General features: G+C 42.1%; 1 protein-coding gene across 1 annotated transcript; it reads left to right on the top strand.

Annotated features, from left to right (window-relative positions):
* The first annotated feature begins 24,912 nt into the window (after positions 1-24,912).
* On the top strand, positions 24,913-65,313 carry LOC147889949 (NADH-ubiquinone oxidoreductase 20 kDa subunit). Its single transcript, XM_087390571.1, has 2 exons — positions 24,913-25,365; positions 64,807-65,313. Exons 1-2 carry the CDS (start codon positions 24,986-24,988, stop codon positions 65,039-65,041), a joined length of 615 nt encoding a protein of 204 aa, XP_087246697.1. The 5' UTR covers positions 24,913-24,985; the 3' UTR covers positions 65,042-65,313.
* The last annotated feature ends 6,776 nt before the right edge of the window (positions 65,314-72,089 follow it).

Raw genomic sequence — 72,089 nt, 5'->3', positions numbered from 1 at the left:
TGGAAATAAGCAGGCGTAGATCTTACCTTTCTTCTCTTTGTCTCATCGGATTTGTTCTTAATTGCTTTTTGTAATAGAGGGGGGGAAATTCTAGCTAACTTAGTGGCTGACACTCAAAATGCTAGGGGATGCTTGGACTTAGAGATGGAAACAAGGGAGACTTTGAAGGGGGTTAGAAGTCTATCCACTACTCTTAGGTACCTCTCTCTCTCTCTCTCTCTCTCTCTCTCTCTCTCTCTCTCTCTCTCTCTCTCTCTCTCTCTCTCTCTCTCTCTCTCTCTCTCTCTCTCTTCTCTCTCTCTCTCTAGTTACCACTATATTTCTGCCCCCTAACTCTTCCAATTTGTCTCTCTCCCTCCCTTACATTAGTAGTATAGGTATTGCTTGCTCCCTTTCTCCTTCAACTCTATGCTCCATCATCCCCCCTTCAACCCCCTCAAGCATCCTCACTATACCTTTATACAGTAAGAAGCATAGCTTGTGGAGACTAGCATTGGGTAGGGAAAAAGCCACCCCAACTACATGGTCCAATCGTCATCAACTCTCATGCTCATTGTTTGGCTGCTCATTATATAATAAAAAGCATATCTTGTGGAGACTAGCATTGGGAACGGCAAAAGCCACCCCAATTACATGATCCAATCGTCATCAACTCTCATGCTCATTGTTCGCCTAGTCCAACTGTTGAGTTCCAAGCATACATTCATCCAACTTCCGTTTGCTCCAATGATAACAGTTCTTGTAGACTCTCCAACTAGTAAGCACCTCTACTCAATACAAACTCCAAACCCTTGTTGCTAAACTTCAGGGTGACAAGAGCCATATGCAATGCATTGTAAATATCATTTACAGGTGATGTAATCATTTGCTATGGCTTAGCTATGATATAGGCATTTGTTGGATAGCAAGTCAAGCAAGAGTAGCCATGTGTAATGTGATACCATAGTTACCAAGGAGCGGGAATGTTTTGGGAACATTCAATGCAGAAACAAGAACATTTCATGATGAGGGAAAGTGGAAGGAGAAACAAGAATGCAACATCATATGACACATCATCCAATCACATGGAAATATACCAAAATATGCAAACACACGCAAACACCAAAACCTACATAAGAGCGTGTTCCCCACGATGTTCTTGAACCCAGTCGATGTTCCAAAACATGGAATGTCTTCCGGGTTCCCCTTTTGTCAAAGGATAGGATCAATGACATGTTGATCTCAGCCGTTGGATGAAAAATTTTAATGAACTATAATCTTAGCTCTACTTGGACTAGCTTCCTGAAATTAAAACATGATAGGTGGCCCCCTCCCTAAGTCTTTGATGGCCAAGAAAGGGGTGGAGTTTGCCTTTCTCCTGGCCAAGAAAGGGGTGGAGTTTGCCTTTCTCCTCATAAAATGACTTGCAAGCTACTTGCCTACTCTCCATTTTATGAGGGGGGAAGGCGTCCTCCCTCCCTTTCCCTACTCCATCACACAATGGCATTCCCTCATAATTATGGTACCACAGTCCATAAGAGACCCTAGTAAGGGCACATTGGAAGCCCATACCTCTGTGTGGCTTCTTTGTCAAGCACAATGTCCAAGCATTCATTTAGCATCTTGAGAGATGTCCAACATAGTGCTAAGAGAAGGCTCTCTACTCAATAGCCTAACGAGTACTACAAAGACGAGACCAACCGATGGAGAGACGTACACATGGCCCCATGTAGCAACAAGCACAAAAATGGCAGAGGGTGCAATGTGGACTTCGAATAGATTGATGAATGTGCAATGACATATGGGACTTTTATAGAGCAAAGTGTAGCATATAAGTTGCTTTGCCACTTGCTGCTTTGTATACACCATAGACGGATTTCCTCTTGAAACAAAACATACCAAAACAAAGAAGGAAAGATGAAAATAACAATTTGTGAGATTCACCTTCCATATAGCTCTAGAACCACTAGTCACCTACAGACCCGAGGCCCATCCACATGATTTCTTTTGGCAACTTACCTTAACATGTGCCACACTTTTGCCGAGTGTTAGCCTTGTGAGTACCCAAACTTCTTGCACACAAACTTCTTGCAAAGCACACAACCCCAAAACTAATAACATTTATCCACATTTATGCTAAACCATCCTATGGCCTCACTGAAATCAACGCCAACCGATTTTTTCGAGTTCATGCCACATTTAAACTAAAATATAACAAAAGGCCTGCAAATTGAACATGAAAATAGTTGAAGTTGACAAATGATCAATTGATAGGACGTCCCCTACCAAAACACAAATGTTAAATAAGTGACCTCACCTTGGACTATGACCTTGCCTCAAACTCATATCAAGGGAATGAGGGTCTTGAGAAAAGTAATAGAAAGGGTGATACATAAACCTTGTTGGAGCACTATCCAACAAGTGACAATGCCGAGTCCATGAAGGATCTTGGCATGTGAAGGCTAGCAACCCATCCCTGTCTCTTACCACTTGGTGCTTTTTGGTGGGGAGAGAGAGGATCATATAAGCTACTAGGCATTGCTATATAGAACACAAAGCCCAAGCATACACATGCCACCCTAATGTTGGCATCCAACACTAGCTTGTCACAATCCACGGATCTTGACTATTCTAATAATCTAACTACACTAGTGAGGTACCTTTGTGGAATAGATGCAAGTGTTGAAACTAAATGTGTGGTTTTTCTCTACAGACGGTTAATCTTTGCACCTGGAGGTGAGAAAATTGAAACTCATTTGGACTAATCCCCACCCTACGTGCAAAACCCTACCTATATATACCATTATAAGACCACAATATATCCAATCTTACACATTCAAAATTTTTTAATTAAATAATTGAAAGAAGGGAGTTTGTAATTGACTTTAAACAAAATGAGAAATATGATAATAATAATAATCTAGGAAGAAAAGCTATGCTTATATTCTCATTGGTACCCAAGCATAATGGTGTCTAGGTTTCAAAAGATTCTAAATCTCTTGGGTAAACATAGTGCTTTCTAAGCTTCAAAATCCCAACCGAAATAACTCAAACTTTTATAGCAAAAAGGAAGAAAGATAGTAGAAAATAAAACAAGAAATGTGATCGAGCCACAGAGAGAGAGAGAGAGAGAGAGAGAGAATAAAATAAGAAATGTGACCGAGCCACAAAGAGAGAGAGAGAGAGAGAGAGAGAGAGAGAGAGAGAGAGAGAGAGAGAGAGAGAGAGAGAGAGAGAGACCTATTAACATCTTTAGGAGGCCTCACAAGCCTATGAGACAAAGTACATAGAAAAACCACATCTCTGGGAATCTGACAGTCGAGGAGTGCACATGGCATCTTAGCTTGAAGTTATTCTAGCACACAACTATGTTCTTAGTCTTATCACCATGATGGAAGGCTTTTACTTCTAATGTTTTCATGTATTTCCAAGAAATCACACGTTGCTTCTAAATTCCTCTAACCCAATGAAGAAGAGCACTCATAACTTGAGGTGACTTCAATGTAGAACTTAAACCTATAATCATAAGATGTTTTCTTAACATGGGGGCACTTTTAAGACCAAGAACTTAAGGAAAACAAACTTCTCTGACAATATTTTAGAAATAATACCTAGATTCCTCCCTCCAACCAAATTGCATAAGGCCCTCAAATGCCACCTAGGGCCCTAGACCATTTCCTAATTCCTCTAACCCTGGGTGTAGATAACCCTATGTTAAAAGTACCTTCCCCCTAGATATTATTTTTTAGTCATCTCCCCCAATGGCCACTCCTATGCTAGCTTAAAGCCATAGGTTTAGTCCATAGTTTCAAAAGTGATGGTTCAAATGCTAGAACAATGCAATGATCGAGCAAATACACACAAATGTGTTGGGTTGAGTGAGCTTATCACTACAAGCAAGTAGTCGAAAAAGAATCATCTCAACATGAGAGAGAGGAGCTAGCCAGTTGGATAGGATGAGAAACAAAGGGCAATGTTTAACAAGGCAAATACACACAAAGGTGTTGGGTTGAGTGATATTGGGGCTACAAGCAAGCAATCGGGGCAAGAATCAACTCGATGTGAGAGAGAAGAGCTAGCAAGTAGGATGAGATGAGAAACAGAGGGCAAGTGAGAGGAAGGTAGATACATATGCATTGTAAAGTGTAAGTGCGATGGCAATACAAGATGATAGAAAGTAGAATTTTCCTTGAGGATACATTTGTTTTGAGACAATCTTTGTTGTGCAATGGTTCTTAGAAAAAGAAGAAGACGATGATGACAAAGATGTTAGCTATAGCACTCATAAAATTTATGGGAAAAAATAGGTGGGGAACCCACTAAGGACCTCCCGTTTGGAATGTCATTATAAGTGTAAGTGTACAGCAACTTGATAAAAATTTCCAAAAACTTATAAAATGGAAATGATAGGTGTACATCGGTAGGTGTACATCGGAAGGAAAGGGAAAGAGAAAAAGCAAGTGAAGGTGAAGGAATATGGGGAAAGGTAGATGAGTAAAAGAGAGGAGAGAAAAGAGGTGAAAGAGGTGTGTGTGTGTGTGTGTGTGTGTGTGTGTGTGTGTGTGTGTGTTTGTTTATTTGTTTAGATTTAATAATCCCATGAATAAATGAACCATACAATTAATTCAATCATTTGGATAATTATAAAAAGTTGCATATGATATATGGATTGAAATTTTTTAAAGAAAAGTAAATTGAAGTAACTCATGACAATATTACAATCCAAACATTTTTTTGGTAGGGACTTGAACCACCAGATTGGCATTAGAATTTTTCTTTTTATTGAATTTGCAAATTTAAGCAAAGAATTAGAACAAAAGTTTCGAATCCTTTAGGTAGTCCAAGCTCCGAGGTCGGGGTCCACTTACCTACCACCATCTAAACAAAACAATGTGTTTAAAGAACATCATAGTTTTATGAGGGAAGATAGGTAATGCCTGTAAACCCTAGCTTGTTATCACTTATACCATAGAACAAGACACCTATTAGGATTCCAAAATGATTAAAAAAGTGGCATAAAAATTTACAAAAATAAAAAGGGGGAATCCCAATCCCTTATAAGAGATAGTTATTATTTTTTTGAAAAAATCCTATGGGGGGTAATCCACACGCTTATGAAAGAAAATTACTCACAAGAGGTTCTTGTTGAGCTTCAGAACATAAAGTACATCTTTCACCAATCCTTTCATACCAATGAAATTGTTCATAGGAATAATGCCTATCCCTTGAACTGGATTCAGTGTATTATCTGTCTATAGATGACATTCTTCTAACCTTCAATGGTTTCATCTCTGTGAACCATTCTTGATGATTTGTCATGTGAGATGATGCACTGCTATCGATGTACTAGATCTGCTTGGTCGACTTGATAACTGAAATCCTCTTTTGTATTGAAATCAATGTCTAAATACACTATATCAGGCTTTTGCATTTCCCCATTTGCAAGAAACATATTCCCATGTTCATTTGCATAATGACTGTGACTAGAATGTCCACCACGATGATTTCCTCTTTTGCCAGAATTCCCTAAATTGTTGCTAGATTGACCGCCTTGGTCGTACTACTTCTTGCGACAATCTCTATCATAGTATCCAAACTTATGATAGTAGTTGCATTGAATGTTTGACACATTGGTGGATGCATTCCCTCATCCTTGGAATCTTCCTCGGTTGGAATGATTTCCTCTTTGTTGATTCTGATGTTGCTAAGGATGATGCTGATTCTAATTCTGACTTTGCTAATGACTTTTTGCTATTGATGACCACTTATCTGGAATGATCTACCTTTGCCTCTGCTTCTGTCTAAAGCTATGAATGTCTGATCTTTCATTAGAATGATCTTTGTGTGCATGAATGGCCTGAGTCTTGAGTTCTTCACCAAGCAAGACTCTGACTGAAGCTCTTCCAATGTTAGAATTTGTCATTGGATGGTAATACTTTGGACTAGATTCTTGTATCCCTCTCCTAGTCCATTCAGGATGACTTGAACCATTTTTGTTGGATTCATGGTCTCTCTTATGGGGCTACGAGTTGATTGTTGTAGTATTTGATCCTGAGTACGTAAGCATGACCAGCTTTGCTGCTATTGCAAAAACTCTGGTTGATTTGGTTCTCTAATGTGAGAATCCTAGAAGTGTTCTTGGATTTGTAGAGAGCTACGAACATATCCCATGCTTCTTTGGATGTCTTGATGGTGTTGAGTTGTCCTAGAATGACATCTTGCACATTCTTCTTGATCAAATGATATGCATACTTATCTTTCTTATCCCATTTTGCCTATGCTTGAGCAATGGTAGGATTTGCTACAGGTGCAAAAATTATTGGTGTAGCTGGAGATCTCACTGTAGATCCCACTACTGGTGTAGACTACTATTGTGGCTAGATCATCCAATGGTCTAGGTGTAGATCCATTAACATACTCCCATTTGTCCTGAAGTACAAGAATGGTCTCCATTCATGTGCCGTAATTGGATTTGTCTAGCTTAGTAGATGCCTCCTGATTGAGGTTGCTAGACATAGACATGGTGCAAGAAATGTACTCAGTGTGTCGTGAAAATCACTATCTGAATCAACTACAAAACACTGACTGTGTCAAGTGAAATATGAAGTGTCGGTGAAGGTAGAACTGCAATATATAATCCGATCTAAATTACAACGCTTTTGACAAATGATGTTGGGAATATCCAAGAGCTTTACAAGGCTGAAATAAAGTGCACAATGCCGTGAAATAGCCAAATAGGCTTTACAATGATGGCATGTGTGCATGAAATCAAATCATGTGCTATCTACCCACTCATCAATTGACAATGCCTCTGTACACTCTGAAGTCTGCTCACTTAACTGATGAACATCAGGTTTCAGCTAATGTGATGATGTGAAACTATATGTGAGTGTAGGGACTGATTCCAAGTAGGAACTAGTCAGGAATTTTGGGCATAGCTTAGATTGGCAACTTGGAGATTTTCAAATCATCTCCTCTATGGTGATCTAGTCTACTCTGATCTAGATCTATACTAACCATCAATCGATGAAAGAACAACAAATAATTTCTTTTCTTTGGTTCTTTTTATGTGCTGGGTTGTCAGATGCATCAATGTAGAGGCTGATGTGCATGTAGAAAGTGGATTTGTTAGTAGCGAGGCTCAAAAGTGAGTGATACTTGTGTTAAAATGTGAGCATGATGTGCCAAGTGCTTAGAGCATGAAAAATCAAGTAATTTTTCTTTTTGGACCACCCTCAAATTCTTCCTAGATCAAGAGATACGACTTGATCTAGGTGGAGGGACGGAAAAAGGGTGCTCAATGATGATGTGGCACTCAAGGTCACATGCATAGGTGTTCCTACCAAGGGATGTCCCAGTGGAGCAGTGATGATGTGGCAATTGGGTGCACATGCAGTGACTATGTGTGCCTTGCAGGAGGTAATTGTGCCTGACAGGGGACTGCCACATGGCACTGTTGAGGTGGCACTGACTGACCTAACCCAAGGTCAAGTTGACCAAACTTGGATACAAGTCAACCCTGATGACATGGCCTTGATGACTTGGTAATGATGATATGGCAGGGTGCCACGTGTCAGTGTTGACATGGTAGTTGAGGTGTCTCTGATGATGTGGATGTGCTGACATGGCCTATTGAGGGTCTCTGATGATGTGGCAAGGATAAAGCTGACACGTCAGATAAGATGAGGTGCCACATGTCTCTCTAACCAAACCCTATCCAAATAGTTGACCCATGGTTAACTTTACCCGAGTCAGTTTGAACCTACCTTATCTTCATGAGTCTATCATGTGTCACAGCATGGTGCATTAGAATTTACAAAATATTCTTCAGAATCTTCAAATGATTTCATCGATGAATGTTGCCAGTTTGGTCGGTGGTTGTTTCTCTATGCTTGAGTGGACCTAGGGGCATGGAAGAGCTCATTGATGCTTTGCAGGCTGTTGGCACTAGAGGCCAGTCGGGGCTCGATGAGGTTGATGGAGAGGTTGGCAGTGGAGTCGCTCTTGTTGTAGAAGCCGCGGGTGTGTGGAGCTCATTAGCACTAGTGGTCTAAGGTAGTCGGCTATGGCATTGCTGCAGTCCGATCAAGGAGAGCCCGTGAGCTCTGGTTTGGCATTGGCAAGCCGGTCATGGATGGAGGAGGTCGATGGAGCCAAAGCTTTGGAGCTGTGGGGCATTGTAGCTCGTGAAGGCGTCTGAAGGTGGGAGGCATAAAAAACTTGTGATGCAAAGCCATTGTTGTTATGGAGGGCTTTATGTGTTGGAGGCAAATGTTGGGGATGTAGCTGTTGTAGAAGTGGCTATTGATGACTGCAGGAGAGGCTGAGCTGACGAAAGTTTAGGCTGTAGTTGAGGCTTGGAGCCATTAGCCTGAATGCGTTGTAGCTTGGCTTTGGAGTAGTAGGCTATGTAGCACAACAATAGAGCATAGTTGTTCATTGTTAATGATGCAACCTTGTAGTAGGAGCGCTGTGTGAAGGAGAGAAGTAGCATTGAAGGTGGTGTGGAGAGAGGAGCATCATCCAAATTACATAGGAAATTTTTATACATAAACAATTTATTTATTCTATAAATACTTATAAGTAATTATAGAGATAAAAGAGATCTTAAAAGGGCACACAAGTAGGCTATTTATAAATGTGTATATGTGTGTGTGTGTGTGTGTGTACCAAAAATTACGACATGTTAAATAAATACAATTAGAAACAATAGACAAAAAAGCTCTCAGAACACTGCAACATTAGATTGATCTCCAAATGAAACTAAAGTGAACCCACAAGACACTATTTAGACAAGGGAAAGTATAAATAAATACAAATACACACACACATATATATATATGTAAAATGTTATATATATATATATATATATGTATGTATGTATGTATGTATGTATGTATGTATGTATGTATGTATATACACATATATATATATATATATATATATATAAAAGATAAATAAAATAGCAATAGAAACTAGTGGTATATAAATGAAATAACGAGTACTATACTTAAATAGTAAAAGAGCCCATCACATGAAAAAGAGCAATGGGAATGAGCTACTTAAGACAAGTTGAGAAAGTGGTTGCATGGATACTATGACAGTGACTATGCCAGAGATCATGAGACCAGGAAAATCGACACAGGGACATGCATTTTTCCTTGGTCAAGGCACTATATCATGGTTGTCAAACAAACAACCAACTGTTTATCTTTGACTGAAGCAGAATATAGAGCACTCACTATAGGTGCATGTGAAGCTATATGGCTCAGAAGACTATTGTTAGAAACAGATTACTTTAATGAGTCAAAGCCAACAACAATATACTTTGATAATCAATCAGCTCAAGCATTGGCCAAGAATCCAGTATATCACTCCAAGACAAACCACATTGATGTCAGAGAGCACTTCATCAGAGAAAGAGTGTTACTTGGTGACATCACACTACAGCATTGTGATAGCAAAAAGAATGTTGCAGACACCTTTACCAAACCACTCGGTAAAGTGCTTTTAGAGAAACACCGAATAGCTCTTGGTTTGACATAGAGGAAGGACATTCCCATTAAAGTGAGGTGATGGAATGTAATGCTCAGTCTTCTTCGATTCCTTAGAATCATCATCTTGTATCTTTGAATACTTCCATTTGGATTGTACTTTACTTTGTATACCCATTTGTTTGCTATTGTCTTCTTTCCTGGTGGAAGGTTGCATAATTCCCAAGTATTATTCTTATACAAAGCATCCATTTCTTCATTCATAGCAGTTTGCCATTCTGGCTTGTCTACTGCATCTTTGAAGTACAGTGGCTCTTTTGTAGCCATGATGGTAGTCATAAGAGCATAGTTGGTGGTTTCAACCTGAAATGCTTTGCCTTTTTGAGCATATGTCAATCTGGATGGAGGTCTGCTTTCCCTAGTAGACCGTCTAAGCTACTGTGGCTCTGCTTGGGGTGTTTCTAGCAATTCTTCCTCTTCTTCATCAACATTTTTGTAGATGACTATGAAGTCTATGCTTCTATCTCCTGTGTATTTGAGGTTTTCCATTCTGATTCCTCATCGAAGATTACATCTCTAGAGATAATGACCTTTCGGTTGATGGGATCATACAACTTGTATGCTTCTCTTTCTTCACTATAGCCAACCACGATGCATTTGTGTGACTTTGCATCCAATTTCCTGCAATGATCATCATGTATGTGGGCATATGCTATGCAACCAAATATGCAGAGATGCCCAATGTGTGGCTTATGTCCAATGAATGCTTCATAAGGTGTCATACCTTGTATCGGTTCGATAGGATGCCGATTAAGCAAATAGTTTGTAGTGGCTATTGCTTCTACCCAATATTGATTCAGAAGATGTTTCTCACTAAGCATTGCTCTAGCACTGTCCGCTAAAGTACCATTCTTCCTTTCAGCTCTTGCATTCTATTGAGGAGTATCTGTTGTAGATAGTGGTGTCTGTTGTAGTTGAGCTGACATGGCATGCTAATTTGGTATTGTAGCTAGCATTCTATACAAGCATCCTTCCTTGACACCTTTTGCTACTAGCTGACATCTTCTGGATTTGTCTCTTATGGTGCATTCATCTCCATCGAAGAAATAGAACACGACACCGGGTTGACACCCTATAAGAGGTAATAGTCTCACCAGCTCTCTAAAGCCATTGAAGAGCTGGGATGAACCATGCAAGCACCAAAGAGGGAACAAGGAATACAAGAGGAGATCCTGCAAGGAGTACCCATGAATGAGATCACCAATCATCGTCGTCAGAAGAAGGTCACGGGTGTAGTGAGGCCACAAATAGTGACAAAGGAAGATGGTCAAAAACATAAGTAAGACCAAATGAGAGCAAGATAAAAGGCAGTAAAGCAAAGAGTAAGAGGCCAAGTACCAAATGGGGTCTCTCTAAGAGCAGGAAAGGGAAGAGTAGGATAGGGCAGAGAAGCTGCAAGATAGGGAGGAGGGAACATGAGGTCAAGTTGCAAGAAGGGGAGAATGAAGGTGTTAGCACAAAACACAAAGGTGGCAAAGGTAAGTGTGAAGGAGCACAAAGAAATCAAAATGTGAAGACATTATTTGAAAACCCCCCACTTTTTGGTATATATTGATAAAAATTTCAAAATGTGAAAACATGTATCTGAGTATCAAATTGGAAAAAAAAAACAAAAATCTAGAACATTTTTTGAAAAACCTACATCTTTGTGTATTAATTTGCTTTAAAAATTCAAAATATAAAGACATGTTTTGAAAATTCTCATTTTTAGCTATATAAATTTGATTGATAAAAATTTTCCAAATGTGAAAGCATGTTTTTTGGTATAAATTGAAGTATTTTTTTAAAAATTAAGAGACTTTTCTATGTCAAACTATGGCATATGCCATATGTTCTTTTCAAAAATGAGATATTTTATGTGAAGGTGTGGTGTACAACATATGCTAAGAGCAATTAACAAGTTGTTGCTTCAATTTGTTAGATGTGGCATACGTTCTGTGTTGGAGAGGACCTAACATGTTGATTTATCTTACTTTTTTATTACATGGCATCTGCCATATGCTCTAAAAAGAATGTAAAGATCTTAAGGCTTTTTCCAAAATTAGAATTATTTATGTAAAGGGGGTTCCTTAATGTCAAGATGCAGCATGCTCCATATGTGGAGAGGAATTCACGTTTTGCTTTATTTTTCATTTTACTAAAAATAATCTACATGTTGAAAAAAAGTTTAGATGTGGCGTATGCCTTACATTCCACACTTGTATCTTCATTTTGGCATTTTTCAAGAATCAAGCCCTACACTGGAAGCCTTCTCTAAAGAATAGCACCAGAAGAATGAGGAGGAAGAGAAGGATCACATCTTAATATATAGAGATTTTCAAGTTTTTTTTTTTAAAACTAAAAGTAAATTTAAAACCTATATAAACCTTCCACCATCATCATTCCACTCTCACAATCTCTCCCTTCAAAAACTTTTGAAACTTTAAAAGAAAATTGCAACAAACCCTCTCCCTCCCTACTCCTCCCTCCCCGCTTGGCATCCCACCATCCCTCTCCAATCCTTTTTTGAAATTTAAAAAAAAAAACAAAAAACCAACTACTCTACTCCACTCCACTCCCTACTCCTCCCCCTCCTAGGCTCAATCCTCCCTCTCTACTCTAATACCCCTTTGCTCCCTCTGTACAATCCCTCTCCAATCTCTCCCTACCCTCCATTCCCTCCCCTCTCCTCTTCCCTCACTACTCCTACCCTCTCATCCCCTCTCCCCTCCCTACTTCTACCCTCTCATCCCCTCCCGCTCAGCACTCCCTCCTTCATCCCTCTCTCTTTCTCTCTTTCTCTCTTTCTTTCTTGCTCGGCACTCTCCTCCCTACTCCCTCTCCCCCCCCCCCCAACACTCCTAACTCCCTCTCTACTATCCCTCCCCTTGCCTCCTACTTGGCTCCCTTCCCCTCCCATCTCACTCGGCTCATCTCCCCTCCCTTTTCTTCACCCTCTCCTCCCATCTCACTCGGCTCACCTCCATCTCTCCTCCCCACACTTGGCACACCTCCCCTTCCCCTTAATTGGCTCACCTTCCCTCCCCTTGCCTCATCTCACTCGACTCGGCTCCCCTCTCTCTCAACTCCTCTCTCCCTTTCACTTAACTACTTGCTCTCTCACCTTCATTAGACTATCGCTCGCCTCTCCCCCTCACTTGGCTCACCTCCCCTTCCCTCACTCACCATAAAGAAGTTTTTTCCTTTTGATTTTGTAAGCCCTTCCAAGATTTCTATTGCACAAGTGAGGATTATGCATTCCTAATACCTCCACAGGAAGACTGATTGATGATAGTAAAGGAATTGACTTTGATACTCCAAGTTTATCTCTTAAATGCTCTACAGAAGACAACTCAGACAGACCACATAGGCCTCTTAAGTCCCAAGCTAAACTAATTTGATGGGGGCTCCACTTGACCCCTATAATCAAAGCAAAGCATAGAGTGATTGTCATTGGAAAGCTAATAAAGAAAATTTGAAGACGTAAATAAGTTGATTTTAATAGTACAATGGAGAATGCATATTTGAGTTACCTCCAACCTTAGCCAAGCTTGCAAACATGGAACAATGTATGATGGAAACCTATGGACAAGACCTGTATCCACCATGAGACAAGCATTTGAAGGTGGTGTTCTAGTTGCACATTGGGTAGGGATTTTTCAATGTGTCAGTACATCTTGCCTCAACTAATGAATAGTGGCTCTAAGGTGCAATAAGTACACTTTTTCTTCATTGAAACATGCACTAAACTTCTTGCTTTCAATGCTTTAAGCGGCTAGGTCTTAAAAAAATTTCCTCTACATGTGTAACTTGGCAAACGCTATACTTGAAAGTGCTATGATGTATGTATATCAAGTAAAAGAACATAGATTGTAGCCCTAATTTGTAGAACTTAGCTTAGATAATTTGCATGGAGTGGTAGATAAGCTTTAAATAGCATGTTGTTTGGGAAAAGAAAAATAAGGAGCAATGTGAAAGCACTTTTTAATTGAGGTTGATGATTCTCTTTGAGTGTATGAAATTTCAATGCAAGACAAACCTATTATTAAATTATTCATACAGACTAGAATTTGAGAATGACTTACAATAATCCTATTATTGGAAGAATTTGTTTTGAAAATCTTGGATGCACGTTTGGTGAGCATGTGTACAAGGGGTTCAAGCTTTAGATATTAACAAGCCATTTTATAATGTCACTACTGCACCATTTCATGGGTTATAGTGTTTCATTTTGACATCCATATGGACTCACAAGACCAAATGGTTGGTTAATATTGTCTACGGTTATCCCACATTATTTCTTCTATTATTTTAGTTGAAATGATTTAAGAACATAGAACAATTTATTTTCCATGTTTCAATTTTCAAATTTTCTTCAAGGATGAATTCAAATGTTTGAAACTTTTTTAGAATTGATTCTCATCTTTTGTTGAGAGCATTTCTACTTGCTATGGGGGCTATTGATGGCAAGAAGAGTATAATCATGTAAAGTTTGATCATGTAAAGAGCCTTTCTTATGTTTACATTAGACTTAGGCTCCATATTCTCAATTGATATTTCTTGGGCTTGATGTCTTTTCTTATGCCATAGTATGCACTTGAGCTTCTAGCAATTTTCAAGGAACCCACATTTTGGCTCGTCCATCTTTATCTAAGTGTTTATATTGCCTCTTGGAACCAACTTTGTTGGATCTTTCCATTCTTACATCTTGGAGGTTTTGTACTTGGTCTTTGATTGCACTCATGCAATGGTGCTTTAACCTATCTTCAACTACATCTAGCCAAATGGAGAGGTGCTCTAGTTTAGCTCCGGGTTTCTTTCTTTTGCAACATCGGTAAATGGGATCTAATTTCTCTTAAGTCATGCTTGAGCTACCTCATAACATTACACTTTGGGGTGATTATCTCATAGAAAGTGAGAAGCATAGTTCTTCTGCTAGAGTGTTGTCCTCATACTCACATTATTCTACCTGATTCTCTTAAATTAAGCTCTATCAAAACTCCCTTTTATTTGAATTGAAAAGACTAGTTTAGCCACTTTAGCCATCTTCAGCCATGGTCTCCCTAAAATTTTGACATCCATATGGACTCACAAGACCAAATGGTTGGTCAATATTGTCTACGGTTATCCCACATTATTTCTTCTATTATTTTAGTTGAAATGATTCAAGAACATAGAACAATTTATTTTCCATGTTTCAATTTTCAAATTTTCTTCAAGGATGAATTCAAATGTTTGAAACTTTTTTAGAATTGATTCTCATCTTTTGTTGAGACCATTTCTACTTGCTATGGGGGCTATTGATGGCAAGAAGAGTATAATCATGTAAAGTTTGATCATGTAAAGAGCCTTTCTTATGTTTACATTAGACTTAGGCTCCATATTCTCAATTGATATTTCTTGGGCTTGATGTCTTTTCTTATGCCATAGTATGCACTTGAGCTTCTAGCAATTTTCAAGGAGCCCACATTTTGGCTCGTCCATCTTTATCTAAGTGTTTATATTGCCTCTTGGAACCAACTTTGTTGGATCTTTCCATTCTTACATCTTGGAGGTTTTGTACTTGGTCTTCGATTGCACTCATGCAATGGTGCTTTAACCTATCTTCAACTGCATCTAGCCAAATGGAGAGGTGCTCTAGTTTAGCTCCGGGTTTCTTTCTTTTGCAACATCGGTAAATGGCACCATTGCACTCATGCAATGGTGCTTTAACCTATCTTCAACTGCATCTAGCCAAATGGAGAGGTGCTCTAGTTTAGCTCCGGGTTTCTTTCTTTTGCAACATCGGTAAATGGGATCTAATTTCTCTTAAGTCATGCTTGAGCTACCTCATAACATTACAATTTGGGGTGATTATCTCATAGAAAGTGAGAAGCATAGTTCTTCTGCTAGAGTGTTGTCCTCATACTCACATTATTCTACTTGATTCTCTTAAATTAAGCTCTATCAAAACTCCCTTTTATTTGAATTGGAAAGACTAGTTTAGCCACTTTAGCCATCTTCAGCCATGGTCTCCCTAAAATTTTCAAATAGGCCCCATGTGCTTTAGGGAGATCAATCACATAAAATTCATGTTTGAATAGTATCCTACTTATATCCATAAAATAATTGCACAACTTTACTAATGGATTGAGAGAGAACATATAGGCAGATTAAAAAGTAAAACCCATTTGGTGGAACTAGGCCTCGCTCCCCACTGATTTCCACAATCATGAAGGAGGTTATCCAAAATACTTGAATTGGAAAAGAATTTAAAGCATGTGGTCAACTTTATGCATTCCTTATAGTAATGGCTATGCACTTGAGATACTTAGTTAACACCATTTGAGGACTATAAGGTTTATTTCAACTAACAAAAAGGTCCTTTAACAAGGGCCATTATCTCCGCTAGAGTGAATGCATCATTTTTTGCAAGCTTCTTAGAGAATGTATTTTATATTTAATCTATCTATCAGGCTTACACCCATCAAGAGAAACCCTAGTTTAAATTTATCAAAATTACCTTGTTCACAAGCTTGCATACATGGCCACAAGAAATGTTTGACTTTTATTTTCCTTTGACAATTGTCAAACTAGATATAAAATGTTCTTGTAAGAGGACCTACACATGATATTATGATGATATTGTGACAAACACACATGGATTGAAGGTTTCTATGATATGTAAGGCATCTACCAAGATGCATCTTCACAAATGGTTCCTCCTTCAGATATTTTGGAACTCTCATAGAATGATGTGTATTGGTCTTCTTTTGATGCCTATTATCTCATAAAGGTCTAAAAAACCGAATGATGCAAAGCTATACTTTAAGATGCAGGAAAAATTTAGACCAACTAAGGATTTCTTCAAAGCCAACATGTCACAACTATCATTTCCTCACTAGTTAAGGTAGCTTGAAGTTCTTCATAGACTCGAGGAGCTACATGACTTTCGATGATACCTATGAGAGTGTCGGTGTTTGCATCTGATGATTGTGGTGTCAAAAAAAGGTTAGGTCCTTTTGGTTCTATCCCACTTTTAGGAGTAGGTTGTGTTGCTATTGTGTTTGTTAATGATGTTGGGGCAAAAGTAGAGGCTATCCTTGATGGGTACACACTAATATAATGATGCAAATCTGAGCATAACATGTGCAATTGTTCAAGACAAAATTAAAGAATGTTGATTTAACAAGATCAATGGGATGGCTTCCATAAACCGTGGATCAAGATAGAAGAAATCTGTTGTAATAGATAGACTAAAGAAAATATCATGCTACTTTTGTAGCACAGAAGGTTACATGAAGGGTGACCACAAACTATGGAAAAAGAAAATGGAGATGTTACAATGGGCGTGAGGCAATGATGACACAGCCCCAACAACAATATTAGGCTTGACTAAAATCAAGCCGAACACGGTACTAGATTGCAAAGGATTCTGGCAAAAAACCAAAGCCAAAACAACCACACCAAGAATTTGTTAAAGGATGCAAGAAATTTGCTATGGGAATAACATTGGATTTGAAATAAAATAAACCATAAATTAAAGTTGACTACAATGAAGTCAACCATGAAGGGGTAGAAAGTAGTCAAAGTGAAGATCACATGATCTTAGAGCTCATACAACAAGAAAAAGAAGAAGGAGAATGAAGAAGAACATCATTGATGAAGGAAAAGCATAATAGAACAAAGGAACAAGGCATTAAAAAAATCCAAGATTTGAATGTAACAATTTCAATAAAAGCTAACATTGAAGAGCCTCAAAATAGCACCATTCAATGGCTTATTAGAGCTTTGTTATTCCAAAAGCTATCCTGAAGGGATTTAGTATAAAAATCAACAATACACACTTCACAATGGATCAATAAGTCCTAATTGCATTGCAACATACCTTTTTTGTAACAAAAATTTGAAGAACATTCTCTTTCTAGTCATTGATTGCATTCAAAGTCTTGAGTAGAATATCATCACAATGTGGATGTGCATAGTTCCATATTGGAGACTCTCTCATGCTCTGTGCTAGAGGCTTACCCATGTATTGTTGAGAGTATCTATGCATGAGAACACTATGAGATGGCATTGTTGCGGCTTACTATTACTGTTGTGGGGCTTATGAGAAATCTACTCAATTTGTAATACTACCTCTCAAAATAAAGTGTTTTGTAACCATGATCTAACCTACATGGATGTGAGAGGAGTACTTAGGATAATGTGATCCAAGTCCTCATGGAAGAACTGTGTGCCAAAGATGCCAATGATCAATGTGTAATATGATAATGATGGGCATGTGTCAAGAATAGCCCAAAAGATGGTTTACAAGGCTAATGCATGTGTGTGAGAACCAATACCAAAAATAGTCAACAATAGTGACTTTACAAGGGTGGCATGTGTGTGAAAAGATTTGTACAAATGTCCTAAATCCAATGGAGACATCACTCAGCCAACTATATCATTAATGTTATGAATTGCACAATACCAGGTGTACAGAGATGGTATGTCAAATATATGGCCAATGTAAGGAGATAGTATGTCAGAGGTATGAATGTGAACATTGATGATAGACTTGAGGAGACTAAAACTAGTGACAACTAATTAAGTGGTTCAGGCAATGGCTCACTTGGATTGGTGGAGTTAGATCTCCTCTAAAGTTGTGCTAGTCTACAACTAGTCTACATATCTACATATAATACAATAAAAGGTTTTATCTTTATTCATTTTATGTGCTCGTTCGAAGACCCTACAAGAATCAAGATATGGTTTTGATGATGAGGCTTAATGATTTCAAAATTAAGATTTCATATGATCAATGCATAAAACATGACTTACTATGCACAATGCAAAATTCCAAGAGTCATGGCCATTTGAAATCTTGCCAAAATTTATCCAAAATGTGGTCATAAGCATGCATGGTTATTGGCACTATCAAATGTTGCATGCAAAGGTGTGCCTATGGAGCATAGTGAGTTGAGGTGGCACATGATGATGTGACAGAATGATGTGGTATTGATGACATGGCACTAATGATGTGGCATGATGACATGGCTACAGATGTGGCACTACCACATGTTCGATGACATGTTAGTCTAAGGTGTTAATGATGAAATGGTAGACATGATGACATCACAGTTGAGTGTGTTGTGATGCCACATGGCACTATGCAACAAAACTATCTCATCTACCATGTGGCATTCTGCCACATGGAGAGAGAGAAAGGTTCATGAGGCTTTGGCTTAAAGGTGAAGGCTGCGATGACAAACGGTACTTGAGGCAAAGGATGCAAGACAATGAAGTTGATGAAGAAGGTTGTTGATCCTTTCTCCAAGAAGCTCTCTCATTGCTTCTAGGCTTTCTATGTTTGTGTCATTAATTTTGGGCCTTTTTGTTCCTTGACTTAAATCTCTTCTTAGTCATCTTGCATGGGGGATTTGTTGTAGGCATTGTGCAAGTCGGGGCTAGCTTTGGCTTTTATATCAAAGGAATAGTTGTTAGTCATATGTGCTTCGTTGTTGTGCACTCTAATAATTGCAGATATTTTGTATCGCTATCTGAGTAGTCTCGTCATCCATTGTTTCTAGGTGGTATCTTGTGTAGCATCATCTTTCTTTTTTGATTTCTTGACAAGTATAGGTAGTTATGGTCAATGTTCATGCCTTTATTGTACATGTAGCATTTTAAATGTCAAGTTGTCTTGTTGCCTTTGTGTAACTCTGCATATTGATGATTGAGGGTTGTTGTGTGCTAAGTTGTGCAACCTATCTTTTCCTCTACTGTGTTTGTCAATTCTTTTTGTTGTTGTGTGTCAGTCATGCTATGGGTTGGGTCTACTACTGCGTCACTACTATGTATGCCAAGTTCTTTATTTTCTTTAGGAAGATAGTTTTGTCTCAGAGAACGAAATCAAAAGAGAGGGAGTAGATGAAGGAGATGATGGCTGCAGCTTGTTGCACTCTGAATCTTTCACAGAGATAAAGCATATACCACTTAGAAAGGATTAGAGTCAACTCAAACTTTTCTCTCGTTCTCTCGAAATGCGAGCTCAATAGTAGGTTGAGGGAAGAAACTATTTCTAAATCACATGAACACACTCATACAAATAAACTAACAAGAAATAAACCAGGAAGAAATCTCAAGAAATGAACACAATTGAAGCCCAAACTATGAAAGTGGAAGCTTTATGAAGCAAATCAAGCAAGAGAAGAAGCTTACAAGGTGAGCTCTTCAAAAATGACAAGAAGGACGGCTTGGGGATTACACCTTGATGAGGCAAGGGCTTGCATTCTCTCACAAAGGATGGAGCACCTAAGGTTCTGGAAAGATGTTAGAGGATCGGGGAGGAGAGTGGAGTGCATAAGATAGTAGATATACACTATGTTGTAATGCATGTGGTACCAAAGTGAAAGTCAATTTGCCTCAAAGAAGAAACTCACCAACCACCTTGCATCATGAGAGAGAATTAAAAAAAAATCAAATTTTTGCATTCCAAGACTCTCCAAAGAAAGTGAGGCATATCTTAAAATGAAAACCATTTATGCATCATATGAATAAGCATCCAATTTACATTCTTCATGCATGATATTGTAGACATCCAATCAGCGTGACACTTTAAGTTCTTTTCAAGGATGTTGTACATGCTTTTTTGGACAACCCGTGCATAAGCTCATTGTCAATAAGATTTTATCTCCTTTATGAACCCATTCAAAATTTATAAGACATTATAAGATGAGTTTGACAAGTTTCATGCTAATATTGTAAGTGAGAGAAGTATCTAATTTAGATAGAAAACTTAGATACCAAACATCGTACATGGCATGATTAGTTCATGTAAGACATAAGATGCAACTGAATCTCAAAATGCTTCACATGATCTCGTATTAGCATTTAGGTGATGTCTAGTGACATGTTTCATAAAGACTTAAGTGGTATGAAATTGAGCAACTGAAAACTCACGTCACCATTAATGCTTTGGATTTTATTCATCAGCTCCTTCCTCAAGATCTTTAGACAAGCCAAACTAGCTTCAACGTAGTGCGTTCATCCACACGCATCATATTGTTACTAGCACCACCTTCAAAAGTAAAACTTTTGAGAAGATGCATGTGATTGTAGCATACAAGTCACAAAAAATAAGCATCGAATACTTCATGAGAGCTCTTCATGATATTCTATAGTCAATAGACACAAGCAATCCAACCATCATTATTAGATGACTTCAACATTAATTGGAGAGTAACATTACATGCATCTACCTTGCTTGCAAGCACTCTTCACCAAGCACCATGCATCCAAACCCAACAACAATTCATGGCTCAATACTAGACCACATTTGGACAAACATCGACGTTGAAAATAAGAACTAACTTCTGCTACTACTCTGACCACTTTAAAACTTACACTCTCATTCCTAAGCCATCAAATGAATCCATGACACTACCTTGATAGGCCCTATGAAATTTTTGACCTTGTTATTTTGCATTTTAAGTTTAGGTTGCTTGATAGGTTGTCTCCCTCTTCTCCTTCTCTATTGCACATGGTTTAAAATTGCCAATAGTTCCCTAATCAATCATATTTTGCTTAATGTCTCATGACTAACATGCACTTTGGGTTGGCAAAAGAAAGAAACAAGTTGAATTACATTCATTGGGCCTATTTGGCAGAGGCGGTTTAAGGAAGAGTATGATTTATTATTCTAGTGCATGCAAGGGAAGTTTGTGTTAGCAAGAGTGTGTTTGAATTAGTGTGGTAGAGATTGGCGGTGAGTGGTCAGACCAATATATGAAGTTTGTTCCGATTTATTGGTTTGTTGTTTTCACATTTATCCATATATGGTCAAGTGTGGATCACACGAATTGTTGTAGGTGTAGAAATTAGTTGCTCCATTTTGTGGGTTCGACATAAATTTGTGAAGTAGTTTTAGGTTAGGGTTTGTCATTTTGCAGTCTATGTTGAAGTCTCCCAAGATGTACGTCATTGTCAAAGGTGGGATTCGTGGGATTCTAAGGAGCTAGACTTGTAGGGTCTCAATTAGGGTCACTACTATGCTCTTGTAGATGTTAATAGTGGCAATATCTTTAAAAGTAAGATGAGTAGAACATTGTGAGCAAGCACTCACAATCGTGCTTAAATGGAAACTTTGAAAGTAAGATGAGTGGAACATAGTGAGCAAGCACTCACAATTATGCTCAAATGAAACTTTTTCAGCCAAAGCTTGAGACATTAAGTGCAGCAAGTAGCAATGCTGCCTAGCCATGTTGGCATCTTAACGTAGTGGAATGCAAAGAGTTTGTTGATGGTGTCAAATGGATTTCTTGTAGGCAATGGATTGTTACATTAAGAATGTTAACACAGCTCAGGATGTTGTCGGCATGAGAGTTTGTACAAGTTGTACCAACATGGACTCATGTAGAAAGACAATGTGTTACAACTTCTACATACGACTTCTACATGTAGAAAGAGAATGTGTTACAACTTCTACATACAACGTCTACATGTAGAAAGAGAATGTGTTACAACTTCTACATACAACTTCTACATGTAGAAAGAGAATGTGTTACAAATTCTACATACAACTTCTACATGTAGAAAGAGAATGTGTTACAACTTCTACATGTAGAAAGAGAATGTGTTACAACTTGTACAGAGTTGAATGATCTCATGTTTAATGATTGCAATGTTGGCATTGTGTTTTTAGTTTGACTAAGTTCAACTTGCTCAAGATCTCATGCACAGTGAGTTCTAAGATCTGCAATGCCACCTGGTCAATCTTGATGTGTCTACTTTCAAGTGATAAGGGTTCATGGACCCTTGAAAGAGAAGTGTAAGCTAAGCCATGAGATTTTAATGTTGGTTGGGCTGAATGCTAAGGAATCCATGATTAGACCTTGTGAGTGGTGTACTATCCTCACTGTTTGCTGCTTGCACTAGGAATTCTTATCAGCACGCAGTGTTAAGGGCACTCTTTCTAATTTGGAACTCACATGTGATTTAAAGGGTGGGCATCCAGTGTTTCTATCATTAAACTCAATCCACACCACTCGTGGCTTTGTGAGAGTCTGAGTGCTTGAATATCCCATCTACACCATTGATGAGCCCACCATTGATATCTAGATTGCGTGAATAGATTTCCACGATCATGCTTGGCTTAAACATTAGTTTGGAGTGCAAGCCTCCAGTGTTTTGAGGCCATTTAGTATGGTTATTTTTTTGCTACATGGCTTGAGCCTTATGTCTTTTGCAAACCTCTAGTGTTTTGAGGCCATTTAGTATGGTTATTGTTTTGCTACATGGCTTGAGCCTTATGTCTTTTGCTTTTAGCACGTGTGGATTGGTTTCAAACACATTGCGCTTATCCTTGGAGGTGGTCATATAAAAAAGATGTAGGACTATACCTTTAAGTAGAGGATCGTGGATGTACAACTTGTTGATTGTGGAGAGATTGTTCAATTTATTTCCCCCACGTGGATCTTGGTCAGTAGTTCGAGGAAGGGTTTATTTTTTTGGCACATAGTTTTCTGTAGCTTATAGTATAGGACTTGGGAATTCCAAAAGGAAGGCATGATTGCGGTTGAAGACGAGCACTCCTATAAAATATGAGAGTCTTTTGTTGAGCTTGCTTGGCACAAGTCACATTAGAGAAGGATGCCAATGCTTGTAAATGGCCCTAAGCGATTGTGTTTTATTTTATGCATACGCATGTCGGTAGCAATGAATGCATTTTGTCCAATCAAGGATGATAAGGTACACCTCTTTATAGAGTGTGGAGAAAGTCTATATCTTGTCTGCCAAAAGGCTTGTTTATTTTGATGTTAGAAGTGGAAAATAGAGTATTGAGTGTATTATTGTCCCTCTGTTTAAAGCTTCTTTCTAGTGTATGCTAACAACAAGACTTTAGGAAGTTCAATGTCTGAAGTTTGTTTGTGTGAATAGAAACATAGTAATCCTTACACCAATAGGGTGAAAGTTTTCCCTGTCCCTAAATAAAGCATGTGCAAGCAAAAGTTTGGAGATATGCCTTTCTTAATCATGATGTCCTTAATGATGATACTTTACTTGTAGTTATGTTTTCATAGCATGGTGTAGTATTTGTTGTTAGGCATGAGATGGCATGTTCATTGTGCTGAAGGTCATGTAATTGATTTGATCTTATTTTTGACATAATTTCCTCTCTGAGGTCAAAAGCATCATCGTTGTTCATGATTTGCTAGATGCTACAAGATGTTGATGATAGAAGGTTGGTGGTTGCTGGCATGGTTGGATAATTGGAGATTTTGTTGAAGTCTTTGCGGTTTTTATGTTGTTTTGATTATAGATATCATGCCATGTTGGAAGTTTTGCAAACAAGGATTGCTTTAATGGTGACTGAAAAGGCAAGCATAGTAAGCACAGGTCTTTGTAGTGGTTTTCAAAGTCTTTTAGCCACCCCCCCTGCTCTGCTTTGCTTTCATCATTCAATGCTGCCTCCCCCCGATCACATCCATCCACCTCTTTTCCTTTCTCTCCCTTTTCTCTCTCCTTTCGTTCAGTACTGCCTTCCTCTCTCTCTCCTTTGATTCACCTCCTTCCCCCTCTCTTTCTCTCACTCACTCTCACTGTTTGACGTGCTACTTCCTTTCTCTCTCTCCCCTCTATCTCACTCACTGGCAGGAGACATACTTTTTGGTATACAGAAATATTCTTTGAAAAATTAGAAATGTTTTCCAATTGATTGCTGGTGAAAATGGTGTCCTTTGAAAGTTTTGGATTTTTGAAGTCAAGAGAGCCATTAGGTGGAAGGGGGGGATGTGAGTGACCTTAACATGCACAATTATAAAAACACTGAAGGCTGACGTTAGGTGGTGCTCCTTGTGAGAAAACCAGTAAGTGTAAGCCAATAGGTGCCCACGATGTTGGAAAAAATCCAGTTAGTATTAGTGATTCGCCTACGTTAAATGATTATCTAAGGTTGCAAAAAATCAAGGCGACGCGTAGAGCCTTCAAATTTTCAACTCGTCAAACGGCCTTTGAGTTGTATAAAATTATGTCCCTCCATTCTCGCTACTCCTCTCAACCACTCCCCTTGCTCTGCTCTGCTTTTGCTGTTCAACGCTGCCTCACCTCCATCCCCCTCTCTTTCGTTCTCTCCCCTTTCTCTCGCCTTTCATTTAGCGCTACCTCCCTCTCTCTTCCTTTCTCTCACCTTTCACTCACCTCCTTCCCCCACTCTTTCTATCACTCACTCTCACTATTTGACGTTCTCCTTCCTTTCTCTCTCTCCCCTTAGCGTGAGTATCTCACTCGCTGGCCATAAATTTTATTTGAAAAATTCGAAATGTTTTCCAATTGATTGCCGGTGAAAATAGTGTCCCCTTTGAATTTAGGTGTAAGGAACAAGGAAAATACGAAATGAGGGACGCCGAAAAGACAAATGACACACGTGTGGGCGCGCGTCTCTCTGTCCATCATCTTTGTTTCTGCTGTTTCGTCGTCTTAATTTTCACTGCTCCCGTGTTCCATCTGCTGCCATGGCGAGCCTCCTCCCCCGGGCTGCACGCCTCGCCATCGCCTCTCCTCCTCGCCTCCTCCACACCAATTCCATCGCTATGGCCTCTGCCTCTGCGCTTTCCCCCTCCTTCCCCTCTCCTCCCCGCGCTCCTTCCTCCCTTTCCAAACCTGCCGACTATGTCATCTCCAAAGTGGACGCCCTGATGAATTGGGCTCGAAAAGGGTCCATCTGGCCTATGACCTTCGGCCTGGCTTGCTGTGCTGTGGAAATGATGCACACGGGAGCTGCTCGCTACGATCTTGATCGATTCGGCATCATTTTTAGGCCTAGCCCGAGGCAGTCCGACTGCATGATTGTAGCTGGTACCCTCACGAACAAAATGGCTCCTGCGTTACGAAAGTAAGCCCTTGATCTCTCGTCTTTTGTTGTTGGGGTTGTTCTTTGCAAGACAAAAAACGGGCTTGTACAGGCCATTGCTCATTGGTCTCTGAGCTGCGAAATCTGCGTCCTAGTGGCCAGTTGAGTACTCAAAGGATTAATATACTCTTTTGTTCAATCCGTCGTATCTTTTACCTGCATCATATTCTCGAATTTAGACGAATAGCTCGTTTGATTTGAAGCCGGGATCTAAGTATGAAAGCCTTGATTTTATCTAGCGTTGGTAGCACGTATTCAAGTAGATGGTTGAAGCTGACTACAGAGTGTAAGGGGAACCAGAACCAGCTCTCGGCAACCAAAAGACCTCGTATAGTAATGAAAAATGAGGTCCTATTCAGCAGTGCGGGTGACAATGTCCACCCGCTTGCTGTGAATGGCTGGAGGAGCACTTCCTGCCTGAGTTCGGATTTTTAAGTGTGTTCTTCGTGTACGTGTGTTAGCTCTATGGGTGCATAGACAAGACATAACGAGTAAAAGACATAAAGGAACGATGCAACCAAGTATCTCCATTCCTCTTTTTATTAAAAACCAACTTTCTAATAATGCCAACCGCTTCAACTGTTCACTTTGTTAATGTCATCCTTTAGTACCTAGCCCTTTCCCAACCCTCCCCAGCGAACCTTTGCCAGGTTTGCTATTTGCTCGCTTTTTATTCTTTATTCTCGTTTTTCTGTGAGGGTGTTCAGGGTCATACATGTGGCAGTCCATTTGTGGACTCCACAGGCCTTCATGTGGGATGCATGATCAACCCCTTTTCTTCTTCTCATATGATGTCTCATAGGTCGGTTTACAACTTTTAGTCGGTCAATTGGCACTATATGTCATGTCGTTCTAGCTCGATGCAGATAGTGATTCATCTTGTTGGTTGGCCTTTGGATTTATAAGGCATCTATTGTAGTCCTTCCGCACGTAGACACTATATGTAAAAGCTATGTAAGGGATTGTGTCTTGACTTCTGGTCTTAAACAAATGTCTCTTTACATCAATATATTAAAAATTGACATTACTCATCTACAAGCTTGTTTGCCATCTTTATATATAGAGTTTTCCTCAGATGTGACACCCTCATAGATATATATAACAAAAAGCCACCCGTAAGTATAAATGTATAAATGACTTTGTATAAATGGATGCTCAAGTATGTGTGGCTGTGTGGATTTGTATGTGTGAGAGCATATTTTTATACTATCGTCTACACCCACTGTTGGGCGTTGATGACGTAAGTGGAGATGTCATAGTAGCTAGTACCCACTATGCGTGATGGAGTTTATGGTTTTCAATCTTTTGAGTGACTATCGTGAGATTGAAACTGCACCATGTTGTGTTTTTAGAGGATGAGTTTGGGAATGTTCCTGGATTCATCTAGGTATAAGCTACTTGTAAGTATGTGAAGCCCCTCTTTCAAGATATAGGTTGTCCCACATGGATTAGTCGTGTACTAGTCCCTTCTGCCACAACAAACAGCTTGACTGGTATTAGTTTGCGCGGAGGGAAATATTTAGCACCTTCACTGCGAAACCAATAGCAACCTTGAGCGATGTATTCATAATTTGTGTTATTGGTTTTGCATAGTAGTGTCTCTGAGCTTATCCTAGGAAGCATTTAGCTCAAAGGGTAAAGGGCAGTAATTTACCCCTCGAATTTTTTGGAAAAGATCCATCAGTTACAAAATATGAGCATTCCCTTTATTGACTCGGCTATACTACCCCACCCGCTTTAGCGGTAGGCTATTACTAAAGTAGGGGTTCCTAAGAGTAGCTTAGGGCAATGACATTTCCACACACTGAAAACGTTTGGGTTTAGTGGTCATGCTCAATATCTCACCCCTTCTTTCTTGACCTAAGGCTTTTCCGGTTCGTAAACGTGTGTGTGCCGCTTGGCTATTGTGAGAGGGGTTGAGTGAGCATGTCATGTCCATAACTAATATTGTTCGTGACTCACACTACTACCTTGGAAGCCAGCTCCTCTACCCACCAATTGAGATATTGGCTAACAATATTCAGTTTGAGATAGGGGGGTTTTCCTCCATTCTCGAGCCTCTAAAATCATCCTAAGGGCATGTCAAATTTTTTGAAAGCTCTAATAGCTTTTCCTCTTGAGAGCGATTCTAGTTCATTTTTGTTAGCTCTGTTTCAGGGTCTCTTGGAAATGAAAAGAAAAAAAAAAAAAACTCCAACCAAGTTCCTTATTAGGTCGAGGAGGGGGGGTCCTTAAGCCCCCCGCCTCAAAGTGTTGCAGGCGTGGGGCTAACATGCACCTATTCCTTCTTTCTTTACCAATAGAATACGGAGAAAATTAATCCACCATGATCACGTGTGGTTTAGGAATTGCAAGAGATTGAGTAGCACATTCGGCCTGCTTCATGGGCCAAGCTTTCGATGGACATGACATCAACGCAGTCGTCAGGATGTACTTTTACTGGTTCTTTGTTTAGTAGAATGAAACCCTTGGAATTGCACTTCATATGGCATAGAGGTTGCTTCTGCTAGTCCCGCAATAGAGAATGGCAATTGGTCTTATGAGCTTAGGAGTGGCTGGAAATTAGAGTTTCCAGGCATTCTTGGGCTTCCCCGAGAAAGTCCATATCTTGGCGGAGGGTAGGAAAGCTCTCTTGGGATGAGTGGATGGATCCTTGACAGTTAATGTGGTTTCAACTGCCCACTTGGAATAATTCCCAATGCAAATAGGAATGGAGGTCTTTCAACGACTGCTCATTGCACCCCTCCTGTTCATGGCTAAGCATGGAATAGTTCCTCTGCCGAGGTTGGATTACAGGGCTTTTGCTTTCCCGCTGCCCCTTGCCTGTGTCTCCGTTTTGTCCTCCAGGTGCTTCCTTGGCCTTCGTTGCTTTTGAGAGCATTCCCCCATCTCCTTTTCCCCTTATTCTTTTGGCCTTTCTCTTTGTCTGAGCCTTGGCATCGAGCCCTCCTCCAGGAGGCAGCCATTGCAGCCAATTGCCATAACGGCGCTAGTCATACCACGATTGACCATGCGCATGTTTGGACCACGGCTTTAGGACTGTTGCTTATCCTCTCCTTTCACATTATTCACCCTTTTCTCTTAGACCTTGGAAAACTAGAAGTTTCGATCTCTTTGGTAAAGGAGTGCTCATGAATAAGCCTTTATTTATTAGCTTGAGGTTTTTTATGTGTAGAAGCAAACTCACCAACTTTTCCCTTTTTACTACAGAAAAGGTCTTGTATGGAGTGCCATTGTAGCGGGCGTGCAATAAGGGGGCGGACCCCCACCCTGAGGTAAAGATATTCAATAAGACCACTTGGATATGTAGACAACGTGCTGTTTAATGAGTAACTATAAAAAGCAAGGAGAGATATAGAAAGAGACAAACTAATCAACGATACTACTAGTAGCAATGACTTCTCGGGATCCATTAGTTTATATAGAATCCATCTTTTAGGTGTATCGAGATACATTATTTTCACTAGGTGTCTATAATAGAATAGAGTACTCTCCGGTGTCCCAAGGTATCCAGTCCTCCCAGAAGTGTGGGAGATCATACGGCTCACCCACTCAACTTGCTTTGGATGTTAGTTGTGAATCATTCAAGTTTAGGTAACTTTGTTGGCTTTATGAATGAAGGAGCGGAGCGAGAAAGCGCCAAGTGCTTTATCAACGATGCCCACTTTATTGGTACATTCTTGAGGACTTGTTTTCCTCTGCCATGTGCGGGGTCCTCCAGCTCTCCCCTAGGGAGCGGGGCGAGATATGGAAGCAAGGGTGAGCTTGCTTATTCTCTCCGTAGATTCTCAATCTCCTTCAGACTTAGTTAATTGACCCATGCCTCTTTCTCCAGCCGTATTGGGAAATATTATCTTTCGCCCATCTGTCAAGCTCTTCTCCTATGAGTCAATTTTCACTAATGAAGCGCTGATTATTTGTTGGACAGGGGTCATGATTTGTCCCCTCCCCGAATGAAAGGTGTTGGGCCAGCCCTCTCCAGCTCTTACATCCATACGAATGACGCTAATTCGTATCTCATCGTGGATGGAATTGTGAGAAGTGCAGCAGAATCTGGACAGAAATGAGAGAGAGAGAGAGAGAGAGAGAGAGAGAGAGAGAGAGAGAGATCAGGCCAAAACCCTCACCAACTGTTGGGGGAAAACCTTTGCTATAAATGCTCAACACTGCTCCACAAGAGATGCTCAACAATGAGGGAAGGGGGGCCTATATATAGGCTGCCTCCCCCTCCCTGGTCGGCTGATCATAAGGGCCGACTCCTGCCCTTGGTAGGCCGACCCGTCAGCACACCTGTCTGACCCCCCCCTGCTGCACAAAAGGGGGCTGCTATGCAGGCCTATAAGGGGCTGCCTCAATGTCCCAAACAGGCCGACTGCTTGCTTGGGGGCCGACCTGCTCCAGCCTCTAAATGGGGGCTGGAATAGGCCCATAGGGAGGGCTGCGCTCATGCATATGCCCCCGACCAGCAGGCTCTAGGGGGCCGACACCTCCTGCCTTACAAGAGGGCTGCTGTAGGCAGGGTTGTAGCCCAAAGAGATGGCCAGCGACCTGACCTGCCCAGTGCGCCTCACAATGGGGGCTGGAATAGGCCCATAGGGAGGGCTGCGCTCATGCATATGCCCCCGACCAGCAGGCTCTAGGGGGCCGACACCTCCTGCCTTACAAGAGGGCTGCTGTAGGCAGGGTTGTAGCCCAAAGAGATGGCCAGCGACCTGACCTGCCCAGTGCGCCTCACAATGGGGCTGATACGTGCCAGCAGGCCAAGATGGACCTCCAAGTGGGCCCTGTCTACCCTGCTTTACCCTCACGGGAGGCTGGCACACTGGCACAAGGCCCTCTCTCCGGACTGTCCTAACTTCACGGGGGGCAGACACACCCACAAGCAAAGGCCCTCACTCTCTATGGTGACATCAGGAGATGTTGACCTCCAACACCCCCTCTCAGCTCTTGGATGGAACCCAGACGCCCAGGAGCTGGATGTGCCGCTGGAACAATTGGAGGAGTCCGTCATGTGATACTCCATTGCTGAAGACTGCCATAGGTATTGTCGAAGAAGCCCCCTCTTGGCATGAAGCACCTCAGCACACCGGCACAACAAGGCCCGCTCTCCGGACTGTCCTAACTTCATGGGGGGCAGGCACACCCACAAGCAAAGGCCCTCACTCTCTACGGTGACATCAGGAGATGTTGACCTTCAACACCCCCTCTCAGCTCTTGGATGGAACCCATACACCCGGGAGCTGGATGTGCCGCTGGAACAACTGGAGGAGTCCGTCATGTGATACTCCATCGCTGAAGACCGCCATAGGTATTGTCGAAGAAGCCCCCTCTTGGCATGAAGCACCTTAGCACGATCACTAGAAACCCGGTACTATTGCTCCCAGGCCACACGTGCGAGATGCACTCTTGTGGTCCGGTACTGGTACAATAGGTCATCTGGTACAACAACCCAATTGCTGGTAGTGGTACATCACTCCAACAGAAAGTATTGAAATAATAATCCAATTGATACTGCCTTCAGTGCAAGGCCTGCTTTCCTGCATGGGCACTTGTATCTCAGAGCTATACAGCCCCCTATGAAGCCCCCTCCATTAGGTCAGTTGATACAATTAGTACATGTACCACTTAGGACAGTTAGGGCACTTAGTCTAGTTAGGGCATTTAGCCCTAGGATTTGTGCTGTTCTTAGCTCAAGCCATTCTTGAATGGCTTTGATCTTAGCGGGATTCATTTGTACTCCATTCTTGTAAATCACGTGACCAAGATAGTGATTTTAAACAGAAAAAACTCACTTTTCTTTCCATTGATGTAAAGCTTGTTGTCCTGTAATTCTTTGAACATTGTGGCTAACAATCTCTTATGCTCTTCTTTTGACCTAAAAAACACAAGAATATCATAAAAAAGGGTACCTCTGAAGAACCGGTCCGTCATCCTACTGAAGGTAGTAGGAGCATTTGTTAGACCAAAGAGCATGACCAAGAACTCGCATAGCCCAAAAGTCGTCCTGTGGATGGATTCTTATCTGGTGATAGCCACTCTCCAAATCAATCCTGCTGAAAACAATCTATCCAACACATTAGGAATTGAAAAACTGTTCTTGATGATCATCTTGTTGAGGGCGCTGTAATCAACACACATACGATAGGATTCTTTGTCTTTTGAAGCAATAACATAGGAGAACAAAAGGGAGCGGACTGGGTCTAATAAGCTCCTAGGACAGCAAGTCCTATACTTGTGCCATGATCTCCTCGGTCTGGGCTGCACTCACCCGATAGGGCAGTCGGTTTAGAGGCTCAATTCCTAGAATAAGCTCAATAGTATGATCCTCTGGTCGCTCTAGTGGTAGCTCTCCTAGCAAAGACTTTGAAAAACAATCCTTCAAGGATTCTAAGAATTGAAAAATTTTTTTTCCCTGTAGATTTTGGATCATCAACTTTAAGCTTTACAATAAGAAGCGTGACTAGAACAGGTTATTTTTGGAATATCTGTTAGTCATCATGAGATCGCCCCAACTCTTTTGTCTTGATTCCTAGCCTTAAAGCTAGGCCCTCTAAGATGAAGTTGTCTGTAGCTCTTGGATCAAACAAAATCAACACATTTTGGTCTCTTACTTTGCCCTATGAGAGGCAAAATTCTCAAGCCTTTGAATTGGCCACTCTCCCTAGTACATCAGGGAATCGCCCCGCCAAGGTCCTTGGGGCTGCTGCTTGTCTTTCAAGTATCAAAAGGCACGTTTCGATGCTTGCCAATGTTGTGTACTAGACTTGTGCATGGACCTGCTACCGAGACAAGCCCGGTGTAACATAAATAGATAAGGCAGCCCGCAGCCTGGTGGTAAAGGCACATCAAATGGGTCACTCCCATCATCAGAGGAGAAACGGAAGCTAAGCTCCAAGAATGTAAGAACCGGCTTACAATCCTCGAACTGGAAGCATTGTAAGATGTAGCTAAGCCAGCTAGTAGGCCTGCTAATCTTAGCCTTAACCACTACCTAGACTAGCTGAGAAGATAGTAGCTAGGAGGAAAAGGACCGAACATCAAGTAATTGAGAGAATACAAGTGCACAATCACTAGAGAGTACCTGGAAACCATGTAGGAATCCATGGCTTGTGATGGGTTGCAAAAGCAACAGGCTAGGAAGTAGATTCCTAGTTCAACTTAGAGCAAGTAGTGCTCAGCTTTAAATGCTGTTTATTAAATGGCGTTCAAAGATATTTACGAGTACAAGGTACAATAGGGCCCCCTTTTATAGGTATAGGCCTCGATAAACTACCACTTTACTTATGGGATGATTGTCCTAGGATGCCACATAGCAACATTAGGCCAAATTCTTTCTATCTTAAATGGCGCGTTGCCCTATCAACTAGATTTAGATGCTCGTTTGGGAGAGACGAAAATGAAATCGTTTAGACTTCACAAGCAGTTGTAGCTTGAATGAAGAGATATTTGATTAGCCTTCTCCTTTAGTGCTAGCCTTCGTCATGGCTGAGTTTGCCCTTCACCTCCGGAGTGCCGACAGAAACTCAGTACGAAGACTTTGTATAAATGGATGCTCAAGTATGTGTGGGTGAGTGGATTTGTATGTGTGACCCCCACTATTGGGTGTCGATGACGTTAGTGGGGATGTCATAGTAGCTAGTCCTTGCTATGCGTGATGGATTTTATGGTTTTCAATCTTATGAGTGACTATCGTGAGATTGAAACTGAACTATGTTGTGTTTTTAGAGGATGAGTTTGGGAATGTTCCTGGATTCATCTAGGTATATACATCCTACTAAAAGTACTACTATTTACAAAGCCATTCAAAGCATGACTGGCCTACAAATTAACTAAGTAAATTGACCTTTGTTACAGTCCACCTTGCCCAAAGCAAATTTGTTCTCAAATTTGCAATGGTGCTATAGCAAGGAATTACAACAATGGAATGAAGAGAAGAAGCTTGTCACCAAGCTGTAAATATCCTAAGTCAAAGTATTGAGTTGACCATTTTGATCATAATTAAAGAGTTTTCCATTTGTGTTAATTATGGTCAAAGAGTTCCTTTAATGGTCAAAGATACTTGACTCTGGTCAAGTAAGCCTAATTTCGTAGTGGAGACTCGGTTTATTACCAAGAGGGTTAACTGCTATTTACAAGAGAACACAGAGCTGACTACGGTCAGAGAGTGTTGACTTTGGTTAACGAGACTTGGCATGCACCAAGAGGGTTAACTACAATTAACCGAGAGTTGTGCCAACTTCGGTTGGAGAGACCTGGCCATAATTAAGGCGGCTCCCATAATTAAGGCACCTCGACCGTTGGTCAAGCCCCTTTAATTATGATCAAGAGCGTTGACTCCGGTCAAGCAAAGAACATATATATATATATATATTGTTATGTGCGCACATGTGTTCAGTGGGGATGCCCACAGTGACTAGAATTAGTCTAGAGATTATTTATTTATTGCAGGTATCAAGTGGGGTTGAAAGCCCAAGCGCTATGGAGCCTGACAAGCATCTAGGAGGACGGTCGTGTGACCAAGTGCGCCCCGCCATGAAGGCATCAGAAAGAGGAAGAGAGATGAGTCTATGTCTAGGAAGAAGAAGGCCAAGCATCATCGTAAATCTCCTAGTTCTTTCTCTTCTTCGAGCTCCAGTTCTACTGCCTCATCATTATCTTCAGAATTATCAACATCTGGGTCTAGGAAGAAGAAATCAACCAAGAGAAAGCATGCAGCATCAAAGACAGTAAAGACTCGGGAGTTTAAAGATGGTGGAAAGTCAGTCAGATTTGCCACCTTTAATGGCCAGTATGATCAAGCCGAGAAGGCAATGCAGTTTATAAGGCAATTTGATGCTGCCTTTCGTTCTGAAAATTTCAGCGAGTCTTCCAAGCTTCGAATGGTTGGTTTGCACTTGACTGGCACAACAAGTGCATGGTGGAATGCCAAAACAGTAATGGCACAGCTCCCAAGAAGTGGAAGGGCTTCAAGAAAGCCTTGTACAAGCAATTCATGCCCAAACAATTTCGGGATCATGTTCGTCTTGCTTGGGAAAGTTTACATATGACACCCTAGGATACAGTTGAGACTTATAATTAGAAATTTTGGGATTCATATCTGCAAATTTCTCCCTTTAAGAAAGTCTCAGATAAGACCCAACTCAGAAAATATCGGACGAGACTCAATCCCAAGATTCAGGCCCAAGTGATACCATTGATATCACAGACATTTCGGGTCTTATGCATGCACCCAGTGTGGCTAGTCTCATGTACATGCAGGATCCTACTACCATGCCTTCACTTCAAGCCGGTGTACCAGGGGATAAAAAGCCAGTGACCCCCAAGTTTGAAACAAGAGAGTTTCCCAAGGCCCAGGAGAGGGATATCAGCCTCAGAAGCCAAGGGGAAACCAGGTACAAAGGCCCTATAAGGGAAGACCATAGTTTACCCCTGAACAGATTGAATATTTAAGGAAAGAGGCTAAATGCTTCAGATGTTGCATGCAGGAGGAATTCCTGACATACTGGGTCATGTTTCAAACCCAGAGGAACGAGAATTGTTGCTACCATGGGCAAAGTTAGAGACCAGCAAGCGCTGGTTTTATTAGATCCAGGGGCTACCGATAATTTTATATCAGACGATTTAGCCCTGAGGATGGGAATAAAGACGGAGGAGTTGGGTAGGGCTCTGGATGCCGACCAGATGTTCTGTGGGAACCCTGTTCCAGTCACTCCCTTGATAGGGAAGCTCCGTCTTCATGTACAAAGTTATGTGGATCAGGAAGACTTCTTCATTTCTCCACTGAAACATCATGATGTAGTCTTGGGTATGCCTTGGTTCCATCGCAAGGCAGTGAAGCTGACGCTTCCTGAAAGAGTGCTGGAGTTTGTACATAGGGGCAAAGTACATGGTGTGGTTGCTAGGAATAGAGGGGAAACTATTCCCATTGTATCAAATAGTTCTGTTGGAAAAGAAATAAAGTTTGCAGTTTCAGCTTACATGGTTTTTGTAAAAGAGAGAGATGTTGACATGCATGCTGAAATAAGTGAGGCAGATCAAATAAAATTCAGTTCCTTGAAATTTTTAAAGATTGCTTTTCTGATGCTTTGCCAAGGGAGTTACCCCCTTAGAGACCGGAAGATCATGGCATAGAACTCATTCGTGGCAGCGAGCCACCCAATAGGCCCCCATACAGAGTTAGTGCAACTCAGCGAGAGGAGATTATGGCTCAGGTGCTGTTGTCCAAGGGGCTGATTCAGCCCAGTTCTTCTCCTTTTTGCTCCCCTGTACTGCTGGTACAGAATAATGATGGTTCATTCTATATGTGCGTCGATTATCGCGCCCTAAATAAAATGACTGATTGACAACTTCTCTATAAAGGTGCTGACTTATCTCCCTCTTGATCGATACGACAGGGCTGCCCCCTCGCCCCCTTCCTCTTCCTCTTTGTAGCGGCTACTTCCTGCGTTCTTGGTTGTAGGATTGACAAGATGAGGCTCTCGATCCGGCAAGAGGAGGAGGAGCTTTTGGATTCAGAGTTCGCAGATGACATGGCCCTGTACGTGGAGGGCATGAGTAGGGAGCCTTGCGGCAGCAGAGGACGCCGAGGATATTCGAGACTGGGAGGTCGCCTTTGGTTTCAGTGGATTCCGTGGGAACATACAACGAGATAGCTGGGCTGCTAGGTAGGGATTGACATTTCGGTAGAGTAGTAGACTGCCCCGATTCTAGAGAGTGTCCAGCAAAAGTTTTTGTATTGAAGCTCGTGTGAGAAGTGCAGCGGAAGTGAACAGAAACAAGAGAGCAAACCACACAACACACACTAAACTGAAAGGTGAGAAAACGACAAGAGAGACTTCAAGGAATTTGCTGGGGGAAAACCTCTACTGATAGATGCACAAATGGTGCTACAAGAGATGCTCAACAAGTGAGGGAGGGGGGCCTATATATAGGCATTCTACCCCCCCAGTCGGCTGATACAATAGGCTGACTAGCAGGCCATATGTGGGCCAGTTGACAGCACTAGGTGGGCTTACTCTTGCCCTAGATGGGCGGCCCACAACTGCTCGGGGGGCCTATATATAGGCATTCTACCCCCCCAGTCGATTGAGTGGGCTGACTCTTGCCCTAGATGGGCGGCCCACAACTGCTCTATAAAGGTGCTGACAATCATCTTGACCCATCCGGCAATCCTTCTCGTGGCTCATGGTCCTTCCCTCGAACAAAGACTTCTTCACCACTATACCTATCCGGCAGGACCCGCTGCCGCATACAAGCAAGCAATCCTCCTTTTGGAACGAGAAAGCTTGCTGGTAGCCCATCCTGCCTTGTGCTACTAGAAGGCTAGAACAAGTGACGTGACGGCCGTAAAAGGTTTCTTTTGCTCACTAATCCCCTCATTGATACTCTGTTCCATGTCGTCCTCATATGGTGGCAGAGGTGACCATGATAAGCCCTTCGACTTGCACTTCTGCTGCTCCACCTCCGACCGTAGTTCAGCTGTTCTCGTTGCCAACGAGGAGCTGTTCTTTAATTTTATGGAACTCGCTTGCCATTCAGCTAGTAGTCACACAACTATTTGAACAGCCTATTTTGCTCCAGCCAAGCCCCGTATAGGTGCCTCCCTTTCACCGAGAAGATTTGAACTGCTGTTGCATCGCCATTTGTAGCTTTGCTGACCACAGCAAACCTACGACTGATTTGCACCGCCACTACTTGACGTGGACCAATTTTTAGCCGCATCAGTTCATACAGGCGCCAACATCATTGTCTATACACGCATCCGTGTAAGCATCATTGTCCTTGCAAAAACAGTCTGTGCTAATTGTACAGATGTCGACTCCTAGCTGGTTCCATCCGTATGGCATGTCAGAAATCCGTACGTCTGTACATTCGTACAGTTTCTGCACCTAAATTTGTCCATACAATTGCCCGAAAAGCTACTGTACAGCTGTAGACACGTGCAAAATCCGTCTAAGTTCAGCTCTATTTTCAGTTTACAGGTTGCATATGCAGATTTAGTCAGCTCTGTTGACTTTCTGATTGCTTGACTCGTCCCAAATTGGGGCTTTTGACATTGGGCTGCAATTTTGTAAAGGAAAAGGCATTTGGCATTTTTCCAAGCATCTTTCCACTCAGCATGAGTGAGATTTGTAGACATTTGCTACTTCTTGCAACCTGATTTGGCAGGTTTTGGGGCTTTTTGAGGCTAGTGATAGTTTATTGTGGTGATTGCATGCTGGTGCATTGACATTCATCAGAAATTGCTATTTGCCCTCTTTTTGACATACTTTCCTTTTTAGGGAAATTGGGGCTTATGCAGGGTTGACACTTGTAGTCATCTCCTTTGCCTCGGGACTCGATTTCAGGTCACTTTTGAGCAGATTTGAGGGCTAGACAGGGCAGCTTTATGCTTTTAATGCATTGACGTTTGCAGATTGTTGCAGTCATACATTGCAGTACAGCCTTCTGGATTTTTCTTGGGCATTCACATTTGCATATCTTTTGTTTGTTTGTTTTATTTTTTTAGGTTGACATTTGCAGATTTAGTGTCAGCTTTTGAGCAGCCTGCCCGTTGCAGTGATAGCCTTGAGGCTTTGATAGTGCAGAGGACACTTTATTTTTTGGGGATTCTCATTTGCAATGGCCAACATTGGCTTGTTTGTAATGATTTCAGCTGAAGACAAGCTTGATGGTACCAACTATCCCATGTGATTGTACTTGGTGTGCCACTGCTTGGTATCCAAGAATTCTGGGGTATTGTATCTGGGTCTGAGACTAGACTGGTCTCTCCACAGCACATGCACCTACTGCCACCGCATCCACTACAAGTGCTGCTACTGCTACTACAGCCACCTTTGGCTTTACTACCGTTGTTGCACCAGATTCTCCAACACCGGAACAGACCCGCTGGGATCAGAGGGATGCCCATGCACATGCCTTGATTGCACTTGTAGGCAAGAAATTCATTATTCCTCGCATCATATTTTGCAAGATAGCCAAGGATGCATGGGATACTTTGGCCCATTTGTATTGGGTTTGTAATGAGGCCACCATTGCCGTTTTGAGGAAACAGCTTGACGGTGTACACATGTAAGAAGGGGACAGCATAGATGCTGCTCACCAAAGTCAAGGACTTTCGTGAGCAGCTTATTAATGCTGGTGAGATTCTACCATATGCTCACGTAGTTTCCATGACACTTGATGGATACCAGGAATTTGCTGCGACATGAGGTTAGTTAGTGGCCATGGGTAACCTCAACCACTATGCGTTCGATCAGCTTGTTTCCCTATTCCTGTAGGAGGAGCAGAGTTGTAAAAAACCGGGCTGCAAAGTTGCATGCACGTTTAAGCACATTTGTGTTGGATAAAATGCATCGTTCTCATTTTTAAAAAGAGGGTGTGACTCCTCCCTGGCCCAATCCACTAGCAAGTGAAAATGTTGTCCAGGATGCTCCTCTCTTGTATAAAACTTGTCTATGTCGTGAATGATGTCTGGAAGGTGAGGCCGCAATCGCAAGCTCAAGACCTTGGCCAGGATCTTGTATGCGGTATCCAAAAGCATGATTGGTCTCCACTCACGAATGTCCAATCTATCTCCCCCTTTCGGGATCAGGCATATCCAGCCTTGACTCAAGGATTGTGTGAGTGAGAACTAGAGTCAAAGATAACCTAACAGACAAGACGAAAAGGCATGCTTTTTTTTTTTTTTCCCAAAGAAAGGAACCTTCTATTAATGCTTGAAAGATTTCATACAAGACAACAGCCCCGAAGGTGCTGAGTATGAAAAAATCGAAAAAGGCTGAAAGAAAAACTGGCCTGTTCCAGAGAAGCACAGCTCACTGCCTAGGGGGTCTCGGGAATCGGGGCTAACAGCCAAGTGGGGGGACTATACAGCCAGCGAATCCCTCGTGGAGTGAAGATATAGAAAACACCTGCAGGCCAAGCCTTGCAGAAACGAGACGAAAAGGCATGCTAGCCTTCACAACCACTATAGAGTGTGTTTGTCTTCGCAAGTTACTTGCAGATCTTGATGTCAACCAGGCATCTTCTACCTTGATCTACACTGGCATCGAGGGTGCTTTGGCCGCTGTGCGTAATCCTATCTTTCATGTGTGTACAGAGTACATTGAGGTGCACTATTATTATGTTCGAGAGAAACTCTCAGTTGGAGTATACAATTGTCCTATGTTCCCACGGATGATAACTTAGCAGATCTCTTCACGAAGGCTCTACCATGACCCAAGTTTGAAGCTTTTGGAGAAGCTTTACACTTGGTACCATTTATTACGTGATTCTGCTTCTTTGTACTATTATGGGTTGCTATATGCATCATAGACGAATATTGGCAACCATGATATAGCTTCTAGGTATACTTGAGATGTATCCACGATACTTCAGCCATACCATGGAGGGGGGTTTGTTAGCACTTAGCCTTGGTATGGCCTTGTAGGCTAGTTAGGACCTTTAGTCTTAGTACACCTAGTTCACTTGGACAGTTTAGTCCTTAGTTGACTAGTTGACCACTCTTGTACTTTCTTCATTATCCATTTGCAAGTACACTTCATTACCTCATCTTGTTGTTTTCTCCCTTGCATTCCAGCTTGGTTTCATTGCTTCCCACACCCAACACTAGTCACCTTGGAGGCATGGTAAGAGGGTTGCTCAGATAGATGCAACTGTCCCTAGAGTGGGCCTCTACTAATGAGAGGTAGCATAGATGTATCAGGTGGATGGGTGCTTTCTTAGGAATAGGAGCTCCTCTTCCGTGATGGGATATCTCAAGGTGTATGCCTTAGGCACACCTTGGTTTCTATGTGTGAGTGCTAGAGGCACAGTTAGGTGCCCACAAGCACAGTTAGGTGGTGGAGAGCCACATAGGATGATTGAGAGAATCTAGGAGCAGATTGAGGAGATGATTGTGGAGCTTTGAAGTCATCAGTGATGTCAGTGAGCATGTATGAGGTGCCTACTTAAGGACCTCACTCTTCTTCATTCCATAATGCAAGTATTCTGAGTTTGTGTCCACTCTTTCCTTTCCTTTCAGTTTACCAACATGGTATCAGAGCCCTTTGATCCCCCTTGAGCCCATTTTTGCCACATCATCATCTTCTTCTTCATCTTCTTCTTCTCCATTTTCCTCCTTCTTCCCAAAATCTTTGAGAGCTTGGTTCTCCGCCTGCAAATGACCATTGCCCAAACCCTCTGAGCTGGAAACTCCTCTAGTATGGGCGAACTTCCACCTGCAAGCAATTGAGAAAAAAACGTCTCTGTTGGCTGCCATTCTCCAAACAGCGAATTTCTTCTATTGCTCAATACTCCCTGCCTACTCTGCCATTGCCTGAGCCCTCTTAGGAGTAGATGGGCGACCTCAAGACGAAGATTTTGAGCCATTTTTCAGCTCATTTGGTTCAGTAACGAGGGAGAAATCGTCAAAACTCAGGTTCAGCCTGTAGCAACTCCCCCGGGCAAAAGTGCGCACCATTTCGTCCAACCTCTGTGCTGGACCCTCTCTGGTATATGAGCTTTCTTTTGCTTCAGAAAGCCCTCTTTTCCTTGCTTTGAAGAGTGAGCTACAAGCCCTCCAAGTTCAGCCTTTTAGTTTTGACAGTTTTGGACAAGTTTTTGAAGATGATGCTATTGAAAATGCTACTCTAGCATTTCTGGTTTTTTGAAACTTTCAATAACTTCAGTACAAGTGTGGCTTCAGTTTTGTTTTGAATTGCTAGACCTGGTTTTGATTGGAAAGTATTCATTTTAGCCACTTCTATGAAGCATGTAAGAAGAAGCATCATTGTTTGAATATTGGTCACTAGTCTTTGCTACATCAAGTGCTCATATTTTGGAAGTCTTTCAGTTATTTTTTGCCTTGTAAGAGAGATAGACACTGCCCAATATTTGGGTTAGACCCTCTCATGGCTACCCTATTGAATCTAGAGAAGTTCAATGGAAAGGGCTTCCACACATGGCAGATGAAGGTGAAATTTGCATTGATGAGGGAGAACTTATGGGGACTTGTCAAACCTACTCCTACCGCTTCTTCTACGGCCTCCAATGCTGGAGAATCCTCAACTCCGACACGACCGGCAAGGGATCCAGCTAGAGAAGAAAAAGCATATGGTATCATTGCTCTTGCTTTAGGAGATGATTATATTCACCATATCTCTGACTTGGAGTCTCCTTCAGAAGCTTGGCAGAAGCTTGACATGATTTTTGGTGCTAGCTCTCACATCTCTAAACTATCACTTTAAATCTCTTTCTTTGAATTGAAGATGGCTAGTAGTACTACTTTAGCAGCTCATGTCAACTATATGCGGAGTCTTATGACTCAATTAGCTTCTATCAACTCTCCTATTACTCCAGATGATGCTATGGCAGTGTTACTTAAGAGTATGCCTGAAGAATATGATCACATAGTTACCACTTTGAAAAATCTTCCTAATCCTAATCTTGAAGGTATTATCTCTGCTCTCCAAGAAGAAGAAAGGCATATGGAGCTCAGGAAAGGCAATGACACTGTTTATGCTGTAAAAGTCCAGAAGGGCAAGTATACCCCTTGCAATCACTGTGGAAAGACAAATCACCTTTCAAAGGACTGCTTCAAAATTAATCCATGCAAGCACTGTGGCAAGAACAACCATAATGAGAAGTTTTGCAGAGCCAAAGCAAAGACAGAAAATGCAAATCTACTTTCAGTTGATGAGCCTCCACAAGATGAGGCATCATTTGAAGATTATGCATTTTAAAACATCTCTATGTATGCTCCAGATCTCTCTTTTTATGTCAAGGTACTCAGCTTGGATAGTCCTCCAAAATGAATGAAATAAACTATTGTGTTTTGTGTGTTTTGTAAACACCTCTGGTCACCTTATGATGTAGGCCATGTGTATGTTTTGCTCCATGGTACCTCCTGCAGACATTGTGTGCATGTATATGCAGGGGAGATAACCATTGGAAGGTCTTTTTGTATCCCTTTTTGTTTACCTTACACCCATGGGAACCCTTGCTAGCATGAGAACCTAGCCATAGATTTATCCTTGACCACCATGAGATGGCATGAGAAACTATGAGACTAGATGTATCCTTGACATAGCCTGAGGCATTCCCTTGAGGGGGGGTTTGATGGGATATCTCAAGGTGTATGCCTTAGGCACACCTTGGTTTCTATGTGTGAGTGCTAGAGGCACAGTTAGGTGCCCACAAGCACAGTTAGGTGGTGGAGAGCCACATAGGATGATTGAGAGAATCTAGGAGCAGATTAAGGAGATGATTGTGGAGCTCTGAAGTCATCAGTGATGTCAGTGAGCATGTATGAGGTGCCTACTTAAGGACCTCACTCTTCTTCATTCCATAATGCAAGTATTCTGAGTTTGTGTCCACTCTTTCCTTTCCTTTCAGTTTACCAACATTCCGGTCATAGATATCGTGGGGTAGTGGAGAGAACACTATGGTCTTCAGTGTGCAGTATGGTGGCAGGTTGGTCAGATCCCTTGATTTTGATGTGATTTTTGATGCGCACCTAGAGCCAGTTAGAGGTGTGGGCTTTTTTGCGCAGTGTTATTTTGCTTCTGGCTGGTATGTCGACTTTGTCCAACATTCCTCTTGGTACTTGGAGGATTTGGGGGTGTCCCCATAAAGTTTTTTCAGTGGGATTCAAGTGAGTGGGAGTGGATTGTAGGAGACAACCATGCAAAGGTCTTCCCTTCTTTGCTTTTAATAGTAATGTGAGGAAATTTCATGTTTCTGCAAGAGGTTGGAGACCTTCCTGAGCTTATCATTGGGAGAGGTTTCAAATCACCTTGGAGATTCAGAGTTCGTTTTGAAGGAGGCTTTGTAGTTCACTCAGGTCACTCTTTTCTATTCATGGAGGCCATATCCATGTCTGACAGATGCCCATGACAAGTTTCTGCTAGTTCTCTCGTATGATAGTCCCCTCTTGTGTGGGAAACCTTTTCCATTACACTTGCGGACCTTCCATCCAACATGCTGTCTTTGGAAGGGCATAAAAGTGAGTGCTGAATTTGAAATGAATGAAACAACATTGCTCAGGAATTAATGCTACTGGGAATGCCCTTAATAGTTGTTACCTGCTATCCAAGGTGGAGGTTATGTTGTTTATCCTTGTGGGTGACTTTCATAAGCATTGGTGTTGTCAAACTTTTAGCTGACCACAGTGTGTCAAATTTTTGCATTGTTTCTTGCAAAGTATTATACAGAGCAAGGTGTATGCTGGTCAGTGGTATCTCAACAAGCCTGGGATTACCTCAAGGATCTCTCAGACTGCAGAAATGTGGGGGGCCAGCAAAGGCAGTGGTCAGAACCAATGAGTTCTGGAACTGTTAAATAAAGAGACGCACTTCAAAACTATAAGCTGACCAGTGCGTGTCAAGTATTGCACTGTTTTTTACAGGGTGTTAAAGAGAGACCATGTTGTATGCTGGTGTCTCAATAATATGTCTCGAGATTTTCGTGGAGATCTCAGATGCCTCCACATTATTGTCACATTTGTTCGCAAGCTCGCAACCAATGACTTTTTGCGTTATTAGAAAAAGAGCTGCAGCTCCCTATGTGCGAAAACATAGGCTATTAGGCTCTTTTCTAAGACCCCTTATTTTTGCTGCAATTTCTGTTTACATCATGAGTTCAGGTAGGCCTTTGGATTCCTTTAGATGTATCTCTCTTGTTTGTCCGAGCCTTCTGGAAAATAAGATTTTAATGGTATGGTATAGTGATACGTAAATCTTGGGAAAGATGAGGACTAGATTGATTTTGTGAATGTCCTCGACATCTACAACCTGGTGCTTGCTGAGCACCTTACTAATTGAGTAATGGTTAGACATTATCGGAAGTCAGAACAAGATGCCGGCAGGGTTCCTCCTAGCCATGCCATTGGCATTGCTTGTTACTCTCAGCAGCTATGGAGGCACATTGGAGTAGGGCATACACTGGACAGAATAACAGGTGGGGATATGGACAAGAGCATCTGGGGATAGCTTCCCCTCTACTTTTGTTTTGCAAATGCATGAACCTCCTTTTTTTAGGTCTGGACGTGCTAGACTTTCGAGGTTCAAGGCTGTGACTGGAGGCAGTTTTAGGATCAATGATGGCAGCCCAAAGGAGACCATGCAGTATCTGCAGTGAAATAATATGATACCCAGTGCACTCGAATAGTGCAGTATCTGCAGCAAAATAATTTGATACCTAATACACCCTACTAGCAACGAAATAGCCGCCGACTTACAGACTGGATGATAGGTTTGATTGGCCTGCAGTTTGGTGCGGTGGCATAAACCCTGTGATAAGAGTGCTGGCAACAGTTGGTATGTGTGGTCCGCTGTGGTTTCCTAGCTCTGGCTGCACCTCAAATGAGTGCCACTGTCACCCTCATTGGCTGTGCTTCGGGTCTGGTGAACATGGAGGGAAGGTCGCCAAGCCTGATCTGTGCTGCAGCCTTCTGTGAGGCATGGACATATAATGTGGATTGCTTTTTTTCCGCTCATTCGAAACTGTTGGAGATATCATAGCCAAAGAGTGTGTGGTATGAAGTACTAGGTGATCTAGTACTACTAGTTTATGTGTGTGAGTCCTTTGTGAGCGCCACGTGTCATCATGGGACTTATCCCATATGCACTAGGTGCTAGTGTGTGAGTGTGTAGCCTATATATAAAGGCTTGTACTTCACTTGTCATGATATACTTGATGAATGAATGAAAGCCTTCATGGTTTCTACATTTGTGTACCACTTCTTCTCTCCCTAGCCTCTCTCTCTCTCTCTCACACACACACACACACACTTTTTTCTTTTTGGTGAAAGCAGATGACTATATTAACATAAAATCAATGTACATGACATTAGACTCCAAAGGAGAGCCCAATGAAAGAACTCAAAAACAGTGAGAGAACACTTCAAGGCTAGTAGCATCCAAGTCCCTTGCAGCAAAACTATCATATAAGGATTGCTTGAGAGACATTCTGAAGAAAATATATGTCTGAGAAAATTGTTGACCCATCCTGGAATACAGTCTCTGTGTCCAAATGGTCCATAGTACCCAAAAGCGAGTCCAGTGAAAGAAGAGGAGGAATGGAGACATCTGAGATGAGAAGCATCCAAACATCCAGAAGAGTTTCCCAAATCGGATAGAGGGAAACCGAAGCCGCAGCAAATGGGAAACATGAGTGATCAATATGCGAGAGTGTGGGCAAGACCATAAGAAGTGAGGAACTGTCTCGCGGTGATGAGAGCAACGGGGGTAGGAAGAGGAAGCAATGCGACGTGCTGCCAATTTCACCCCAATGGAAAAAGCTCCCATATACATCTCCAAAAGAAAAGCCTTTGTTTTAATGGCAATTTGGATTTTCATGAGTCGTGATTGCCACCAAGATAAAGGCTTATCCAAGTTCCAAAGAGTGTTGGCATGCTTGTCAATCCATGGCAGTGAAAGAAGAAATCTGTAGACCTTCGAGGAGGTCAGATTATGCATTGAAAGCGTATGCGTAGCAGGAGGTAAGGAAGTCAAATTCCAGTCCAGTAATCTGTCCTGTACAAACAGTGGAGGAACCGGAATAAATGGCTGCAACATAGTTGAAAGTGTTTGCCAAATGGACCTATGATGCAGTCCCAAGGAGAATGTCCTGCAAGCTTGTGGAAATGAAAGCATACATCCTTGTTGATCCACAACATCGCCAACAAATCTTATGCCCAATTTCATGAGATTGTATGCTTTAATAGGTGCCTGTAGAGCGAGAGGCGATTCAAACACCTTGCTCCAATGGATGCTTTCCAAGCGAAAAGAATTACCATGATGAGAGGAAGCACCTGTCCATTTAGCATATGAAAGAATTCTCTTCCAATCATGAATAAAAGCAGTAGAAACAGGGCAACTAGGAATTTTCCCCTGAAATGTGGTCATGACTACTTCCCAGTGATCTGTAATCCAATGCCCATATGCATGGGAAGTCATGTTTCCACACATAGCTGCTAACATAATAGCCCATGGCTGTTTTTGCTGAAAGAAATCAGCAATCATAGTGCTCTTTCTTGCCAACATATGAACCTGGAGATTGAGAATATTCAGCCCCCCATGAGTCTTGGGTGAACAAATAGACTGCATTGGGAGTAGCCGCAAAGCCTTTTTGTGAGATTTGCTTTTCCAAAATATCTCCATAGCCTGAGACATATAGGAAGCCAACTGCTTAATAGACCAGGGAAGAAGAGGCAAATAGAATTGCACATATGCCATAATGATGGACTGTACTATCCGAAGTCGAACATGTAGAGGCCAAGTGGACAAATGCTAGTATTCCAGCTTCTTGTTGATCTTTTGAAGCACCCATTTGAGCTGGTGTTGCGGAGTAATATTCCAGCCAATGGGGTAGCCTAGATGCCTCACAATAGTATGGGAAGAGATAATGTGGCTTGACCAGAGAAGTGCATGCCAATCAGCTGCTTTCATAGCTAGAAGTTTTGATTTCTGGAAATTGATATGCAGTCCAGCAGCTATACCAAAGTCATTCAGTGCATGCATCAAATGAGAAAGGTCACTTTGAGAATTCCTGGGCATAAAGTATGAATCATCAGCATATGCTTGTGCAAGAAATGACTGTGCCCCTGGAATTTGCAAGCCATGAAGCTGTCCTGTGTCTGCAAGATAGTCCATGTGCAACAGTAACGGATGGGTAGCAATGGCATATAGTAAGGAACTAAGAGGGCATCCCTGTCTCACTGAGCGGGTCATAGTCCAAGAAGCCCCAAGCAGGCACTGCGCCGTGGCCTGAGAATAGAGCCAGTAGATAATATGGACGAGCCGAGGGCCAAATCCCAATTTATGCATAGTCTGAGAAATAAAATCCCAATGGACAGTATCAAATGCTTTCGCAATGTCTACTTGCAGAATGAGAACATCTTGTTTAGAATATTTGGCATACTCAATCGCAAGCAAAGCATTGGAGATATTGTCAGTAATCTGCCTTCTGGGGACAAACCCATACTGCCTAGGATGAAGTCCTGCTTGCAAAAGGAAGCGAACCCTGAGGACAATCATTTTAGCGATGAGTTTGTAAATAACAGGCATGAGAGATATAGGCCGCCAATCAGCCATCGTCTCACACAATTTTTTTTTGGGAATCAATTTGACCAGGCCATGTTTCCAGGATGGAGGAAGAGATTGTTCTGCCCAAGCATGATTGATCATTAGAAGAAGAGTGTTCTTGAGATCACCCCAAAATGCACGGAAAAATTCGACAGTCAAACCATCCCAACCAGGAGAGCTGCTTTTACGTAGATGACTCAAAGCATCATCCAATTCACTAAGCATAAAAGGCTGCTCCAATGCATGAGCCTGTTCCCGAGACAATATGGGCTGGACATGCATAAGAAATTGAGACCTAGCTGCATTCACTTGTCTCAAATGATCAGGCTGAAGAGAAAAGAGATGCTGGAAATGACTAGAACATTGCAATTCCAATTCTGATTTGGAAGTGGTCTAGGTGCCATCATCTTTCTTGATCCTGCAAATATCCTCCTTTCGCCTATCCGCGTGGAGACCTTTAAAAAAGGCCTTGGAGGAACAGCCCTTATCCAAAAGGAGTTTCATGCGAGCTCGGATTTGCCACTTCTTTAATTTGCGAAGAGCTACTTTGGGGCAAGTTTTATGCCCACCCCGTCCTTCGGGTAATCGCAATCGCTTTTGCGTTCTTTGGGATACAGATCACCCAACCCCTCCTTCTATTGCGGTAGAAGTGGAGGATGTCCCCCTTGGTGAAAAATATTTTGATTTGAAATGGGGAGTCTTTGCAGGTGCTTGCTTCACATGCCATAAGTTTGGCCACTTAGCTTCACAGTGTCTTGCAGTCCTGCATCAGCTCCCACCTACAGCTATTGCTCCAGAAAATCCTCCCCCCCCAACTTATGGCCCGGGGCCTAAGGTTATGCCTACTAAACTCGGTGATGTGCCATCTAAATCTGTCCCTTCAGAGGAAAATGTGGTTCAGGTTTCAGCCAAGCAAAAGGATAAGGGCAAGGGCAAAATTTCAGAATCTCATGCCTCCCCCCAGGGTGCCTGGCAGCAACCCAAAAAGGTATTCGCTCTCAAACCACGTCCTTTACAATCTCGCCATTGGGATGCCTCAACTTCTACCCCTGGTCAGACCTCTACCCCTGCTGACAGCCTCACTTCCCAACTGTGGGTTGATGTGTTAAAAAAGGGCATCCCTGTATGCGACAATGATGAGGATCGTAGAGCTAATGATCCAGAAGGCCAGGTGGATGTTGATGTCATGGCTGAGGCCTGACAGCTACTTTACTTTGCTTTTGGTTTGACTGTACATATCCTCTATGTCTACTTCAATTACTTGCATCACATACAACGTCCAGGGTCTTTGCAATGTCAATAAGTGGAGACTTTTCTGGCATTATGTACATAGCATGCATCCCGATGTGATCTCTTTACAGGAACACAACCAACACTTCTTGGCTGGTCAGCAAGGCCACTATGCTGGTTATGATATTTTTTATGCTGGTACAATGCACTTTTCGGGGGTCTGCATGCTAGTAAAACATGATATGCAGCCCATGGTTGCTTACAATGACCCTCAGGGTCGATGGATGGTGATCAGGTGCACTTGGCAGGCTGATCTCTATGAAATAGCATATGTTTATGCATCACAAACCTCTGCGACTAGAGCTCAAATGTGGGTCTCCCTCAAACAATATCCATGGCTGTCCAATGCTTTTTTGTGTGGAGACTTTAACAACTCACCTGCCACTCAAGACAATACCACTCATCGTTCTCACATGATCCCCACTGAGCTTCGACATTGGGAAGATATGCTCTCATCCCTGCATGCAGAAGATCTATGGCTCTCAACAAGGGACAGAGATATGGGTTATACATATCATCACTGTCACCCGACTTCTCTTTTCTCGCTTCTATTTCACTGATCACGGGAGTAGCACCATAAATTATCCACCCAGCCAATTCTATCAAGGCTTCCCAGCTTGGGAGAGAGAGCTGTATCAAAATCACGTAATTCACAATTCTTCCATTCTCTCACAAGCCTTGACAGACCCCAATTCCCTAGATAGATCTAGATGCCACATGTCATCCATATAGGGCCTTTCTAATGCAACATTTCACCCCTCTCTTGGGATGCATTTAATTCCTTGCCCCTAGGCACATTCTTTGCACTAGGCCCTTGGTCTCAGATCTATCTAGTCCGGTGCTATCAGCCCTCACCTAGGACCTTGACATTAATCCCTCCCGATCATTTACATAAAGCGCAAACACATACATTACAAAGATAGATCCTATAAGGGAAATGTCGACTGATTCTTCCGAGGTCATGCTACCTCGGCTAGAGCGTAACATTCCTTCCCTCTTCAGACATCAGCGTCCTCGATGATAAAGTCTGGGAACACTCTCCGCAACTGATATACGGATTCCCAGGTAGCTTCCGATAGAGGCTGACCATGCCATGCAACCAACACTGTGGGTATCTTCCGATTTCGTATTTGCATTGTTCCTCGGTCCAGGATTCTTGTTGGTTTGCGCCTTGCAATATCCTCTATCTCCTGAAACAAAACCACACCTTCGATTAGTGAGTCACCAGTATGTAAAAATTTCTTTAAACGTGAAACATGAAAAACCGGGTGCACCTTACACCCCTGTGGCAATTCTAATTTATAGGCTACACTGCCTATTCTCTTTAGAATTAACCACGGCCCACAGTATCGAGGTGATAACTTAGCACACTCTCCTGAAGTCAACGACTTCGAGTGTGAAGGAATCCTGAGAAAAACTTTTTCTCCTTCTTCAAATACTCTTATAGACCGATTTTCATCCGCATACACCTTGGCTCTATCCATAGCCTGACGGATATTAGCTCTCGCAAGTGCTAGCATCTCCCGCATCTGAACTACAAAGTTCGCGGCACTAGGCACTTTCTGAGGTATTCCAACTATAGTTGGATTAGCTGGTCTATAACCATAGTTCAGTTCAAACGGACTGAACCCAGTAGATGAATGTTTCCTATCATTGTAGGCAAACTCCAACAATGGTAACCACTTGTCCCATGTATGTTGCCTCAATAACACATATGCTCTCAGCATATCCTCTAAAATCTGGTTGACTCTCTCCGTCTGACCATCCGTCTCAGGATGATCCCCACTACTCATTCCCAACTCAGTCCTTAGTGTCTCGAATACCGCTGTCCAAAAATGACCGGTAAACCTGACATCTCTGTCTGACACTATGGATCTAGGCAATCCATGCAGACGAAATATATGTCTAATAAACAACTCCGCTACTTGCGGGGCACTAATAGACTCTCTAGTCGGAATGAAGTGAGCCATCTTGGTTAGATGATCAACCACCACAAGGATAGAATTATACCCTCCTTGTGTTGCAGGTAACCCTACAATAAAGTCCATGGAAATGCTCTCCCACTTACTTAGTGGTATTTCCAAGGGCTGTAAAAGTCCGGGTGGCTTCACCCGCTCGGCCTTACTTACCTGACACGAGAAACACCGTGTCACATATTCATGAATATGCTTTTTCATCTTTGGCCAAAAGAAGTCTCGCTTCACGAGATCATATGTCTTCTCGACACCTGGATGTCCCGCACACGGGCTATCATGGCATTGTCGAATGACTCTCTGCCTGAGATCATTCTGACCAGGTACTACAACCTTGCGATTTCTAACTAGCATACCATCCCTTATGGTATATCTTGCATAAGTTTGGCCTTTTCTGGATGCCAGGTCATCCTTTTCATTTTCCCCGGGTTTTAACACATGAGCCTTAGGCCATAAGCTCTGGATAAACTCGTCCACTTTTTGAGTTTCTCTTATCTCGGTCATTAGAGCACTCTCTAATACCGTGAAACTCAGGTTGTGCATAATGCGAGACAACGCATCAGCTACCTTATTGTCTTTTCCTCTTCGGTACCGAATCGTTAAATTAAACTCCTGCATGAGCTCTGCCCACCGAGCTTGGCGGCCCCTCAAGTCAGGCTGTTTACAGAAATGTTTCAGAGTATCATGATCCACATCCACATAAAACTCTGAACCATACAGATAATGCCTCCATGTTTTCAAAGCATGGATAACAGCATACAACTCTAATTCATGAGTTGGCCAATTCCTTTGAGAGGGAGAAAGCTTCTTGCTTTCGAAGGCTACTGGCCTTCCCTCTTGAAGGAGGACTGCTCCTACCGCAATGCCACTTGCATCGGTTTCTAGGAACAACGGTTTCTGGGGATCAACTATTTTTAACACCGGTCCTGAGACCACAGCTTGTTTTATGGTGTTAAAACTTTCTTGTTGATTCTGTCCCCAAATAAAAGGTACTTTATCTGAGGTCAGATCAGTCAATGGCGATACTATTCCGGAATATCCTTTGATATGCCTTCTATAAAACTGGACAAATCCCAAGAATGATCGCAACGCGGTCAGACTCTGAGGGATTGGCCAAGCTGGTATCGCAGCCACTTTCTTCGGATCCATTTCTACCCCCTGTGGAGTAATTATGAACCCTAAGTACTCAAGCCTAACCATACACAGTATAGTTTTCTTTTTATTTACATAAAGACTGGCTTTCCTCAAAGTACTGAACACTATCCTTAAGTGTTCACGATGCTCAGTAACACTTTTACTGAATATCAAGATATCGTCAATAAAATGTACTACGAACTTTCCGATATACGGACGTAGTAGATCGTTCATAAGCATGACGAAGGTCGCTGGAGCATTGGTAAGTCCGAAGGGCATTACCAAAAACTCATAATGACCAAACCTGCTTCTAAAAGCGGTTTTATGCACATCCTCGGCTCTAATCCGGATCTGATGATAGCCGCACTTAAGATCTATCTTGCTAAAAATCACGGCTCCATGTAATGCATCTAGCAAATCATCAATCCGAGCCATGGGATACCTGTGCTTAACAGTGATATTATTCAATGCTCTGTAATCTATACAGAGGCGAAACGTATCATCCTTTTTCCTCTTTAATATCACTGGTGAAGCAAAAGGTGAGAAACTTGGTTGAATCTGCCCCAACTTGAGGTATTCTTCCAGTTGCCTACGCACCTCTGCTTCTTCAGTAAAGCTCATTCTATAGGGAGGTCTATTTACAGGTTCTGCCCCCGGGATCAGTTCAATCTTATGCTGAACATTCCGCTCTGGAGGTAACCCATAAGGTAGTTCATCCCTAAAGCATTCAGAGAACTCCTCTGTTATAAGATTAGCCAGCTTGGCCATCTCACCACTTTGCGTAACATCAGTGCTAGCCGAAGAATCATCCATCGACTCTACCGATGCGGTGCAAAGGTACAAAAACTCTACTTGAGCCTTTCTGATTTCCATCACGGAAACCAACGGTCCCTGAGGTATATCTCTTTCACCTCGCAAGACATAAAGCACATCATTCATCTTGAATTGATATACGTGCTTTTTCCAATCAATGGCTGGATTCTTCCTAGAATGCCACGCCATTCCCAGGGCTATATCTGCATGAGCAAGCTTGGTCATTTCAAAATCAAGCTTCTCAGCATAGTCCTGAATCCGAAGCTCCAACTGGATAAACCTTTGGTCCCATACTTCAGTTGAACTTCCATCTGCCATTCTGACTGTATACGCATAGTCAGATGGACTTGTCTTTAATTTCAGCCTCTTCACGAGCTTGGAGTTAATCACATTGTGAGTTGACGCTGAGTCAAACAACACAATGACATCATGACTGGCCACTTGCCCTTTCATCTTGATTAGCTCCGTATCATTGAAGGCTGTATACCCCGTTGCTGCGGGCTTAGATAGGATGTTATCAGGTGCACTCGTCACTAACTTAGCAACAGATACACATAACAAACAAGGTACTAACCTCTGAGAAGGTCCCGCCAGTTGCATCTGCATATGCTCCGCACTGGGACTCTCCTGCATTTCCACGTCGCATTCAGATATTATCATACTAGCCGTGCGACGATCTTTATTCAGTGGACAATCCTTCCACTGATGTCGCTGAAGGCAGCCGAAGCACAATCCTTCTTTCCTAGCTTTCTCTTTTTGTTCAGGGGTCAACGAGGACTTTGACCAAGCCCGAACTGCCATCGGAGTTATTTTCCTTTTCACCCCAACGGTGGTACTTGTTTTTGTTGGTCCCTCAACCGGCTTCACCTGTTTGGTTTGGCCACTTGGCTGTGAGACACTTGTCTTTGAAACCCATTTCCTCTGAAATCCCCCTTTCCTCGGGTGCTCATACTGAGTCCCTGCCTGCACAAATCCACCAGACCTGCCTCTGGCATCCTCATAGTTCAGGGCTACTGCTATAGATTCATCTAGTGTAGTTACATATTTAGCCCGAACTTCCATTTTGATTTTGTCGTTCAGTCCATAGATATAATCTTTTAATTGAACCGACATAGGGAGAGGGTCTGTTATTTTCATAACACATTCTCTGAATTTGTCAGTGTACTCTGCCACTGACAAGCTCCTCTGACGAAGACTTCTATAAGCATCCCAAGCTCGGGATTCCTCATCAGGTGGGAGAAAGTGTTTCTTGAATTCAGCTTTGAACCCTTCCCAGGTGGTTGGAGCAACTTGATCCTTCTGTTGCTTTATCCACCATCTGTCCGCTGCCTCAATAAACAGGTGTGTGGCCTCGCGGATTTTCTTTAGATCGGATTTAATCTCACAAATGGCGAAGGCTTCTTCCCACTTGTGCAACCAAACCTCGATCACATCAGAGCTGCGCTCGGTCATCCGACCAGCGTACTTCTCCGGTCTATAATTAGCAATATTGGGCACTTTGACCCTTGCGCGCTCTAAGGAATGTACACTGGGCTCTGGCTCTGCTGGAGCTTTGCCCTTGTCAATCCTAGACGGTCTAGCCGACAAGGCTTGCACCATCTCCCTAATCTCATTTTGACCAGCATTCACCTGAAGCTGCTGGTTCATAATCTGCTGTAAAGCATCCTCTAATATTGAAATCCTACCAACCAATGTAGGTGCTGCCTGATGTGACATCTGTTGTGTTGACTGAACTCTAGACTCGCTAGGATTTATTCTTGAAGTCTGTCCTTCTGCTTCCATTTGTTGAAAGGGAGGGTTTTTTTTTTTTTTTTCCCTTTGTTGTGTCCCCTTTTTTTTTTTTTTTTTTCTACAGTGCAGAATTCACAGGACCATAGGAAAACAGAAAAAAAAACTGCACGGAAAGAAAGGCGCCCCTGATCTTTCGACGATCCCGGCTGTTCCAGCTATTCGCAGGTACGGTCGACTTGGCTCTTTGATGCAAATCCCACGATAGACAGTCTTGCAGGCTCACCACTATGCTTTGGACCACGCTTCGCAAGCGACCTTTAATTCCCCACAGCCACAGCGTCTGGTTTTGCACCACTTCTGTGTTCTGGTCCTTCGTAGCTTCTCTACTGCCGTTGAATCGCTGCTATCAGCTGCACGAAGTCTCGAACTGAACTATAGTCACGACTTAGTTCTCCCAGTCGCTTAAAATCGCGATCAATTTTGCCCCTTCTCGATTCACGATTCCGGTTCTACCCGTAACCAAGCCACCACCTACCGTCCGTCGACGTAGCTCCAAATAGACCACGGTGACCTTTTACTTCGATGCATCAGTTATGCGTGTCGCTCGCTCTTCCACGACCCATATCTACTTACTGATAACCAGCCATATTCCAAAGCGGAACAAACAGGTCAGTACGTGACGGTCTTCACCAAATTCGTCTTAGATTGTGCGTGTCGCTCAATCACGCATCGCGTGTCTGCGCTCCCTTATCACGACCAGTCCTAACACCCCGCCACGTTCTGTCACGTAAAGACCACAATCCCTCTGTCTGAGTCTCCGTTGGACGTCACGCTCAGCAGTCCGTCCCTGATGTTCGTCGTTACTAATCTCATATCCCTCGATCTCTAACTTCGCTCTGATACCAAATGTCACCTGACTTCTCTTTTCTCGCTTCTATTTCACTGATCACGGGAGTAGCACCATAAATTATCCACCCAGCCAATTCTATCAAGGCTTCCCAGCTTGGGAGAGAGAGCTGTATCAAAATCACGTAATTCACAATTCTTCCATTCTCTCACAAGCCTTGACAGACCCCAATTCCCTAGATAGATCTAGATGCCACATGTCATCCATATAGGGCCTTTCTAATGCAACATTTCACCCCTCTCTTGGGATGCATTTAATTCCTTGCCCCTAGGCACATTCTTTGCACTAGGCCCTTGGTCTCAGATCTATCTAGTCCGGTGCTATCAGCCCTCACCTAGGACCTTGACATTAATCCCTCCCGATCATTTACATAAAGCGCAAACACATACATTACAAAGATAGATCCTATAAGGGAAATGTCGACTGATTCTTCCGAGGTCATGCTACCTCGGCTAGAGCGTAACAATCACAATGCCTTTACTCATTACTGGGCTCGACTTGACAGATGGTATTTGCTGCATGCTCAGCAGTAGGCTGATTTTACATGTACACTATGGGTTGATCATTCCCTCTTGCTATCTGATCATTTTCCAGTATGCTTGACATTATCTATAGCACGTCTGACAGATGATATGCCTTTTTTTGGTCGTCGACTGCTCCATGTTAACAGTGCTTACTTGCTTCATCAGCAATTTCAGAACATGGTGAGAGTGGCTGTCCGTCCCCTCCTCTCACATGCTCAGGAGGATATGGATTTTGCTTGGGTCAGGCTTGCTCATCGCTTGCAGGCTGTTATTCAAGATTATGGACGGAGCTACATGGGTAACCTCAGGCTCAAGCTGAAATGGGCTCAATCTCACAAGCAGCAAATGGATGCAATCAGTTCTCATAGACAGCTTACCTCTTTTGAACAAGATTCTTGTGCTTATGCGGTTCATATCATTCACCAAAATGATGCCAAACTTGGTAACTCAGCCCTCATATAGTCCGGAAAATCCACTACCTCAACCCATACAGGGCAATGATGTCGAATGAGGCTGTGGTAATCCTTGTTTGGCGACCATGACATAACCTGCACCATTTGTCTGCCATAGAATAGAGGCGACATCTCCAGTATCTGCTGCCGATATGAGGCATCCGAAAAATGCACTTCATAGAAACCTCTGGAAGCAAAGTATACTCCTTCAACAAAGCAGCCTCCCAACAATGCCTGAACCCACTGGGCCACATCATTTGCTGAAGGTAACTTTCCTGGGAAGAAAATGATGACTGCTTGCTGAGAGAACTTTCGAAGAGGAGCAACCAAGGAAGGCAGCTTCAACTTATACTTGATGGCCGGGGGAGGTTTGGCCCACTCCTTCCGGCTGTGCTGAAATTCATCTTTAAGCATGTTAAAAACATAGTGAGCATCTACGGAATCTGCAGTAGAGAAATCAAGTTGCTGTCTTTTGGAATCTCGGGACGAATCCTTGCGAGAGTAACTTTTAAACTGATCCTCCATGGAGGGAAACAGGACGGGATTGATGAAATTGCAGAGATGGAGCAGAACTGTACGGGCGAAGTAAAGAGTGGAAGCACAAACTGTACGGAATGTACGGAAAGTACAGGCTGTACGGTTGTACGGAAGACAGGCTACGAAGGGACTGAGACGTACGGAGAGGTGAAGCAGGAACTGTACGGAGAATAAAGATGAACGGGGCTTTTGAAAGATGACGCGGGGGTTGTACGGAAGATAGAGATGAACGGAAGGGTGACGTAGTAACTGTACGGGAAAGGACAAAAGGTACGGAGGGGAAATCGAGGGACGAGTAGACAGGGACGGGGCTGCGCAGTGAGGAAACTCGCCGAATGTACGGCGTCTGTACGACTGTACGGCGTCCGTACGAGACCTGACGCGGGCCTGTACGGGGGCCTGGGGAGGCTGAGCAGCAACGACCTAGCTCTCTCTCTCACGACAGACACTACACACACACACACACACACACACTCTCACACACACACACACACACTTTTTTTTTTGTGGGAAGAAATCTTTTATTTCTGTAGAATAATTACATTCATAGTTACTTCAAAAACGAAGTAGCTACTACTCAACTAAAGATCTCAGTATAAGCTGCATACACATCCCGATCAATCAAACTAGTCTGAAAGCAATCGTAGAATGATTGTTGTAGAGATCGTTTGAAAAAAAGAAAGGATGAAAAGAGTGGATCACCAAAGACTCTATGATTTCTATCCATCCATAAAGTCCATAGGGACCAATAGCGCACCCATACAAAAAATAAATCAAAACCCTGTCTCTGTGGATGAAAGCCAAACAACCAGAAAAATCCGCCAAAAGTAACAGTAGGAAATCGCTGTCGAAGCCTCTGTCTGATGAGAGCAATGAGATCAGAAGTATTTGGACAGGACCAAAAGATGTGAAACACTGATTCAGTAGAGTGCTGGCATCTGTGACAAACAGCTGAAGCAATATGTCTATGTGCGAGTAACTGTCCGGATGGAAAAATGCCAAGGAGAACTCGCCATAGGAAAAGCTGTTGTCGAAGAGGGACTTTGTAATGCCAAAGGAGACGCAGCCTTTTTCTCCACCACTTCATTGGACGATCCATATGCCAAACAGTATTTGCTCTGTGGGAAATCCAAGGTGGAGGTAATAACACTTTATACAGTGATGACATTGTGATATGTGAGAGCTTCAAAGGACGGGCGTATAAGGAAGGAGAGCGTAAAATCCAATCCTCAAGCCGATTCTGAAGTTCCAAATGAGGTACCGGCAAGTACGGTTGGAGCATTGCTGAAATTCTATGCCATAAAGGACGATAATGAGCTCCCAAGCCATATTTGCGAGCAGCCATAGAAAAAGATAAAAGTGTGCCATCATCCTGAAGTACATCCGCCACAGATGAAATGCCTTTGAAGGAGAGAAAATAAGAACGTCGGGGTTCTTGTATGGCCAAAGGAGGGTGGAATACTTTAGACCAAAAAATATTCTCTACCCTCAAAGAGTTGCCCGAGAGAGAGTCCCTGCCATGCCATTCCAAGTGGGATAGAATGTGTTTCCAATCAAGAAGCAGATGAGAGACAAAAGGGCAGCCTCTGATCTTGCCTTGGATAGAGCCAAATAAAAAATCCCACTGAGTAGGCTGTCAATTTCCAAAGGCAGATGTATGAAGATGTAATAAGAGAGAGCGGATCATGAAAGCCCAAGGCTGATCTCCTTGCATAAACTGTATCATCATTTTCCCTCTGTGAGCAAGTAAATGCATTTGAATATTGAGAATGTTCAGACCCCGTGCATCTTTGGAGAACAGAGACGATGCATAGAGAGTAATCTGAGACTTTTCTTGCCATGTTTTGAACGCCAGAAAATTTCCATGATAGCTGACATAAATGAAACCAGATCTGCCTTCGTGAACATAGTGAGAGGCAGATAAAATTGTATGTATGCTATCAAAATGGATTGTGTGATTCGCAGATGAACATGTAATGGCCAAGTTGCAAGCTTCCAATATTCAAGTTTTGCCCTTAACTTTACTAGCACCCAATCAGTTTGTTGTGAACGGGTGAGTCCCCAGCCTAGAGGATAACCAAGATGTCGAATGAATTGAGAGACGGGGACAATTTCCCCAGGCCACAGAAGGTTGTGCCATTCCTGTGCATGTAACGGCAGCAATTTTGATTTCTGAAAATTTACCCGAAGGCCAACAGCCAATCCATATGTAGAAAGAGCATGCATAATCATGGACAGATATGGAGTAAAGAATGAATCATCAGCATAAGCCTGAGCAATCATGTTGCGACTATCGAGAATCTCCAAACCGTGCAACTGGTCAGTGTCCAAGAGGTGATCCAGATATTGAAGCAGTGGATGAGTGGCTATGGCAAACAGTAAAGCACTCAGGGGACGTCCTTGCCTGACAGAGCAAGCAAGAGTCCAGGATGGAGAAATATCTCCTGAAAGTATGCAGGCAGCTTCACTATCTTGATATAGCCAATTGATGAGTTGCTGCATTTTTGTGCCAAAACCCAATGCCTGCATAGTCGATGAAATAAAATCCCACTGAACAGTATCAAAGGCTTTGTCAATATCAACTTGCAATAACAAAACATCCTGCTGTGTGTATTTGGCATATTCAATTCCAATGTAGGCATTAGCAATGTTATCTGTGATATGCCTACGCGGGACAAAACCATATTGAGCAGGATGCAACCCATCATGTAAAAACCCCTTTAGCCGATCAACAATCATTTTGGTAGTGACTTTGTAAATTACGGGCATAAGAGTGATAGGTCTCCAGTCTGCCAAAGACTCGCAAATTTGTTTTTTGGGAAGGAGTTTAACAAGCCCTCTCTTCCATGTGTCCGGCATTTTCTGATTTTGCCACGCAGCATTCACCATATAGAGCAATGAATGCTTCAAAATAGGCAAGTATGCGAGAAAAAACTCGACTGTTAAACCATCCCATCCTGGGGATTTCCATCTGCCACATGATTTGATCGCATCTGACAGTTCCCTCTCAGTAAAGGGTTCCTCCAATTCCAAAGCTTGAGTAGGGGAAATGATTGGAGAAACATGTTGCAACAGTAAATTTCGTGCAAGCAAAATCTGTTGTGAGGGAGGAGCTGCAGAGCCAAATTGCTGAGAGAAATGATGCACACAAACAGAGGCAAGCTGTGACCGTGAAGTAGTCCATGATCCATCGGGCATAAGCACTCTGCAAATTTCTGTTTTGATTCTCCTCTGATGTAAACTTTTGAAAAATTCTTTGGAAGAGCAACCTTTATCTGTGAAAGCTCTTTGTCTTGCTCTAGTCTCCCATTTTGCCAGTTTTCTGTGATCATTTAGTTTAAGACAATGTCTGGCCTGGCATAGTGTTGTTTACTCATGCATGGACAACGAACGATGATGATTGAGTTCAGTGAGGTCTTGACAAGTAGATTTGGCTTGAGCAATGGTTTCCCTCAGAGTCTTCATGTAAGACTTGCCATAAGCTCTAATCACCACTTGCATTTTAGAAATAAAAGAATCCCAGGCACCATCAACATGAAGATAGCTGCTAGATGAAAGACAATGAGCTGCTTCAGTAACCATTGCCTTGAAATCAGCATGTTGCAAATAACTATTGTTTATGATTAGATGTCTCCTTTGTGGCAATCTATCATCTGGCATATGATAAAAAGATAACCGCAGCCATAGCGGTGCATGGTCTGAATGCACAAAGGCATAGTCAATCCACATTTTGCATGTGAAATCCCCATTTTGTTGGGGAGTGACACTATACCATCGATCCAGACGTGCCTGATAAGCTGAAAGAGCATTATGTTGAAAAGTGTAGCCCGGTGACAAAGGCTGCAATTCCTTCCAAAGGTCAATCAGATCCAAATGCAAAAGTAGTTGAGACCATGCATGCCTTTCAGGAGATAGCATATGGTCATGTCTGGAGGTGTTGTCTCCCTGTTGTGGAGCATTATTGAAATCCCCACATATGTAGGCATGAGATCTCCACGGATATTGTTGCATGGCAGCCCAAATTGCAGTTCTTTCTCTAGAGGACTGAGGTGCATAAACTGAAGCAAATTCAAACACCTCTCCTCTAATAATGCATTGGAGAACAAGCCATCTGCCTTTGTTGTCATTTAATGCAATGACTGGTTGGAACTCATGTTTGATCAGAAGGACAACCCCTGAGAAAGAGTGCTCCCCAGCATAGAAAATATCATATCCACAGTAGTGTCCTGTCTTGCCTGCATAAATATGTTGATTGTGCTCTTGTAATGCCACTATGTCAGGCTGAAATCTGTTGATGTACAGCCACACAGCTTTCCATTTCCTACTGTCACACATGCCCTAAACATTAAGTGTAAAACATTTGATGTGAGCAGTCATATATACAGGTATTTATAGTAATGTAACAACTATGTACAGCAGCAAAATTTATGCGGTCAGCCTTGCATTTCTATCTCAAGGTCGAGGCCTCGCCCCTAAGAGGAAGTAGCCGCCTGAGAAGTAGACAGCAAAGCAGCAACCTCTTCTTCAGGGAAGAGTGTTCTGCTGGCTGTTACTGCAGCCCATGTAATCCCAATTCCTGAATTTATCTCTGGGGTATTTCCGCTAGAAGATGCACCATTCCCAGTGCGGGGGGGTGGAATTCTTTGAGCAGAAATGACTTTTCTTGGGCTTTGCCAGCCATCAGTTGAAGGTTGCTTTCCTTTGATCGAGGATTGAGTAGCAGGAGGTGAATGTGAGGTGAGATTCCCATTGGGGCCCACTAGAGCTTTGCCTTTATCCTGACTCCCAGAAGGCTGTCTACCGCCTTTATTTTTGTTGGCAACTGGAGTAGGAGCATCTTTAGTAGACATGTGAACTGGCAAGGTGGCATGAGGCATTTTATGTTGATTCATTGGACACTGTGAAGCCATGTGTCCAAACTTTTTGCATTCAAAACAGGCCCCTGCAAATAAACCCCATTTGAGTTTATAGAAAGCACTTCCCATGTTTACATTATTCACCGTGACTGAATAAGAGTCCGGTGTGGGATTATCAGTATCCCAGAGAATACAAAATCTGTTTGAGTTGCCATTTGGGCGTGGTGGGCAGACCACTTTACCTAAAGATGCTGCAATTTTAGGCAAAAGTGAGGCCATACATTGGGGGAAATCAACAACTTCAACCCAAACTGGGCATCTGTGTCAGATTAAAGCCTGAAAGTCCCTTGTGGGAGACCATGGCAAGACATGCACCATTTGCTGCCTAAAAAAGAGAGGTGAATGTTCCAAAAGCATTTGTCTGTGGATCTCATCCACCATGATAACCTCAAAAAAGCCCCTGGCTGCATAGTGTACTTTACGAACAAAAGAGCCAGCCAATGTGCGTGTCAGCCAGTTGCCTATCTCTGCAGTTGGTGGCATCCGGCCTGGAAAGAATAATATGACTGCATTCTTGGCATATTCTCTGACTGGATCCACAATTTCATCGACCTCAACCATGAGGCCAACTGAAGGAACCGAGTCTTTCCACTCTTTTCGTGTATCTGCAAATCCTTCATGCATTACATCATATACCAGTTGCGCCTCAAGAGTATCATGCATCGGGTCATGCTGACCCTCAACCTGCTTTTGCTTCTTGCAGGGAGCCAAGCGCTCCTTTTGAAACGTTTTTTCATATGAATACTCTGCCATGACTTTGTAAAAAAGGGAGCTTGAGAATGAAATATCTGTAAAAGGATAGCAAAAGCCAAAAAACCAGTCCCAAAGAAAGTAAAAGAGAGGAGAAGGAGAGTATAACGGGTAAGGAGAGAGCAGAGGGATAGGTGAGATTTTGGCAGAAGACACAGGACTGCTACACCGGAGCAGAAAAACCCCAAAAACTGTACGGCAACAACACACAGTTACGATGAGGGATGACGAAAACAGCAAAAGAAGGGCGACGGAGTAGCTACACAAAGCCCGAGACAGGTCCGTACAACAGTACGGCACTGTACGGCTGAAATTCGTACAATACAGACAAAAAACAGCCAGCTGTGAGGAAAAGAAGGCGATAGACTAGCAGCACAAAGCCTGAGACAGGTCCGTACAACAGTACGGGACTGTACGGCTGAAATTCATACAGTATGGACCCAAAGCGGGCAGCTAAGGCAAAGAAAGAAGGACGTGAGGATGCGAGCAGGCCGCCAGGGTAAACGTCAGCAGTACGGAAGGCAAAACGGGCCTGACGGCAGCCTCATATGGACGTGCAAGAAACCAGAAACGCCATAGCTACACACACACACACACAACAAAATGCACACACACACTAAGAGCTTCAAAGGACCTCAAAGACACACACACACACACACACACACACACACACACACACACACCATGTTTCTAAGATGGTATCAGAGCAGGTCAATCCTGCCATAGCTGCCCTGCCACGTCATCATCTCCCTAACCCTAACTGGTTTCTAGCTGCCAGCTCCTTTCAGCCATAACCCTATTTCCGCATATGCTACCTCCTTCTCTCAGCTAGTTCATTTTGCCTCTATTCTGCCTCCTCTTTGCAGCCATTTGCTTCTGCCAGCCTCCTCTTCATTCCTTGCTGTCTTCATTGCCGCCTTCATCTAAGCCCATTGCTTCAAGAAGAAGGAACAAGAACAAGAGAAGCATCATGCCAATCTTCTGGCCGAAGACTAAAGCTGAACCTGAGGAGCCTTCTGAGGAGATACATGCAGCTACAGCAGAGGCTCACGGCCTCTCTCTTGACGACGAGGATTTTTTTGACCAGGGTTGGGCTTTCTAGGCCCCTATGCTATGTGTGTTTGTGTTGAGTTAAATAAAGGTTCTCAGCCTAGAGTTGCCCCTCTAAAGTGAATGTATTTGGAGTCAATAAGAGGTACTTTGCCCTAGGTTGTCCCCAAAAAATGATTGTATGGTTTTTTACTTTGGTTTGATGGTGCCTTGGGTTGTCCCCCAAAAATGATTGTATTGTTTTTTACTTTGGTTTGATGGTACTGACCACCCAGTTCAGAGTAAGGGGGGGTGATGAGTGATGGTCTACCCTTGCCGGTCGCAAGCTGACTGAGAAGTCGCTTTCACATGGGAGGTGTTGGATAGTTGGACTTGCTCTTTGCAGCATTGTGGTGGAGGGGGGATCGGTCTACTCTTTGTGTGTTGGGTCTCACACTCTTTTCTCTGAAGGGGGGTGTTGGAGATATCATAGCCAAAGAGTGTGCTGGTGTGAAGTACTAGGTGATCTAGTACTAGTTTATGTGTGTGAGTCCTGTGTGAGTGCCATGTGTTACCATAGGACTTATCCCATATGCACTAGGTGCTAGTGTGTAGCCTGTCATGATATACTTATGAATGAATGAAAGCCTTCATGGTTTCTACATTTGTGTACCACTTCTTCTCTCCCTAGCCTCTCTCTCTCTCTCTCTCTCTCTCTCTCTCTCTCTCTCTCTCTCACCATGTTTCTAACAGAAACTGTCCCGTTTGTGCAGTCTTGTAAGTTCCTTGTTTAGACTTCATGATCACATTTCCATTGTCTGGCTGGTGGGATAGAGTCATGTCCACTGTGCATGAAATGCTGTGATGATTTTCTGTCCACTGGACCCTTCAGTATGGTAAGTCTTAGAAGAATCTCTTCTTATAGCTGATAAAAAGCTGAGTCGATTACGAAGAATGCCTTTTTGCTACTAGTTTCTTGTTTGGAAGGTCTTTAGAGTGGGTGTGGGTTTTAGGCTTACCTGTCCTGAAGAAAGTTCAGTTGATTGTCTGGTGGAACTGGGATACAGGTTTCCCAGGCTGCCTGAAAGTGCCTGAGTGCATGGTGTGTCTTCTTCCTTTTCTTTGAAGTTGAAATGTTCAGATTATGGCTATACAGCTGAAATGATTTTCTCAACATGAATATGAGCTAGCCGTTTCTAGGATGGTAGTTTAGTAACATGGAGAAGTTTTTGCAAAGTTAATTGTTTTCTTATCCTAGCTTTACTTGGGATATCTAATACAATGTGAATCATTGTATCAGGGTATATGATCAAATGCCCGAACCACGTTGGGTGATTTCTATGGGCAGTTGTGCAAATGGAGGTGGCTATTACCACTACTCTTATGCGGTTGTTCGTGGCTGTGATCGGATTGTACCTGTGGATATCTATGTACCTGGTTGCCCACCAACTGCAGAGGCTTTATTGTATGGTTTACTTCAGTTGCAGAAGAAGATAGGTCGCCGGAGGGACTTTGCCATGTGGTGGAGTAAATGAAGGCTATCACAGCAGGTGGTTTCCAGTCACACTCTGCTGTGTCTTAAAAAGCTCCAGCTGCTTTACTGCTGCTTTAGCTTTGGTCTAGATACTTATTATGCTATTTGCAAAAAGATCTTGTATAGCAAGTGTTAATTTCGTAAAGTGTTTCAATGCCATGGACTCGACAGCAATTTGCCATTTTGTACTAGTTTTTATTTTGATGTTTTCTATTTCTGTGTTGATGCTGAAAACATTTGCTTTATTTTGATTCCATATTTGATTAAACTAAATGTATATTTTTCCATTCACTCATGAGATTCTTATCCTGTAGACAATGTCATGTAATTTATCCATTTTTGGTTCAACATGAGGTTGTTTGTCAATTCCTTTCAAGAGTATAGTTGTTATAAGAGGTGACTGAACTCTTCAGGTAATAATGCTTGAAATGCATGCAAACAGAGATTTTACCCTATGGGAGCATGCTCATGCACAAAAGAATTTGCAAGCCATCGACGCACACATACATGACCCATTTTTCCACCAAAAAAAGAAATAAAAAGTGGCTGGGATAGTTTAGTGGTCATTCGTCCCCTACTTTCTCAGTTTCTTTGTTACCTCTTTACTCTCCTCACACTTACGTGTATGGTTGTATATGATGTATGGTAATAAGCATGTGCTAGACTTTCACATTAGCAACTTCTATACAAGTGAATGGATAATGTATCCATTTATGAATCTTTTCAACGCTATTATGTGTGAAACTCAACAAGATTTAGTATGCTATGTTTCCAATAATTTATTTGTGAATGATGTCAAGGTAAGTATGAGTGGGAAACTTGACACGGTGGGCATGTCCTTGTTGCAATACTAATATATTGAGAGCTTGTTTCGCTTAATAAGAAAGGGGTGCATTTTGTTTGAGTGGCAAAACTCCATAATTGTGTACATTTCTTTGAATATCAAGGTTTAGAAATTCCTTGAACTTCTGGTTTTTCATTAGAAGTATGAATATGAGTCTTTAAAGAAAATTTTCCTCTCCCATGGTATGCAGTAAGGTTGGTTTCCAGAAGTATTAGTTGAGGAGGGAAGCTTAAGAGTTGATCCTTATTGTGTTAATGCACATTTTGTTGCATTAGCTTGCACGTTTGAGACATCAAACTTTAGTGGAACAAGAAATCAAATAAGCTCTACATAAAAAACTCAATAGGAGATTTATCTATCAAATTTTCTTTTAAATATTTTTCCCAACTTTCTAAATAAAGCATTTAGATTGATTATTGTAGGAAGGGCACGATAGGTGGGTGGGTGTAGGTTTTGGTTAACTTGAGATATTGGGATATAAAGTAGAGACATGGGTGGCCATGTTTAGTGTGATGAGTTTTTGGCGTGCCACGTGTTACGTGGAAGCCTAAGTAACGATGGCCTTGCTTGGAGAAACGAAATTAGTTTGTAGGGATTTTTTTAAAATTTTGATATTCCGCATCCTCTCTTGGTTATGATTGGGCTAAAGTTCCACCCTCTATTCCTTGCTATTTGCACCCCTTCGTTTTCTCTCTCTCTCTCTCTCTCTCTCTTCCTCTTCTTATCTCACCTAGCTTCCAATTCGTGTACACCATCTCGGGCAAGCCACATGAATAAAATTCACCTTGTTTTGTTGGATAGTGGTTAGTGGAAATACGGGACTAGTTTGAGCAATTGGATTAGTTGGAATAGTTTGAGTGGTGGGAGTATAGTCGAGGTATCATTATTTGGAAATGTTGGTGTTGGTTGTCTTGAAAAAGAAAATACATGTGCATGGAGTTATGGATGTAGTGAGTGTGCAATTGACTCATTTGGAGAATGTAGCAACTACAATGTACTTGCATGGAGTGGGAAGCCATGCTTAGGGGAGAAATGGTCGGCTATGATTGGTTGAACAAGATGTGAGAATTTTTTTCAATAGTCAGGTTAGTTGGAATAGTGTGAATGGGTGTATAGTTGAGATACTTGGATTAGTATGATTAATTAGAAACATTGGAGTCTGAATGATATATTAAGAAAGAAGACATCTTTTTGTAAAGAGAAAACAAGTGAGTCCAGAGTGTAACTTCAATCCAAGCCAGCGAGATTAGCAAAGTGAAAAGAGCATTCATACGTTAGGATTTCTCAAGAATGAACCAAGTGATTCGATACAAGTTTATGGAGATGACAATCAATCTCAAAGTGTGTCCGAAAGTGAGGACATTTTCACACACAATAAATCAAAGGTTCAAGCACAAAAGTCAATAGGATATGTGACATTGAAGACCATCAAATTCTAGAATGTGACAATGCAGGTCATAAAGATTTTACAAATTATGACAATTCCTTTTTTGAGCACATCCTTGATTTAGAAGATAATCGCGGCACATTGTCATTTAGTTTGGCACTTCTCCATCATCTTATGGTGATTTTACATCAATTTATAGTACGCGTGGCCATCTTCTCAAAATACAAGTGTGTTAATTTATCAATTTGAAACACAAAATTGTGAGAATCAAAATTGTGGGAGAAATTGAGTCAAGGGTAGTCTTTTGTGGGTGGTAGTAGAGTATTGTAAGTTGTTGTGGCAATTAGGCATTGGTGAACAAGACGTGGATTTTCCATCTTGCTAAAACTTGAGCTAGGTGGTACATTTGTTCCTTTGTGCCACATCGTGCCGTGCGACAAGTTGTCAATAAGTAAGCAAGGGTGTCAAAAAGGACCTAGGTTGGGATAGGAAGCAAGTTGGTGGGTTGGTCAGGAGTAGGAGCTTGAGGCAATAAAAGTTGCATAAGTCCCACAAGATGATAGGATATATTGCATGAAAGACTTTGGGAAAGAGCGCATATTAAATACTATCGTTGAAAATATCACAATAACATCATATTAGGGAATTTGGGAAAATCCCAAGTCCCATTTTGCAACGATATAAAAATGGAGGCACAGTGAACCCTTTCAAGCTTTTGTCAAAGCCCCCTCATGTACATATCATTGGTCTCAAAACATATCGTGCTCTTCTCATGAATTACGATGTCCCAAACATAAAATTCCATCCCCATTGAACACTGTATTAGAGAATTTGGGAAAATACCAATACTTTGTGATTTTTCTTTTCACTCTAGTGTTTGTTATATCTTGATTGATGGAGTTCCTTCCTTTAGAATAGCAAGAGTGTTCTTTCCTCTTGAAAGTTAGCGTTGATGAAATCAAGTTGCCTTAAGAACAACCTACTAGTGGGGCAACGATATCCCAATATAGATAGTTTGTTGCAAGCTTAATTCCTGTGTGTTTATCATTGTGCTGCCAAGTTTGCATAGGCACTCAATTTGTTGACATTGTTCTTGATGCAATAATCAAATGTCTCTTTCATTGCTCTACTTGTAGTTGTATCGACCTTCGTCATATAGAAAGTGCAATACATGCTACACCATGTGCATTCAAGATGAATTGTATGACTCTATATTTGCATCCATAATGAGGAGACATCAGGTTAAAGTTATTGTTGTAAATGTCCTTTGGGTGCCTTCTCATTATGATCAATGGTTTTGTGATTGAATACCTTAATGCCTTGATGTATCTTTCCTTTATTGTTTGCAATAACACTAGCCATTCATTAAAGCAAATGGTTGTGTCATGTAGAAGCGTTTTTGTTTTTCTTGCTAGAGCTTCAATGTTTGGTTGTCTAACTTTCTTGTCTCTATCTATTGGTTTCAAAAGGCAAGTTCTTTGGGAGGGTGGCTTTGGGAAGCCATATCTGCATGTCTTGTTTGCCTTCTTGCTAGCTTTTTGATAATGATGGATCTAGGCACTACGTAGTGTTTCAAGTAGATAGCTACTATCCATAAATATGTGCTTGTCAATGAAGTTGACAATGTCTACATTTGTTGAGCTTTGTCCGAATACTGGTGCATCTTCAATCCATAACAAGCCATAATTGTGCTAGCTACATCTATGTTGCAACTTTGTGATGAAGATGAAATTAACTATTTTCCCTATAATCTTCTTATTTGTTTTCAATTCTTGCTTCATTTCTTGGAAATACTGGACGTAATACCTTGATATTGTGATTGGATCTACACGAGAAGGATGCAAAAAGTACGAGCTAAGATAGTTCATTTGTCAAGCAGTCTAGCAAGCTCATCCATTGTCTCTTAGCCTAAGAGAATGTCCTATAGAATGTAGGAGGCCCAAGCTATTGTATCATTGTAAATACATTTTTGTCTAGCTTGTCTTTATAGTCTATTTATGTTTACAAGATTCAAAGTCTCTATATCTTATCCTTGAATTCAATAGTTGTTTGATCTTTGTATCTAGTCAAACATCTCATGCATTGAGCTCACTTCCTTGCAATTGTCCTTTTTGCAGGCAGACCCAAGTGGATGATAGGACCTTTGAAGAAGAGATTCTCGATGGTTGTTGCAAATCTTCTATCTTCATTCATTAACTCCTTCTTTGTGATTGTTTGGTAGTTGCATTGGGATAGTTGGTTATACGTCCTTCATTGCCCAAAAAATTGATTTGGGAATGACATCTCTTGACAAAGGATGGTAAGTTTACCTCTCTTGACATCTCTTTGAATAGGCTAAGTGGTAAGTTTACCTTACATGGTGCAATGTGTGTGATGGTCATTGTAGTCAACAATGTGTTGTGACATGGATAGCTCATGAAGTAATGTATCTATTTCAAGCTCATCATCATCAAGGCACAAATGTTGGTAGATGCATCGTTTGTTCTTTGGCTCTCTTGAATTGAAGGAATGTGGTTAGTCTCTATAAATATGTGCTCAAATTAGCTCTTGGATGCTTTCATTGTTACCAATGGCTAAACGAACCCACTGATGTAGCAATGCTAGTATTTGAGTTTTTGTTTAATGCCTACTAGCATAGATGCCTCATCAATTAAGATCTTGGTAGTACTTTTTGTGTCTTTTGGAAAATTTCCATGACATTTATAAAGCTTCCTCATAATCCATGTTGCCCTTCATTATTTACTTCTCAAATTTGTGCAGATGGTATTCTTATGGAAACCAGACATTGCTCAACTGCATACTAAGCTTTTGGACATAATTAGTAGGGCTTTTCATTTGTAGTGAGGAATTTGCAAATAGCTTCAGTATTCTATCGTAGTTAAGGCATTTAATACAATCTTTCCATAGAGAAATTATTTGTATTGTACAACTTTCATTGGTGGAGTTATGCACGCTCTTGAGGGTGTGAATTCTAAGCTAACTTAGCCTCCATAGTCACTTTTTGAAAATTAAGATCTTGTAGGAGCAACATGCAGTGGAAGGTGTGTCGACTACAGCATTGGACTACTTCAATTTCTTATTTGAGGTCTTTTACATATTCATTTCATGTTGGGCATCTGTAGTTAGACAAATATCTAATTCTCTTTGGTCTTTGCACAATCTATATACTTTTGGTTGAGCTTGTTTGTCTATCATTCTTGCCTTGTGGGCATAGTTCCTTATGCTATTGAACAATCCCCCATGGCACCATTGTTCCATCAGAGGCTAGCAATATACTTAGCACACCATTATCTTCAACGATCTTAGAATCCTATAGACCTGTTTGACGATGGGTGTTTCCTACCTTTGTACCAAAGTGATTTCTTTCACGTGGAGATTTGAGTAGGCTCATTGGATTCCTCAAAAGCTAGAGCTCGGAATATTCTTTCAAATGCTTAAAGGTTGCTTCTCTATCACAAACCCCAGGTCATCTTGATCGTAAACTCAAAACTAGATCGCTTTTGGTGTTGACATATAGTCAAAAGCGGCCTCTCCTTGCATGTGGCTAGGTCCTATTCTACCTCAAGCTCTCCGATGGTAGGTAGCTCTCTACTATCTCCATTTGGTCTCAATTTTCATCTATTCTTGGCTCAAAATTTATCGCAACCTCTCGTTCACTTGGATTTTGCCAACCTCTTTTACCTTGGCACATGTACTCTTTCCCTCGGCCATGAATCTTTAATGTCTCTTTGAGTGTATCAAACATTTGAATTCTTGAATGATGTAAAGAGCTACCTGGGAACAAAATCCTTATAGTGGGGTAGGGCGCAAGCAGCAACACTAAGGATTGTGTTTGATAGCATGCTAGGTACCTATGGGTAGATGATGTGTTCGACCATAAGGCTTGTTCCACCCAAACAACTAACTATCTTGGGGCGACAACATAAGTATGCTTATGCACATGGAGGTACACATCACCCGGATCATCATTGTTGTAGTCAATGAAGAACTAGCAAATCCTTAGCCAGTGACCAACAAGTCCAAGACAACCCACACCAATTAGGGTAAAATTACAAGATTTTAAAGGAGCTGAGGATGAAGACCCATACAATCATTTGCAAAGGTTGCTGAGAGTTTTCCACATTAATAGGACAAAAACCAAGGAAGAGTATATGAATGACTTTCCCTATTCCTTGGTCAAAAATGCTCAAAGGTGGTACAATCAGTTTTCGATTGGCTATTTCTCCGATTGGGAATATGTGACTGAGGTCTTTCTCAAACAATTTAGGTAGGAGATTAAGCAAGAGGAAGTGCACATGACATTGACTGAGCTAAAGTAGAGGAAAGGCGAGTCCATTCACGATTTTTTCTTAAGGATATAAGCCCTCACTAACTTGCTAAGGATGCTCATATATGACAATCATTGCTTTTGATCCATTGCACCCAGGTGGTTATAGGCTCACCAAAAATTATCAACCTAACCAAGACCTATAACAACCTGTTGAGCCGAGCATTGGCCTTAGAGAGTGATGGAGCCTAGTCCAAGCCCAAGAAAAAGGAGAATGAGAGCAATGACAAGGCAACCTCCTCAAAGAAGGATAAATTGAATGAGAGCAATCACAAGGCAACCGGTTGCCTTGAAGAAGGATAAACTGAATTCTAGTTTCAAGAAAGCATTGAAAGAAATGGGGTTTGAGAGAAACCTACTCAAAAAGAGAAATGGTGCAATAAGTGTTCACAGAAGGGACACATTAAAGACAAGTGAAAAATGAAATACTGTGAAGCTTGTACCAAATTTGGCCAAAACCAGTCCAACTATTGGTATGGAAAGAAGCAAAC

Source organism: Dipteris shenzhenensis, chromosome 19 (genome assembly GCF_047967505.1).
Source record: "Dipteris shenzhenensis isolate YYH24624 ecotype China chromosome 19, Dip_SZ_1.0, whole genome shotgun sequence".
NCBI classification, from domain to species: domain Eukaryota; kingdom Viridiplantae; phylum Streptophyta; class Polypodiopsida; order Gleicheniales; family Dipteridaceae; genus Dipteris; species Dipteris shenzhenensis.
Note: the sequence above shows the minus strand (reverse complement) of the source record. Positions and strands in the feature narration are given on the sequence as shown.

Coding starts and splice junctions, on each gene's coding strand:
- LOC147889949 (XM_087390571.1), top strand. CDS start 24,986: ATGGCGAGCCTCCTCCCCCGGGCTGCACGCCTCGCCATCGCCTCTCCT. Junction 25,366..64,806: donor ATGGCTCCTGCGTTACGAAA/GTAAGCCCTTGA, acceptor TCATTGTATCAG/GGTATATGATCAAATGCCCG.